The following is a 72,089-nucleotide window of genomic DNA, read 5'->3' as shown; positions in this document are numbered from 1 at the left end:
TACATAGCTGCTCTTGGTTGTGCACAACATGGACCCTCCCCCTTCCCCCAGAGCTCAATACTCCTTTTCAACTAAGTAGGGCCATTTCTCATATAATTTCCCCTCAACCATCTATGAGATACCACCACTCCTCATGGAACCATCTGTAAGTTTTTCAGCTTCTTACACTGTCATGCCTGACAAATTCTCATGTCATGCTGGACAGTTTCCCATGTCCATTCAGATAGTTTAATCTGAGACCAGGGCCTCACCAGCTACATAGTCAACTGCCTTCAGCCAGTACACCCTGAAGTCATGGACTATCAGGAGACCAGTTATCTAGAAAAAGAGGTTATATGGAAGAAGGAAAAGGCCAGGAGTTATATGGTCAGGCGGAAGAGGAGTGAGAGGAACAGACATACCTCATTATCTTGACCACCAACCCAAAAGAGCTCACAGCTTTCAGAGGCAGGATCTAGGTCCAGATCTGGGCTTTCAGCATTGAAGTAGAGGGAGAAAAGAGAGCTGGAAGCAAAGACAAAAATCACCATTATTAATGCTTTAAATACTGCTGACCAGTATGTACAGGCCAGTACAAATGAATAGGAAAGCTAATCAGATATTCAAGAATGGCTGTCACTAACACAGAAACCTTTCTGACGCTAGAGTCTTCCAGCTCAGGGATGCTTTATGTGAGGAAATAAGAAAGCAGGGTTATCTAATCTCAGGGTTTTTTTCATCTTACTGATAAAACATTACGCTCCTGGCACTGCATAGGTATCCACCCCCCTGGTCTCAGCTGTGTGCATTTCACTCACTGGAAAAGAGCTCAGGCACAAAGCTTAGATCATGTCACACAGCCATTCTGCCTACTATTTGGAAGAGCAGAGTTTCCCAGCAGCCACCCCCTGAGACTAGTACAGGGAATGACAACTGTGTTTGTGCCCAGAAATAAGGGAAATAGCTGTAGGGGAAAAAAAAAAAAGAAAAAAGGCATCTAAAAAAGATAAGAAAGAAGCTATTATTTCTAGTCTTGTTTCTGCCTTTCTTACTGTCATAAAGACAGGTCCCACAGATCTGATGTGATTCCGTATCCCTTGGCTCCTAACTCCTGACTCCTTTTTTTCTGCTGCTGTAGAGTCTTTGCTTTTTGAATGTCGCTCACTCCTGAACATCTTTCCTACCATACTGTTGTTTCAAATGTCTCACCCCTTTCAACATCTCCCACCTGTGGCATTTTTCAGTTTGTTGGAGGCCAGGCACAACCTCCTGCAGAAATAATAGAAGCATTAGTTAGACTTGGGTGGAAGGGGAGGGGAGGGGAGAGGAGGAGAGGAGAGGAGAGGAGAGGAGAGGAGAGGAGAGGAGAGGAGAGGAGAGGAGAGGAGAGGAGAGGAGAGGAGAGGAGAGGAGAGGAGAGGAGAGGAGAGGAGAGGAGAGGAGAGGAGAGGAGAGGAGAGGAGAGGGTGCGTTGGCTAGGAGAGACATGCTCTCCCAGGAGTTATGCTTACCAGGCTGCACCAAATAGTCACATCATGGACAGGCCACAAAGACCTGGCACAGATGCCAGTGAAACGCACAGTGGCAAATAACTCTTCAGTTCATCACGAGGCAAATTTTGGATATTGAGATACACAGTATTTTCTACCTCAGCACCTTGGGGAAAATAGCTGATTAAAAAAATTCAGTGTACAGGCTGATTTGAAACTGCATGGAGGCTAATTAAATGCTTTCTGTACCCTCCCCTATGATCTTACCAGGATCCTACAGGTTGTGAACTGCTTGCTGGTGAATATCTTTGTTATACACTGAAGAGTCACTGAACAAGACATAGAATGCCACTTGTTGCGTATCATCATAGGGAAGAGAGATGTCCATTACATGTCCAGACTTACTCATAGTGTCCATGTTCAGTCTGAACAGCCTTATCTGTGAAACTTAAGGTGGAGGAAAGTCTGGGAGTATAATTTCCTCCTAAACCATGTTTTTCTATGCCACTCCTTGTGATCACATGTTTTAGTATAAATGTTTCAATTTTCTTTCAGGCCTCCCCAGAACTCATCCATTCATTTGCCCGCCCTAGTCCAGGCTCTGCCCAAATCAAGTCTGAATAATCACTTCTGTAAAGCCTCTCAAACTATCACTAGCCTCTTGTAAATTCTAGTTAAGATACCAGCTAGGCCTTTCTGCCTGACCAGCCACCTTATAGTAAACAACGTGTGTTGTGACAAACTATGCTCTTGCTCTATCCTCCACTTGTGCCAGGACAAACACAGATGGGATCACTAATTAGCTCCTCACTAATGAAGACGACTGCTCTGGGACAGCCATATGCTGGAGTTTTAAAAACACTACATGTAGAATTTAGGTGTCTGAGAAGCAGGGCATGAAAAGGTCATAAAAATGTAGGCACCTATGTTACGGATGTGCAGGAGAGGCGATCTGTGTACCCAGAGACATTCAGCATCTAATTTAAGATATCTTAATAGACTGTAGAAGCGTGGAAAGGTCAGCAAAGTCAACGGTGGATAAGTAGATGCTCACACCAGCTCAGGAGGAAGCTTAATTTAGGCCAGATGAATTCCAGCCAGTGAGTCAGAAGCAGAGCAGCAGGAGAAGAAGAAACTAATTCACAATTTACATCTTCACAAACTCCATAAAAGCATCTCAAGGGATTTGTCTACTGTTCAGATGTTCTCTACCAAAAATTGTGTGGTTGTGCACAGATGTTCAAGGGATGAGGGGAACAAACAGCGTTTTCTGGCATTATCTGTGGCTGATGGTGGAGCCAGAAATCAGAGATGGAGAAGAAGTACGAGGAGTCCAAAGTACTGAAAATGAGGCAGCTTGACTTTCAGGTCCTTGATTGAGCCTTTTAGTTGTCAGAGTTGAAAAATACAATAGTTGGGCAGTGTATGAAAATGGAAAAAAATAAGAAACTTAGCTATATTACTTTATAGTCACTTTTGAGAGTCTTAATAGTGTATTTTTAACTTGATAATTTAACTTGCCTGCCCTGCCATGATACTTATAAAAATAAAAGATACGTTCTTTATTTTAGCCAAAAATACTATATAAACAAATTCCAAGGAATGCATTCAATTAGAATGACAGACTACAGTAATGGGTGCACTTGATTGCATTTCCGTCTCACAAAGCAATTCACATTTGCTACTAATATGCTAAAATTTGTGCCAGTCAAAATAAGCTTGTCTATCGCAGCAAGAGAAAATTGTCAAAACACACATCTCAGTTCCTCTCTCACTTATACTAATTTTATGCTGGAATCACTCCATTATTTTTTTTTCAGAGCTGTTCTTGACATGTCAGTTAATTCTATCACTGCTATTAATGTGTATACATACTAATTCATGTACATGAGTTTCCATGTACTTCTGAGAACGCTTACGCATGTATGACTTACCCCGCTAAGTAATCAGCTTCCACGAGCCACGGTTACATCGCTCAGAGAGTTACACAGCAAAAAAGACTATGTGGATAGTTCTTTTTAAGGCCTCTTTGGGTATCAATCATAGGCAACCCATAGATGTTTTGAAGGAAGCACCCTGCTGAACAAACTAGGAAAAAAAAATGCAAAGCTTAAGAGTCTCAGGCCAGTTCCAAATACCTACCAGATCTACTCTATTTCTAATGCTTTTCTTTCCCCCGGGAGTACAGGAGCTATTATCTCGCCCAGTGGTCAGAAAATTACAGTTGGACTGCCCTAAACACAGATTAAAAAATAAAAATCCGTAGCACAAGCTCATGTCCTGGTTCTTTTTTGATTTGGAGAGACAAAAAGAGACCTGATTAGTCTTCTCACTCAATCCCTTAACAAGAAAAAGGAGAGCACAGAGTGCTCTCCCTTTCAGAAAAGTGTGTGTGACCTTTAGAGTTATCCTGCGCTAACACTGACTGCAGACTCCTGCCCATTCAGGCAGCAGGCATTTTTATCCTGTGCTGGCTAGTCACCTACACAGCCTCCTTTCTTCCTTTTATTACTGCTGTACTCATTCAGTACAGGCATTCCTTCCCTTGGCAGACTTTTGGCAGGGTTTGTGGCCTACAGCTGACTGTACATCAATCGTACCCTTAACTCTTTCTTGCACTGGCTCCATCTCAAGTTTTCATCCACCCCCCCTTGCAGCAGTCCTCAATATGTTACCTTTATCAACATTTTCTCATTAAGCAGAGGTACGTTATTCTGGGTGACTAGAATGTAACTGGATCATGTTCTTTACCCCAGAAAACACTTTACTCCATCATCAGTTATGGCTTTTTCCACCAGTTGATAAGGTACTTATGTGCATATATGTGTATATATGGTAAAGTCAATGAGTAAGCGCCATTAAGTCTTCAGCAAAAAATCGTGAAGTTCAAATTAACAGATCAGATAAGCTAAAATAAATGCAGTTCTGACAGTGAGACATCAGATGACAAAGCACTCCAAAACCTGAGATCGGCCTGAGGGGCTAGCTAAAGATAACAAAACAAGTGTGGTCATCTCGGACCACTTCCTAAAAATGCTGGGCTCAACAAATGCCGACTCAGCCAAGAGATTAGCAAACAACTGACACAGTCAACAGTCTCTGCCCAGAGCTACACTAACATGCTGACGGCATTTCCTACCATGGGCCTCAGAGAGCAGGACGGTTCACAGAAGAATTAGCGCGTGGGAAACCTGGTGTTGAGGAGTAACCGTGTATCAGAACGGGTTTGATACTTACAGTTTTCTGGTGTTCAGCAACATTTAAACAATGCTCTTTGAAAGAATATTTTCATTTTGTGGGAATGGTTTTTCAAAGAGGCTTTCTTCTCTCTGTAATCAGTTCTGAAAAAAAGAGACACAGATTTCTGACAATTTTTATTGTCAGTCTCCATTTCTTAAGTAGAGCTTTGTTTGTTGTACTTTGCTTGAATTAGCTATTTACTGTTTTATTTCCACCCAGCACTGATATAAAGCTCTTCACTGATAAGTGATGCACTTCAGAAATGGCAATATGTGTTGAAGAGGGAGATCGGCTGATGCAGACTGTTTCAACTTCTCTTTTTGCCTTGCAGATTACATGTCTGAACAGGAAGGAACTGCAAACTGATTTAAGTCATAAACGTAGTCTAAAGGAGAAGCAAAAGACAATTACATAGTATACAAGTTTCGTCTTTTATAAACCTAACTGACATTAGCGGTAGAAGGAGTTATCTATACACAGCAAATGGAGAATAAGTGTCTGACTTTGTTCTTTGTCTGAAATGCACTGTCAAAAGAAATGAACAGATTTTGTACAAGCTAGTAGTTTCTCCAACAGATCACCGCTGGGATTTTCAAAACACCTAGACACCTTCCCTGCCTGCTAGCAAACTGAAAGATGTTAGGTTCTTCCCTGTGACAAAGTAATAACATTTACTTGTTTTGAATGTCCCAGAGAGAAAAACTGATAATAAAACTAATTTATTCCCACCAAAGAATTTTTATTGTCTTCCCCATCATGCTATTCAGCACCTTTTAAGAAAATGCTGTTTCACTGTGATCCCAGCGTGAGACATTCAGTTAGCTACATAAACAGACAAGCAGCAGGGAAGGGTTTGGAGCTGACAAGACATTTTTGGGTCAAATTACATTCACACGGTAAAATGTGAAGTACGAAGATTGGGACTGACAAAAAATTAGACTCTCTTTGGGTGAGAGATATGGGCAAAGAACTGCCAACCCCTTACAACACAGGGAAAGCTGAACCTGAGGTGGGCAGCCTGCTCCACAGCAATCCTCATCCACCTCCTCTGCCTCCTGCGAGGCTGGAGCACTAACCTGCAGGCAGACAGGTGGTAGCATCATGTCGTAGAGACACAACGGTATGTCCTTGCGTGGTCTCATTCACTCCCGGAAAAGCTGCTGTTTTCCTCTCTGCTTCTCCCTGCCATTATCATCAGTCACTGGGTTTTGTTTGTTTCTTTAAGCCTCTCACGTGTTTTACACTGTGATCTCCTTTATGAAGTAGTTTCTTTGAAATATATTAGTTGAACGGTTTCAATATTCAGTCTGTTGCTTCCCTCTGAGTGGGTGGTCATGCCTGTATCTGGCTTCACTCTTTCTAAATCCTCGGGAATTTGGGAAGGGGATGTTCATCTTACTGGGACTTGGGAGGGCAGAAGATAAACCCCCCCAGAAACTCAGCAGTTATCCAAGGTAGGGAAACACCACCAGCATATAGACAGCTGAAGGATGGGGTGGTAGACAGGTTGCCAGTGACACCAGGGTGTCTGGCTCCCCGGCGATCCACCCAGTGGGCTGAGAGGGAGCTGCTGGCTTGGAGTCTGCTGGCCAGGCTTCCCGTTCTGGGACGTCTGGGATGGTGACTTCCAGACCTTTCTGCTCATTGAAATGCCACTGCTACAAAGGTCTCAGGCTTAAGAACTGATTGGAAAGGTGGAAATAAAATAGTATTTGACTGTAAAGAGTTTCTTTTTTTTTTTTTGCCTTTTTTTTTTTTTAATGGGGCTGAGAGAGAAAGAGTGAGCAGGAACATATTCTCTTTTTAAATAAGGTTCTTTTTTTTTTTCATTTTGAAAATTCCTATGGTATAGGAATTATAGTTTCTGGGCAGCTCTAACAATCTCAAGCTATATGCCCTATATATGCCTTATTCTTAACAGTGAATTCTGAAGAAATCTCATAAGTGGAAACTTGAACACATGCAAATAAAAATTATTACAAACAGATAGAACATATGTCCACATCTCATGCATTCCAGTTTTACTCATGACCCTATTTCTCACAGATCTCGAGCAGTAAAAATATGTGATTTATGGATGTGTGTCTAAGGTTACAAAACAAAATACTTAATGTTTTCTAGAAATGCTTTGGAAAAAAAATGAATGTCAAATCCCCAGATGCTTGTAAGTCAAAATTAAATAACAGGTTTTCAGGACAAGACTTGTTATAATTAGCAGTTATAAATGAGATTCAACTCTCAGTTTCAAAAAAGAAGGGGTTTCTGAACTGACAGGGCTATTTTGACACTAATCTCCACCTTTAACCCGAAAAACCCCAAGTTTAAATGTATTTTTCAAAACCAAAATTGGGAGAAACTCAAATTCTCTATGTATGAAATAGCATTTGGAAGACTATCATGTCCGTTCGCTTTTTGTATTTCCAACCTACATCACACTGCACAAACACACACAAACACTTCCTTTCAAATCCATCTTCAACGTTTGATCTTAAGAAACCTTTTCTTAGAACAAAGCATTGTCAGGTGCCAGGCCAGGAAACAAGATACAATAAAAGTGAATTATTCCTGTCCTGCCCATAGAACATGAGTAAAATGAAAAAAAAAAAAAAAGTTACAATTGGCAAGTAAGTTTGGTTTCAAAATATCTAAACTCTCCAGCAGCTATCCAATGCCAGAGAGATATTATTTTATATGTGATATCAACATAGGAAAACATTGCACTGTAAATGCCCTCTAGAAAACACAATTCTTAACTGTTGTATACACATTTTGTTATCAAACTGATTATTTTACTGCCTCATAGGACCAAAGAATCTGGAGCATGGAGCCCAAATTTAGCTATATGTCATTCAGAGAGGGGTGAATGGGTTGAAACCCACATCTGTTTCTTCGTGTCCTAATTTGCAGGCTGTACTGGGAACAAGAAAGAAGGGCAGAGATCCCTACGCTCTTCCCACAGTCACACACAACATTAAACTCTTCCTTAGTTGGACTCGGCCTCCCTGAATTTCACCAGCCTCCATCCATCCCTCCCTCACCCAGACTCTCTTAATGGCCTCTTGTCTTGGTTTGAGGTAAAACAGAACCAACTTTCTGTTCAGTAATTTTACTTCTCAGCTAGGCCTCTTCTAACTCTCTGAAATTAATGGCATGTTGTGCTGAAAACGGTTCATTCTCAGATTGATAAGACCAATGTTTACAGTTTGTGCCAGGGAATGGTATGCAGAGAGGCTCTTGCTTATACTTATTGCCATAACAACCAAGGACGGATAATTTTGATATTTGCCCTGTTGGAGGGTCAGAAACAGAAAAGTGTAGAGGGGTCCCACCTGCAGGGAGGAGAGGACAGGACAGGTGACCCAAAATTGACCAACAGGGCTATTCCATCCCATCTGGCCCATGCTCAGTATAAAAGCTGAGGGATCAAAGGGTCAGCTCTCTTTCTTCTATGGCCGATGTCCAAGAAGGACCCTGTCTTTACATCTGCCTTTGATCCCAATCCGTGTGTTCTGACTCCACTTGTGGAATCCAGTTCCCACCCATCGCTGAGTCCAGTCTGGGACTTCCCCAGTGCCTGCCCGTGACATCATCCATTAGTACGGTTTTGTATATACTAAATCGTTTTCATTATTTTCCTTTTTATTGTATTATTAATATTTCATTAAAGCAGTTTAGTTTCTTCTAAACTCATAAATCTCTTTATCTCTCCTCCTCCTCTCCGAGTACGAGAGCTTGGGGGGAGCATCTGTCGCCGGCCATTGGCCAATTTGGCCAAAACCACAACACCTCTCCACAGCCTCCCTTCCTCCCTGGGATCAATGGCTACCCTGGCGTCAGTCTCCTTCCTCTCCCTGACACTGCAGCAACCCCAAATTTGCTACTGGAAGCTCCCTGACATTTGCACTCGTGGCATATCCTATGAGGGACATGTGGCCAAGCCCAAGCCCAAGCCCAAGCCTGTGCCAGCTGAAGAGATGCAGCTGTGCAGCCACAATGCCTGCCTCATCTACACATCTTTCCCCCACTCTCCAAGGCTTTGGACTATGTCCACTCTGCATTTATAGTAGGTCCTAACAGTACAGGCTTTAATATCCACCTGGTGAAAGTTTTCGTTGCGTTTGTTGGGAATTTATGAGCAAGGATTTGAGAACTTGGTTGCCTAATTCTTTGTGGTCTTGCTCACTAGATTTTTGATTTACACAGGGACTTTAACTAGAAGTGCAATTCTTTAAGTCAATTAAATTAGGGTGTCTTTTTTTGCAAGGACACTTTCAGATCGATCTCAGCCTGGTTTATATTGATTTTTTTTTTTTTTTACTTGCAGAACTCAACCAACATCGCTAGCTGCAAATGAGTACAAGTATGCCTGTGTGAGGCTTTGCAAGAATGTTGTGTGCTGGGTGAAAGCAAAGTACAGACAAAGTGAGAAGCTGCAGTGCTGTTACCAGAGCAAACCAATGTCCTGAATCCTCCATCACCTGGAGCTCCATTAACTCCTGCTGAGTAAATAACCACCTGGCATGGAGACAGAGTGCTTTCTCAGTCTATTTATTAGATTTTTTTTTTTGAGGGAAAGGGAAAAGAGAATGGGGCTATGAATCTGAACTCCAGTGGTAACTAAATAAATCCAGAATATTCTTCCTAAATATAGAGTTATTCCTAAGGGGAGAATAAGAAATATACTTCCTCCACAGCATGGCCAAGGTTTAAGCCTTGAGTTTGTGCCTGCGCTCTGTGGACTGTACTAGGAAGATCTTTCCTTCCCCACGCTCTTTGATGTTTTAAAAAGAAAAGCTCAGTGTTTGCTCAGTTTCTCAGACATTTGAGAAACTAGTCACTCACTAGACCAGCACAATGAATGGGGTTCAAGCTCATTAAAAGTAGGGACCCTCCTCTGTTGTGCAATAACACAGCACACAACTCTGGTGTCATAGCACATAGCACGAGGCAGAGTTTCCAAAGGCTGCAGCGCATCAGGAAGGTGAGACAACGACTGTGTAGCACCTTTTAACTGCTTCCACCTCCTGAAGCAGCAGTCCAGCATTGCAAACTAGTGTAAGCGACAGGAAGGGAACCAAAACCAGCTGCATTTGACATTTTGGGTAGTGGGAGAAATGAGTGCCACCCCCCTGGGCTCTGGGTGGTGGTGTGTGACCGTACCAGGGTACCAGCGTAGCTGTTTCGGAGGCGGTAGCACAGGCTTTGAAGGAGAGAGGGGGAGCGGTACCAGGCAGGCTGTCCAAGTGCCCTTGTGCGACAGGCCAGCCAGGATGGAAATGATAAAAAGCCAAGTTTACACCCTAAGGGTTAATTAGTTATTTTATTTACCCTTTACATTGAAAGCAGTGAAAATTAAAGGGTCAAAAGGGACTACAGTGATTCTGGGCTTCGAAGCACCGCAGTAATACAGCTGTTTGTGGTTCTGTGATCATTTTGATTTAATGAGAACTTTCCTATGAAAGACACAATTCAGTCGCCGGCAGCATGCGAAGCCAGCCTGACCTGGAGGGATCAGTCGTTTATACTGCTGCTAGTTCCCAGTACATCCACAGGCAAACCACTGTTAAGGCTCTTCATGAGTTTGTATTTACTCTGCGTTGCAGTTTGAATATGCACTGGGCCTCTTTTTAGAAACGATGGCACAGACAGGCACCCATTCCTGTTTGTGAGCAGAAGCCAGCCAGCATGGCTGCCTAAAATGTTCTTCTGTCAAAATCACCACTTGAACTGGAGCCACGCTTTCCCCTTCGCCTGGTTCGCCAGCATGGGCGAAGCAGCACAATGGATTTTTCTCCCAGAGCGGAGCCCTCGCACCTCATCGTTGTCCCTGTCACACCAACAGAGGCAGGAGACAGCCGCCAACAGCCACCGCAAGTGTTCTCCCCCTGCAGAAGTCTGCTGGCATAGACGTGTCTCCTGCAAACCTCTGATCAGCACAGCTGGCCGACATCACCCTGAGGATGTACAAGTACTGATGGGCCCTTCTGACAGCCAAGTGCTAATTAAGGCAACCTGTAAATTACCATCTCTGGCTTGCCCAAAGGGCAGATACAAGCCTGGTCTGAATGGCAGGGTTGTGCAGCCAGGAAGCCACAAATGGACCGCGGGGCACAGGACCATGCACACTGCACCAGGTCATACCTCTTCACCCCTCTGACGGTAAATCCACCACAGAGGGTGTTAATATAGAGAAAGGTGCAAATTCATCAGCAGCCCTCCCAAGAGCATATTAACTTAACCAGTGTTACAAAATTTTCTTGGAGCCACAGGAACATTAGGGATTTCTTTAACTATAAAGAGCATAGACATGATACTGAAAGCTTTGTGTATGAGCCAGAAGGTGTTAGCCATCTCCTGCAGGTGCCTGGGATGTGAAGTCTGTTTCACAAATGCCAAATGCACCGACAAACAAGTATGCCTGCTTCCCTCTTTCTTCATATTTTGATACTATCTTTGATAGGTTAACTAAAAAGAATTCATTAAAAGGCAATATTTTATTTAACCCTTTTTTGTGTCCCTGGTAAGTAAACCTAGTCTTGCACAGCTGATCTCCAGAGTACTTAAAGTAGCCAAACCCTGCAAAAAGCTCCACAAAACAGAGAAACCGGGAGCTTCCAGGTCTCAGCATGAACCACTGGACATATCTTGATCCCATCACAGATTGGCACCTGGGAATTCACCTTAATATTGCCCATCTCTTGGTTGTAATAAGAAGGAAGCTGAATGTATGAACTACAAGGGGGGACCTGCAGTATATTCCAGCCATTCCCATTGTTGAGATGCTCATCAGACTACTGTAGATGTAGTGGTGCGTACCTGGTGCTGGGGCTCGGGTTCCCCACAAACACATCGCTCCAGCAGAAAACAGCACTGCCTCCAGTTGGATTTGTCCTGTCCACTCGCCACAGCAGTCCATTCTGCATGTTCCTAGTGCCCCTGCAGCCGTATTATGTCTCAGAAAAGGCTCGTATCCAGTTGAAAATTAGCCATTTTTCCAGGTTAGTTTTCAGCTGAATCCATTCCCGGATCAACTCACAAACGTGAATGCCAGGTATGGGAGGCCAGCAGCAAGGAGAAGCTGTGGTCATCCCTTCAATGTACTTGCACTTGCTATATAAAAGTGACTGGGAAACCACAGGTTTCATCTAGGTGTAGTGAAACCAGACTCCGAAATTCACATAAAGCACAACTACATTCACTGAAGTTGTGCATGAATGTAAAGGTGTTATTTTCAAAAACACCCCTGTGCCCAGTATCAAAATACGTTTAAGCACCTTGAGGTGCACAAAGTTGCAGCAGATGTCTACTGGAACTATCTTCCAGGAGTCATAATTTTTCTCTTTGTCACAGCTGGTGCCTTATGTGCACTTTTAAGAGCCTAAATAAATTGCTAAAAGAAAAAAGACTTTCACCAGCTACGGAAAATCAAAGGGCTTGTATTCTTGTGGATAATTCTGAAAGAGGTATGTGCTACAAGTGAAAATCTGCATTCGTAAGATCATTGATTAGGCAGCTGGCTGCCCTTGAAAACAACCAAGACACTAAAAAAAAATCCCACCTCACTCCTAAGTCTTACGAAATGCCTTTCCAACATGTCTTCCCAGAAAGTGTTGGGTAAACTGACTGTGGGGAGCCACATCAAGTGCGGTGGTAAGGCAATGGCAGCTCTCTGCAGCCTGAGCCATGTAGCACGGCCACCTCCTCAAAACAGCCCTGAAAGGGGACACAGTCACCAGCACTGGCATTAAAGAAAGAAGAGAAGCCCTTCACTGGGGCTGTGATGAGGCTCTCTTGAACTTTATCAAGTACTGTGGCAACTGCCATTTCAAACAAGTCTTTTTTTCTGTTTCTATTGTAGACTGAAGTCTGAGAGTCTGTGCGGATTCAGAGAAATCAAAACCTGTGTGTATCCTAAAAACATCTCCTAGCATTAACATTTCTCATGGCATATACAGTGTTTTAATGCATCTGTAAGCTGGACAAAGCAGGAGAAAACCTCAAAGCGTATTTTCATGGAGGTAAGCAACTAAAACTCCACAGAAAGAACCTGGGGGGGGGATACAGGAAGGAAACAGCATGACGGAATATGATCTTGCAGTATGCATTCACAGGACAGAGGGAGAAAAGAGCCGTGACTACACCTTGGGCTGGAAAAGGAGTGCAGCATGGCCATGCTGAGAGGTCCTGCTCTGACTCTAACAGTCGCAGCTGGACAGGTCTAGCTCTAAGAAATTTTGGGGTGTGAGTCCTACTGATAAACCTAATGAGCCAGCAAGGGCAGTTGTAGCAGCTGAGAAGGACTGGTGATGCTACTTATAACCTTAATAATGCATCAGAAAGGGGATACTGCTCCATTAGTGTAAATCCATATTGATAAGTAAATGCATTTTTTCATCTTTACACCCTGTGTAATGCTAAACCATATTCTAATATACCTTGGAAGATCACGTATTCCAGGGCAGACCTACAAAATTCTGGAGTAATGGCTTTCATTCTGTGACAGTTACTTGAGAATCAATGCGATTTTATTAAGAGGTCCACAAACAGCAACTAAGAAAGCAAGCTTACTGCCAGCATACTTAAATTCACCCCGCAGGAGTCTACAGCAGTGCTTGAAAACATTTAGGGGCTTGCAGTAGAGTCTGAAAAACACAGTTGTTGAGAGTCTTCAACTTTGGGTTGTAGGGTCCCCAAGACCATGGCTGGCAATCTGCCACGGACATCTCTGCAGGAGCCTGGCTCACGCAGGTAACACAGGTTGACATTCTCCTGTCTTTTATCTTGGCAAGCATTAGCCTGAGCTGCTTTAGCGAGGAGTGAAAATATAAAGCCTGTAAGGCAGATGTCAATGTGAGCTCCTGTAAATTTCGTCTTTCATAAAGAGCTTCCAACTAACAACGTGATACAGAAAGTAAATAGTTATTGTTCATGGAGGTTTCATCCAACACCTTTCTCGCCCTGTGCCCCTGCAGAGGAGACTCTGTCACTGTGAGCCTTTCTAGCAATGCTCTTATGTAGCTTCACTCACCAGAGGACTAGCTGCAAAAGACAGATGAATAAATGTGCAAACTATTATGATGTTGAACATTCCTTTTTCTTGGGGTATTGCTAATACTTGAAAAATGTTTTCTGCCTTTTTTTTTTTTTTCTTTTCTGAAACCGTCACAAATATGGTAGCTGAAGGGAGCAGCTCTTGGCAGGGAGAGAACAGAGGGAGCCTCTTTCTTCCCCTTGTGAATTCCAAGTCCTAAAACACTAGAATGTGCTAAATGTGTTTAACCACAGGACAAAGTGTTTTATATTTTAAATGGCTTCCAGTTGATTTCTTGTGCTTTGCACCTACTTCTTTTCCGGTTAGGCAAAGCGTTTACCACAGACGCTCCAGGGCAGAAAGTGTATCATTATTATGGCCCAACACTCATTCCTTCTTTCCTTCACTTCATGCTACTTTGGCTCCCTAACAAACTTTTATTTAAGCATCTTTTCAGCACAGAGACCTGTTTTCAGGCATAGATGTGAAAATAATTTGTAGCTCCTAGCCTAGGAGACTTGAGCTAACTACGGGGAAATGCAGCTATTAGGTGCTTCCCAGGGGAATGGAGTACAGGCTATAATCTCTGTGAAACTGCTCTTAATTACATTTTGGGGCATGCATGCATCTCAACACAGGGCACTAAGAGTATTTTAAAGGAACTATAGTTCCCCATATTCCCACTCCCCTCTACTACAGGTGGAATATGTGACTTAGTGACAACAAGTGATATAGCAGAATCCTGACGTTTGGGGCTGTTAATGCATTTCTGCTTTAAATAAACCCTCTTTACAGTCGGTCACTAGTTTAACTGTTTAATTATATTCCTAGGATCATAAGACCATACTGTCCAAGTGTTTCACAAGTGGCATCCCCTTAGTCAGGAAATCATGCATTTCCAGCCCTGAAAAGCAGAGGAAGAAAGTAGAGCAGCAACATCACTGTGTGTGCTTTGGTCTAGCTCACAGTAATTAGCTAAGGTGGAGCAATCCTTGGAGCCAAGGTGAAGTTGAGCCAAGGCACTCATTGTTTCAGTGAGATGTAGTACTAATTAATTCCATATAGCGTATAAACAGAGAAGGTGAAATCAAGAGAAGGCACCCGAGAGAGGCAGGATGAGGGGAAAAGTGACTGTAGTCTCAAAGGGGTTTGTCTTCCCACTTTTAGAAAATAACTTGAAATAGGGGATGATGTGTGTGACAGGTAGATGAGCTGTGGCAGACAAAACTTTTGGCACAGAGGTGCTGAATTCAACAGAGTATTTACTTACTAGTGAAGGGCAGTTGTACTTTGCTGAAATAAGGGATGGATCCCTTACAATAGTAATGAACAAAGAGATCCATTTATACTGCTGCAGAAGCCTACTATTTGAGTTTCTGCTTTTCTTTGCATTTATATTTTGGAGAGTAGACAGCAAAATAAAAGGTGGTATAACCACCTTTACACAACCACTGTAAATATGAAAATGCTGGTTTTTAAATTGTATTGTGTAACTTTTACTCAGTTACACTTTCACAGAATTAATATAAAATGCTTTCAAGCAAAATTGTCCCTTTACTTCCATCACTTGTGTCTTTTCATGCCTTTTGTATTCTGGAATCACAGACATATCTGTCCTCAGGTGAGGAACAAGGCATTGAGATTGCACTTTTGAAACGAAATGTTGACAATACTGGATGAGTAGACATGTAGCCCATTCCTAAGGGATGTGTATGGGTCAAGATTGTAGCATGATTGAACTAGGTACTGGGGACATTTTGATTGAAATAAAATTTGTTTTAGCTAGGAATCCAATGTTAAGATATATACCAACAAAGAGTACACTTAAGGATGATAAAAATTTAACTTTCCAAGAAAAAAATAACATCTTCATCCCAGGAAGCAGGATGAGTTTTTCAAAGGGAGTAAAAATTAGATTTTTCTTCATCGATTTATGCTGGAGTTTGTCCGTTTTAAGTTTCTGCTGTCAGCACCTCTGCTGGAGACAGAATGCTAACTTTTATGGCCTCATCTGATCCAGCATATGAACGTCTTTACGAAGCAGCAGCATCAAACCCAATAAGGACAGGGATCTCTTTTACACAAATAGCAGAGCCATAGGCATCAAGATCACAGTTAAAAGACAGAACATAAAAAAACAGAAAAAGCCATACAGACTGACTGTGGGTGATGCTCCTGGCTATTTTGTGTTTGTATATAAGTATTAATGGTCACCTGCAGTTACGAAAACTTTGAGAAATCATGGGAAAGAAAGATCAAAAGAAGTGACACTAAGACAAATTAATTCAATTGACTGGCAGTATAGGTTGGATAATTATGTCATCTCAGCATGGATATACTTGTGCCTGTATGGAACGCACTAAGACACCAACTCTGGCTCTGGCCCCTGTGTAAAGCAGGGCATTGTAGGATATTCAGTAATTTCCACACCTAATTTGGCTACAAATCACCTGAAGGACCTGCCACTGAGCACTCATTTTCCAGACAAAGCACATCCAGGCTATTGCATTAAAGCCGAGAAGCAGTTTGGAGAAGCAGTTGCTTTCTAGAATTTTTTTGTTTTTGTTTATCATTCCCATTTTAGAAAGTAATCAAAGAAAATACTATTTTTTGATGCGTTATTCACTTGGCCTGCCATGCAGAGAAAATTGGGATTCTTTCAGTCTGAAAATTGTTCCTGGAAAAAATCTGTGCAGATTCAGAGCACCGCTTTGTTGATTTGACTATATTACTGGAACATCTTTAAAGGGTTTTTTTAATGTGTTAGTCAACAGTCAGCATATTAAGAGGTTCTTGGCCCTGCAACATGTAAATGGACTCAATAAGACCTTTGAACTGGAAGAAAGGGGACTTTGGACAGAGCTATTTTCTTTAAGATTCATATTCATTTTAAGAAAAGAACTTCTGAGCAATTATGTAAAGCTTTGACTCAACTGAGCAATGAAGACGCGAATTTGAAAATTTACTGCTCATGCAGTTTCTTAAGGAGGAGTATATTTGGGCTGTTCAGGCAAGAATCTGAAATACAGTATATAGAGAAGAAAAGCAGGTACTGTTCATATTCCAGAAAAGACAGCTGGAAATCATTTCAAATTTAGAACTACTGGCATGCACTGTGCATCCATTAGGTATTGCTGTTAGTCAGCACATTCTGACAATCGTCCCTACACAATGAATTTGGAAAAATAAATGCTGAAGACATGCCAAATAGGAAAAATAAGAGAGTACAGTTTTCTATATAGTATGTCTGATAGCTTGTGATTCCAATAGTGTCTTTTCAAATACCTGGGGAGTCTTAAGAAAATGCAGTTAGAAAATTGTTACTTTGTCACTCTAAAAAAAAAGCTTTTTGGAATGGAAAAAAGAATCATCAATGCACTCAAGTGTATAGCTCACTGGTGTAAGTTACAAGGAAGCTGGAAGAGAATAAAAAGAGGTAAGTGAAAATTTATATGGAATTTAATAAAAAAAAATAAAAATGAGGAAATTAAGCCAACGAACAATCAAAGCAATTTAAGGCTCAAAAGGGGCTCCAGGTTTCTCCTGATTTCTGTGACTGTCCAGTGGTTCCTCTTCCTCAGTGAGGACTTTGGTAGCTTTCTTTCACTTGTCATTTTTTTCATACCATTTTTTTCCTCCTCACCAGCACTAGACTGAGCAGTGCAGGCTGGTGCAAGCATGTTCACATACCCGTATTTCTGCATGCTCTGGACAGCCCTGTTTAGGGACTGGATCACAGCCCTATTCATCGGGGGAAGGAGGGCTAGCAAAAGGGACCTCTCCTTCCCCTCCCCAGGTCAGCCAGCACCACAGGTGCTCCTGTGCCAAATGCCTGGGGACATGCAGCCCCTCCATTTCAGATGGTGTTTCTGTGCTCCAAGATCCACAGTGTGACAAAACACAGAGAAACTCTTAGTCTTTTTTCCACAAGTGTCAGTTTTCTGATGGGATAAGATGAGGGATGGGAACTGCTTTGGGGAGCAGTTCAAGGAGCTTAATGCAGGTCCTCAGCTCTAGCAAGATTTCCCCCTGTCAGTGAGCACAGAAGCACCAAATTGCATCAATTGGTGCACCAAAAAAGCACCAATTGCACCAAAGCATGTTGTAGAGAGAAAAGTAAGAAACAAGCAATGAAGACTGGTCTTTTGGTTTGTTATTTAAGAAAATTAAAGGAAAAATTCAGGCAGGAATTAAGTCTCTGTGACTCTCCTGGTTTATTTTTTCATAGTATATTGGAAGATTCTGCAAACGCTCTTGCCTTTGATACTAGCATTCCTTCACTTCTGCTATTGACTAACAGGTAGGAAACATGCTGCTGCCTGCGTAATGTTTCACCATGGTAATTAAAGTTCACGGTAGAGGAGGGAGGTGGGGAATTGTTCACAGGTGCTGCAGCTGAAATACACGGGAGTGCAGGGTAGCTGGGATTTGCAGTGCTGTTTCATTTATTCACATTCCCACTAACGGCTCTGAAAAGCCAAAATGCAGCTCTTCACTGCCGCAGAAGGATGCCGCAGCAGAGCAGCTGTAATCGTCACTTTGCACAGGTCCTCTGAGCAAAGGGCAGAGTGATCCTCGCTCCCTCCCCAGTGGCTGTGTGATGATGCTAACCCTCACCCACCCCAAAGGCCAAGGCATCCCCTTCTCCTGGATGCCTCTGACACAGTACAATGGACAGTGATGCAAAGGCAAAAGATCATTTAATATGTCAAAATCTAAGTCAGCCCAGCCTTGGGATGGACCAGAGCTCCAGTCATCCACAGCTAGTCAGTATTTGTCAAGTTGTCCGTCACCATGGTTGGTTCCAGGATGGGACAGAGTTTCATAGCTTATGATGCTGGAAAACATAAGTAATAATACTGGACAGAAGTGACTTGGTTACAGAAAACTTGCTTCTGAAGAATGCATACAACAAGAATTTTCAGGTGATCAAAACATTAAAAGAGTAATTCTAGACTGAATAAAACATTTTATTGGACTGACAAATATTTAAGATGTCTAGACGTCATGAAACACAGCAAATTTCAAACAAAGTGTTATTTCTGCATGAAATTGAACATTGTTGTTTTGCAAAATACCTAATTTATACCCTTATACTTTTCCCCATTTTTTATTTAAAATAATTATTTGAAATTGAGTTAGACATATTAAATATTTCAATTGAACCAAATTTGCCATTTTTATTGGGAAAAAAAAAAAGCCAGATACAATGTCTTGTTGATGTCAGCCTCTCCCTGTCTCTTCACAAAACGTTGACTGAATGAATAATAAAACATTCAGTTTAAATACACAGCAAGCCTTCACATTTGAGGCTTCAAGAATTAAGCTGGAAATTTAGTGGGTATCATATTTGCAGGCTTTTTTTTTTTCTTGAAATAGGATAACTTGGAACATCTATGTGCTTTTTTTCTCTCTCTTTTCTCCTCATTTGTTTTTTCTTTTTAAATTACCTTGTCTTTTCATACTTCAAAACTGAGTCTTAAGGATCTTTCTTGGAAGGCTTAGAACAGTTCTTATTTCTATTTAAACCAGACAAATAAAACTTTGAGAAATTTAATAGGAATAAAACCATACTGGCATCAACTAAACAGAATTTATAGCATTAATGGAATGTGGTAACAAAGTTTGAGGATTTTGATCTGATCTGAAAAGCCTTTAGCCATTCAGGTGTGTGTACAGTCTCCCCATTTTAATTACGCATAGAAAATACCTAATAGGAAAAGAACAGGTCATAGGTCAGAAATAACTAGCAGCTAATTAAGATATAATCAAATATTCATGGTGTGGCCTGCCGCAGTCACCGGGGACTCCCAAACATTCATTTCCATGTATCTATGCTAAACTATATCCGTTCAAACACTTAAAGCTTGCAAACATTTTCTCCTTCAGTCGTCTGTCAGTGCACCTTCATCTTCTATTTGAATATCAGAGACTAGCAGCTTCTGAGAGTCACAGTCTAACTAGTATTTTAAAAGTTTCTCTATTTACTTCAAAATTCAACTCCCACTGAAGTCACTGAGCATCTTCCCATTCCTCAGGTCCTTCCTGACGGGCAGATGAAACACACCCATTACTAGATTCAGTCTCACAAAACAGGCATCCAAAAGAGAGTACAGAGAGTATATGGGCAAGCAAGTTGTCTCATAGAGTTAGCTGTGCTGGACCATACATATTAATTTGCAGTCACACCCTTGAAAAAGAAACCAGATAGATAGATCTGCTAGGCCCGTACACACACACACACCAAGGAGAGGTTTTGTGGCTCCTCAGATTTCATAATCCTGTTCATACTAAAATGTTGCAGTAATACAAAGAACACTTGATAACTTGCAATATTTGATAATTAACATTTTGAAACTTCGTTTTTGTTAATTTTTGTAAAGTCTGGTGTCTCAGGTAGACATGATCCCCTGCCGCTGTTAGATGGAATGACAGGTTTCCTTCTCCAACACTTTTGGTTTCTTATGATTTTGCCATTGACACTCTGAGAAGATTAAAATAAAAATTACTTTGTGTCATCTGCAGTTTGCAAATAGTGCGGACAAACTACGTAACATGGAATTGCATTTGCTAAAGAACTTCCTTCTCAAGAGGAGTCAGAAACTCATTCTTGCAGATATCAGGAGCTCTGCAGAAAAAGACAGCTAAGGCCCTAAAAAAATTCTCACTGTGGACGCACGAGTGCTAATTGGAAGCATCTGAGTAGGCTGAGAGACACCTCATTTCCACACATCTGCATGGAGAACACAGCCTCCATTCAGACACTTCTTTAACTCCCTGATGGGGAAAGGTGTTGTGCAGAAGCATTTGTCAGCAGAAGAAAGGATCACATTAGTGAAGTTTCCATCCCAAAAGGTATTCAACGCTGATATCCGAGAACTTGTAAGAGCAAAAGGCATATAGGTCATGGAGTCTGCAGTTGAGGGAAGACTCCCATATCTCTACATCTTTTAGAACTCTGGGGTTTGTGATATTTTAGTGCTTTAAGAGAGGTAGGATTTCTTCCTTCCTCCTGCCCCCAGACACTTCACAAAGTAAAAGTTAATTTGATGTATTTTCAGCATATGATAGGAATATAATTCCTAAAACTAAAACCCATAACGTCTTCAAATTGTCTTAAGCCAGGTACTAACTGTATAAAATTCTCTATCTATTGACTGCCGAGAGTCCCTTACATGTTATTAGTCCCTCCCTGATCCATTTCACCCATAGTGTTAGCCCCCCAAACTGAGTTATCATCAGATGAAAGGCAAATGAGAATAATGCAGTGAGAACATTTTGATTAGCCCTGAAACCTTTTACATATTATTTTACATGTCTAGACAAATCCTGCAGAGCCTAGTAACCAAAATAGAAATTGCTTCATAAATATCAAATATACATGGAACCTTGTGGCTAACCGAAAGCAACCACCTGTATCAGCTACCGTGAGTTAGACCTAGTTAGCATAGTTCTCAGCATAAGTCCATGAACTTTAACTGAAATTCTGCTGCAGTAAATGAAATATGATCAACCACCTGCCCCAAACAACAGAGCAGTCTTTGGTGTGCTCAGGGAAATAGAGAATGAAACTATGCAAAAAAAAAGTTTATCTTCAAGGAGTACAGAAGTGTCCAGGACATGTCTGGAACAAACTGATTGTGGATGTCAACAACTGCAGTGAGAGCAAATTGGGAAACAACAGCTCAGGCTGATCAGACAAATCACCAATGTGGTATTTTCCTACCCAATTCTTTAACTCAAGAAACCTAGGAATGAATACTGAGCTCTTCCCAGGAGTTCCTGATGATTTTGGTGGGGTATTCACAACTCTGCACCCAGACCCAGAACCACCTCTCCAACCCTTGGGGAGGCCAGGAAGGAGGGAAAGAGCCCATCAAACCCGATGTTCCTGTGCTGGGACGAAGTACATCATGGAAGAAGTCACCAAGTTGACCTGCCCAACCTCCCTGTGGGACCGTGTCATCTCACATGCAGAACAAGGAGCTCACGGTTGAAACCGCTATGCTAAACTGCCCAATTTCTCTCCCTCACTGCACCATCTCCCCCACAAGACATGGAAGTCCTGTGATCCCTAAAACTACATGCTTCTGTGAGTAAAATGTTCTTGCATTCAAATCCACAATACTACCTTCCAGGCAAACCACACAGAAAAAATATATTAACCTTTCGGGAGAGCTTAGACTTTCCACCGACAACACTTGTTGGAAAGTGTTGGCTTACTCTCCATGTAGGCCAAGAGCCACTCCACGTCATGGAGAGTGACAAGCAATAGAGGCTTGTATTTGTTGCAGTTCTTTGGGATGTTGGCAGGCACTGATGATGAGGTGAAGGAAGAGCCATTCCATGCTTCTAATCACTCTCATCTAGGCAAACACAAGACTTCTTAAGTTAACCTGGACTACTTGAGGTTAAGACATCCAGGTAACGGTTGGACATACCTGAGCCTATGTGTCTTGTGAAGGTTTGTGTAATAACAAATGTGTTGCTTCATTTACATGATGCACTATAACCCAGAGAAAGAGAAAAATCCACAAACTATGCAGATTCCTAGAGACTCATTGAGGGCTTGAAAGAAAAAAATATGAGAGATGACTACACTTGCTAGCCGAATAAATCCTGGTCACTAGCACTGGGGATGGCAGAAAGAACACGCAGACAGAAAGCCAAATGAGTTGCCAGACTTCCTGCCAACAAGTTGCCACCTACTGCAGGCCATTTAGAGCTAGCCTACGTTCAGTCCCAGTCGGTGAAATGCTTTCTCCCTATCCTGCTCTCTCTGCATAGTCCCCATTAGCTGTCCCTCAGCTAAATGCTACTATATGCCCTTTGATCTTTCCTCCTTTACTAACAGTATTATGGGTATACCAAGAAAAAGCAAGGAAGGAACAGGTCCGTAAATAAGCAATTTGCTGCAGCTTCAGCTTCACCATCACATGTGCCTGTGCTCATTTGCCTTCACTAGATGCTTGCAGACAAGAAAAGGCTGGACTAATATAGCTCAAATCAACCTTTCTGTTCATAAAATGGTCTGTGTTCATTCTCTCAGCTGAGAATGAGACTGGCTTAACTTTGATTCATTTTAATCTGTGACTAAATGTTTTAAATACAAATAAATGTTACTGTTCGTGTGAAATAAGGTGTGAAAAAGGGTGCAGCTTTCTGCATTGCTTTAATTTCACTATATAAATTCACACCTAACGTTATATTGGTGTCACGTTCTCAAGCAGCAAAGCCTTTTGGGACTTCCTGTCTCTCTTGCTCTGCTTTCTGTTTTCTTATTCTTTTCAAGGTTAATGACATGATTACCCAAACACAGTGATTTATTCAGCCCTTATTATTCCAAGGAAGTTGTTAACAAGTCATGGATTGGGTGTTAGGTTATTTAAGGCTATTAACAAGACATGCAAATACTCAGGCACGTACTTGTGACTGACACAGAACCGCACTAGTAAAACACATACATTTTAAAGCTTCCCCTGGCTCAAACTGTATGGGTAACATGGCTTAGAGTTGTCCTAATCCATTAAGGTCTTCATAGCGCATAAATGCTGCTAACTCTTTCTGACTTTTTAATTGCTCTTCAAAGGGCACTGGCAGCATGCTGGGCACACAATGCAGACTCAGCATGAACCAGAGCAGGAGACCAGTTATCAAGGAAGTAACATTATTCCTCAGGAGAAAGCTAATGTCCTGACTGAAGAGGTCATGGAGGGAGGTTGTTTTGTTTGGAAACAGTAACCTCTTTGGCAAAAAGCGGAGGACAGTCCAAAATAAATACCCTGAGGCAGAAGCTGTGGAATTTAGAAGGAGGTGGCAGCATTTGCACAGGAGAGCTAAGAACAGGAGTGCTTCAGAAATAAGATTTTCTTCTCCTTTTTGCTCTAGGAAAGATACAGTAGAGCAGCAGAAAGCCATACTATAGGAACTAGTAGAGACAAGGGGAAGTCTAAAGTCTTCTTATCATGGTGACCAAAAAGCTCCATGTACCAGGGGGATTGAGGCTTGAGGAGGACCTGTCTGCCCCCACCACAAGTGAGGAAGCTCAGACACAGGAAGGGGAGCCACAAAAGCCATTGCAGAAACAATAAAAAAAAAACCTTCCTAAATTAGTAAGCTACACTGAGGTGTATGCCTTGCGCCTCCCTTTTTGGGTGAAGAGACACCAGCTGACTAACTTTGGGCTGACTGGTTCAGGAGCTAACATCCAGGCAGAGGCACTAGGTGAGACCCAAAGGAAGAGAAGACAGCATTAAACTGGAGGAGCAGGAGGGGAACAGCACTTCTGGAAGCGACTTGGATAGGGCTTGCTTGGCCTGTATCTCCTGCAGTAGCCAGGCAGAGCTCCTAACTGGTGCTGGCAGCCTGGTACCCAACAGCACTATCAATGCAGAGCCTAGGTGAGCATCTAGCAACATATAGATAGGCACCGGGAGACTTTTCTCAAGAGACGGAGGAAAGTGTGTCTGTTTAATAACCTCCTCCTTTCAAAAGCACCAGTTACTTCCAGGAAAGACTTCAGTATAACCCACATCTCTGAGTCACTCGCCAAGGGCCAGATCATGAAACCAAACATACTAAACATGCAAATTCAGTCTGTCCAGACCTTGCTTTCAGCTCCCAGCCAAACTGCTTTGCTCTGCTTTTCCTCAGAAGGAAGCAAACAGCGATGCAACTGAAATACACAAGACCATTTAATTTAGCATAAGTAGTTTCTTCAGCCCTAGCTGAACACAGAGTGCTAGTTTTAGGAGCAGAAGACTAAGGTTTGTTCGCAGTGAGTATGATAGCACACGTGAATCTTGTAAATGCCTGTTGATTTGGCCTAAATCTCAGAATTAATAATCCACGATTAGTGGGTTAAAAATGTATCATTCTGCTTCAATCTTGAACTCCTCTAACAGGGAGGTGGAATACCCGACGGCATGCTTTGCTAGAGCCAGGCCAGATGCCCCTAACAAAAGTCAGCATAAGGCCACCAACACAACTGCACAGGAGTGTGCCACTTGAGAACCTGGCCATAGGACATGTCATAATACATTCATTTCTAAAATGGGAGCAGGCTGGAAGGCATCAAGAGGTCATTTATTTTACCTAATGTCCCCAAGGCAGCACGAGACGTACCTAACTCGCTGGCAATTGTTTGTCTAAAACGCCTGTGCTCTTGCTGGGGTAAGGTACACCACAGACCTCTGGTCTCATGTAAAAATGCATTTCCAAATGAAAGTCACTACTAACACGTTAGATGTCATTTAAAGGGGATGGCTGTTGCATAGAACCAAGGCTCATAGCAGTACCACAAATGCGTGTAGATGTGTAATGTTGCATATACGTTAGTTTTGTAATTTAAGAGGGAATGCTATGAAACCCAGAGCTCTGATCAAACAATACTTTCCGCATTGTATTCTGCAAAAAAAGTTGCTGAACTTTCAGCTGAACTAATCCGTTGCTAGCTGTATCCCCTCTCCCTGTGCAAATGGCCTGCTGTGCGTGAATAATTATCCCGCTGGTCCGAGGCCAGGGAGCTGAGCAGCCCCGCTCACCTCAGCGAGACTGCCCGTCCGGTTGCAGCTCCGGCGGCGGTCACGCGGGACGTCTGCTTCTTACATCACGGCGGCAGCAAGTGCACATTCAGCCATTCCATACATTACTGCAGATACGGGTCAACCGCTTCACCGTGCCCTGCAAAGCAGCCTAATTCCTCTTCTCTGACTTCATAAGCTCTGTTTGGAAAAGGCCTATTAGAGACCAAAGTAAAACAGCTATTAGAGAAGCAGCATAGCAAGACAAGTTATTTTTTAAGACCAAGTATGACAAATATTTTGGAATATATCCAGCCCTGTAAAACTCTTCAGATTTTGGCAAGATCCCTTGAAACTTGTGTCACAAACGAACTTCACACGAGCATCTTGGTGTTCACAGAGGCTACAAATGTCCATTCACTGCAACAACTTTTAGTCACCATCTCTTTATGGCTTCAGTAACACAATTGACTACTCCATGTTTAAAGCTGAGCATATACAGGAATGCTTCTCAGGCTTGGCCTTAAAGCTAACGCTGCTGGATATGTGCCCCCTTTGAGGACTTGGCTTTAATCTTGTTTTTTGTTTCATTTGTAACCTGAAAGTACAGTCCAAAGTCTGATCAATACACTATGAAAATGTGAGAAAATAGATGTCAAGCATCTAGGGAAAGCAAAATAAAATTTTCGTTATAAAAATATTCCGACAATGCACACTAATTTTACAGTCAACAGCAGCTCATCCTTTATCAGAGCCGGAAGAATAACTGATTAAAAAATGTCACATTGTCTTCTCGAATTATTCTTTTATCATTACCTGCTAGCATACTGACTCACAAATTTCTGAATACATAATGGAGTTCTGAGCATTCTGTAACAGAAAGCTTTTCAAACAACTTGCCCAACTCTAACCTTATAATAATGAAATATTTGAAGGCTGCTGCGGTTTTATTATTATTTTGAATATTTGTGAATTTTGAAATCTGGAGAAAAATAAAATCAGAGTAAAATACCACACAAATTCTAATGTTCTCTTTCGGTCACCTCCAGTAACTGGTCTAAGCAGCTCTACAAATAGATTAAGTGCACGTTTCATTTTATTCATTTCCCTAGTGACTAGGAAGCACATTTTCAAGCCTGGGATATATAAATACATATATATATTTAAATTGGATTCCTACACAGACAGTTTTGCATGGTATGAAATTTTCTCCTTCACCAACACACTCAGAACCCACAAATGAGTTGTTCTACTGTAGATGAAGACTGGCCTCTCACTCACCAAGAACGTGTCTTCACCAAGGGCAAGAGCACAAACCAGGGCTCTGCAGCAGAGACACAGGCAATGGAAGAGCTAACGCAGCCAGCCACTGAAACTCAGCTGGAACTGTTATTTGAGAGACAATAAAAAGTCGGTGTTTAAACTACCTCTCAAATGATGGTGTGCAAGCTCCTGATCCCTTTCAGGACAAAGTCACACAGCTGAGCTAAAGATACCTTTAATGTCAGTTTTAAGGTAAGATGTTTGGCTTTTTTCAGGAAGAAGAAATTACAGTGCTCACTTGGATCCATTATAGCTAAGCAGCAATTTAAAACTACTGCCCCTCAGCTGTTTGCTGACACAGCGCATCTGCAACACTCTGTTGACAGCGCCAATGTAGAAGGACTTATGCATCACATGAGAATGAAATTTTGGTAAGTCAGACCACCACTGGGTCCATATTTTACAAGAATAGTGTGCTTCGCATGTGTTAACTGAGCAGGGCTGTGACATTGGTAGATAAAGACAGATTTTTCTACCTGTAATAAACTGCATGTTTCACATGGTCATGTTTTGAGAAAGGTTTGCATCATAATAATATTAATATTCATATCAATACTAATATTATTAATAATAATATTAATATTAAATTTTTCCAATTGTGTGGTTTGTGATTTAATGAGATCCTCCTGAGTCTGAGATAAGTAAACAGGTGGCATTCTGATATGGTGCACTCTGAGTCAAAGGGCATCAGACAGCAGAGCTTTTAAATTGTGTTCACTTTTAACTGTGAGGCAAATCCTTTTCTAACAGCAAATGACAATGTAATATGGACTGAACTTCTAGCACTGCTTAAGTCACTGGGATTTTGTCATTTATGTTAATGAGGATAGAATACTGTATAAATACTGTATAAATCATTACCAGTCTCTCTTTGCAGTTTTTGGAGTTCTAAGCTGTCCAGTGTTTCAGTTAACAGCGATGTCTAAGTCTGTAACAGCTTTTATTGCAAGTCATATATTGAAGTGGGTAGTATAAGCATATAGATAAGTTGTAGTTCCCTCTAAACAAACCACACACATCTGGAGAATGAAAGTTCAAAGCAAACGCCAGGTGGAGTCCGTTGGATTCCTCCCAGGCACCAAGACGAAATACTTCTTTTTTTGTGTAAGAGTTCTACGCCTTTTGAAAATAATCAAACAATCAGTACGCAAAACTGGAAGAGTTCCTGCTCTGCAAGCCTTTAGCTCTCACTGTTCCCCTCCATTATATACAACTCTTGCCCAGTCTTTGCTGTGCCTCTATAGATATGGCTAAACTCCAGAGCTGTGATTCTCATCACGATCTGTACTAACATCCTTGTCTGTTCATGTGTGCAAAGCAGGGGGAAAAGGGAAATTTTGAAAGTCTGATTATCTGACTTTCCTCACTGTTACTTGCAGTCTGAATCTTAGGAAGACATATAGCCATTTTTCTGTGGAAGTTATTTTGCTGAAATGTAATGGTCAGATTTACACAAAAACAAAACAAAACAAAACAAAAAACCAACCCAAAACCTCAAAATGTATACCAGTAGCCTCTACTCCATAACACAGTGGTCCTGTCTGTCAGAGAGGCTAATCACTCAGCTTTTGGTGGAGCCACTCATCTAAACCAGGGGTGAGACACATCTTCCCCAGTCTGAGTATGAGACTCCATGCATAAAATTCACGTGATGAGGTGTGGGTATTTATAATGTTGATGTCTAGATCTCCAAGTTAGTTGTCTAAATTTTCTTTAGAGTCGCTAGAGAGGAATAAGCATTTCTAGGATATGAGTCATCTCGTCCTACTGCAGATGTCTGAAATATGTCATAATAATTGTGCCTGACAAGTGCCTGTTTCTCAACAGTGATTATAAAGGAAGTCTTTAGTGGCTAGCTCAGATGTAGGCCTCTGTACGGTTGATGTTTAAATTTGCTGAGACGAATCTCAATCCATTTCAGTTCATGGCAATGCATGGCTATGGTCGTGGAATGGGTGAAGGACCACACCAAAACCTTCAGGAGGCACATCTAGCAGGAGTCCTTGATCCACTGGCCATGTTTGTCCCCAGCTGCAGCACAGGGCCATGGCACTGAGATCCCAAAGAGCCAACATGACAGCTGAGCAGAGGATGGTGGCTCAGGCTGAGCACCACATGCAACAAGCACAAGGGGAAAGACGCTGATGCTTCATCATGAACGCAAAAGCTATAGGCACAGTGGTGGGGAGTGGACATGGGAGTCAAAGGAAGGATTATCATCATCAATGCATGAGACATGATTATCAGGGTGCACAATAGATTATCAGTAGTACAAGATAGAAAATTTGGTGCTGGCAAGATGACTAATGCAGGAAAAAGCATAGACAGAGAAACAGAGTTTTGTGAATCTCTACAGAGTTGGGTTCTGAGCAAAAGCAGCTATTACAAACAATTGAACAAAAAGGATTTAAAACTATGGGGGGAACAAAAAAAGTCTAGATTGGATATAAAATGTTGAAACTGTAGAATGACAAAGCAATTGAAACTATTTTGAGTGTAAGAAAGAGATAAATGAAGATTACTTCTCACCAGAACTATGAAGATTAATGCCACCTGAAGAAGGGCAAATAAATGCAAAGTAAAGTAACAATCAGATTTGACAAGCATGTAAGTGGGTGATGAAAGGGAGAATTTCAGCACTGCTACTTTAAACATTTTATTGAGGAATGATGAGAAGCTTGCTTATCAATGAGGAGACTGAGAAGAGAGTGGGGATTTTTATACCACAGGGCCAGGAATACAAAAAAAGGTATGGAGAGAAATGATGCCAAAGTATTAAAAAAAATGGGGATTAAAAGAGGAAGATAATTCTATAGGCAGTATGGGAAGAAGAGGTATTTGATGAAGTAGAATAAGATGAGAACATCACTGAAGACAGACACTGACGTGAACTCCCTGAAGCCAAATATTGAGATCTTGGCTGGGAGAAGTATGCTGTGTCTGGAGGAAACACTATTGCCCTCCCTTCAGCATCTGATATTTCTGAAGTCAGTGGGTGACAGACAAATCAGATGAAAATACACAGCAGGTTTCCTGTTGTTCTAGATGTATGTCTCCCTATTTACTCCTTGAACCTGAAGTGCAACTCTTCAACTGTTCAACATATTCTAAGAGTTTTTTTGTAAAGTGTGTGAGAACTTATGGTAGAAAGTGAGAGAGAGGCTTTATGAAGTGTGACGCTGAAGTGGAAGTATTCAGAATGTTTTTTAACATAAACCAAATTATTTCAAATTAAAACACCAATGTCCTCAAAATGTCTTTTGAATTGGTTTGTTTTGTCTTGGCTCCTTGCCCTTGGAAATTGTTTAGGAACAATTTCCTCATTGTATTGTTTTCTATAAACATAAAGCACAAACAGTGAAGTAGTAAATTTCTTTGCTACATACTGTACAAAGATAAAACAATAGAAGAGTTAGAAGCCACTATGTTGTGTGGGAGAAAGTTGAGTCACTGCCATGAGATAAAACTAAATTAGTTCTTACATAAGTTCATCATAATCTTCACTTCTTCAGCATCAAAGCTGATGACTCATTATTTGTTTATAAAGGGTGTTCATTACCGTATAATACCTGGCAGTCATCAAAGATGTCTTATATTATATCTATCTATATCTACTTTTTATAGATCTCTAGTAAGATTATTGCATTACCTTTATGACCAGGTATATACAATGATACCACCTGTGATTATGTCTTTGAGCCATCATTCTTCACAGCTTTGCAGTGAGAAATTAATAGTTTGTTCTAAATTCTTTAACAAATATCTCAGAGTTTTTAAAGGAGAAATAAGGGGAACAATATGCAAACTGAGCTATCTAACAAGAATGTAGACCCACATTTCTCTTCCAAGAATAAGAAATAATGGATCAGAAACATTTATTTTGCATAGCTATGAATCAATGTAAAAAGCCAGACAATTAAGTGTGAATTACAAAAGTTTTGATCAAGAATTCTAGCAGGAGATTAGTTTGGTTTATTGTGAATTGATTGTACCCAATAAATTAATATATTTGCTGTATTACTTACTCTCAAAGTAGTTTTATCATAAGGAAGTTACTTTGTAAGTCAGTAAATGCAGAGTTCAGCTCCCTCCTGCTGCTCCAAACGTAGCACTCCCGAAGTGTGTTGGACGGTGCCTCGAGTTTCCACTTCCACAAAAACTCTGCCCAAATCATCAGTACTGCGAAAACTTAAAGGCCGACCCCAACTGAAGCCTACAAAATTGCTTCTCCAGAAATAAAGGCCAAAATCCAGCAAAGGTTGGGTTTTTTTGATTCCTAGGACTGTACTCAGATTCTGCCTACCTGCTTGTGCATAACGATTCTTGCTAGCAAGCCTCTGACACCGGCCTACTCTTCCCTCCCACCCTCTACAATGTCCCTTCTGAGGTTTCCAATTCCACTTTGACTAGATGTGGAATTGCACGTGCTTGGACATAGTGCTCCACTCTTCTTTAAGCTCCCAAATTCCTTGTGATTGCAGTAAGAGCATAAGTACTGTCACTGGATCTATGATAAAACATCCTCTTATGGAGAAAGAATGAACTGATGCACACATAGGCATTTTGCTAGAGCAGCTCTACGACAAATCAGTGGCCACGGTCCTCTCAAGCACCAACAGGCACTACAGAAGACAGCCAGTCTGATGGCTGTTAAGTAAGTGTTCCCTTGAAGTGCAGGCTTTTGCCATGTTTTGTTATTTGACTATCCACAGCGTTCAAAAGACAGAAAGCCCATGGAGTATAAGATAAAAAACACAAAAAAAGTTTGGTAGGAATACGTTAAGAGATGTCTTGAGACTCTTCTGCTTAGACTGGTTAATCGGCATAACCATAGCTGACTAACACTTGAGAAGGAGAAAAAGAATACAAAGAATACAGTGATTTTAATTTTTTTTATTTTTTTTTTTTCCAAAATAGAATGTATCTAGCCATAGATATTGAGGAGCAGTATCAGTCCTGTATCTATGCCAAGACAGCTTCTCCACGTAGGTTGGGCCCCCTGCATTTCTTCTTTTTTCTGGACTACGCAAAACTGACACTATTTTCTGTAAGCACCATGGAAGGAAAAGTGTATTCTGGAGGAATGTGAGGATTGGTCCAAAGCCCACTAAAGTCAATGACAGTCTTTCCATTGACTTAAATGGGATTTGAATCAGACCCTAAATGAAGAAAGAAGGATCTTGGAGTTCTGGGCTAAGGAAATGATTCCATTGGGAGTGGCATGGAAAAACACATGAAGGTGAGAGCACTTGAAGAAAACAAAAGGAGCTGAAAACTTGGCGTCAGCGACTGCTTCAGTATTTTTGGAGACCATAAAAACTGACAGGCTTTCTCTGATGCAAACTCACCCCCCTCAAAGCAGGCTGATTTATTCCTGTGTCAGAAACATATCAAGCACATATGAGACTAATCTCCTGGTTTTCTTCCTTCATTTGTGCTTCACTTCAAAACTGACTATCACAATGGAAATGACACAATGTTGTCAACTCCTCCCAGAATGTCACCTAATTTATCACAGGCAATTTCAAATAAGTGGTTATCCAACTTTTCCATTTCTTTCAATTCCATAAGAAGCAAAAATTCCCCAGTGCCCCTAGTGTCCCCATATGGCCTCTCTGGACTGATCATTATCCAAAACTGACTGTTTTATTAGCTGCTGAGTTTTCAGATCCCATAATAAGTGCCTCAGAAATGCAAGCGGTGTTTCTATGTAAGCGGGCATGAAAAACAGCTGCCAGGTGAATTGAAGAAATGCATATTACAAGGAATCAATATTTTGGGGAAATGTAGATACTTAAAATAACACTGATAGTGTTTTGAAGCAGATGATAAATCAAAAACATCATTTGAACATAATTAAAGCAGAGGAAAAAAAACCCTTTTCATTTAGATTAATGCAGAACAGCTGCCTATAAAAAGAAAAAAAAAAACAAACCCAAACCAAACCAAAACAACTCTGCAGGAAAAACTTGGAACCAAAAAGAATTCAAAATAAAATTAGACAAGGGCTGAATGCAAAGGTGCAAACTTAAGCCAGATCAAGGAAACACATCAAATTGGAAGTGAAGCTTTTGAAAGATAGACGCAGTCATGTGCATTCTCATCTTGGAGAAGCAAATACGAAAGAGTAGCCAACGTTATTGGCTCCTACGGGAACCCTGCAAAATTTTGCAATTGGTCTCAAGACAGTTCTGCTTTTCTAATAGCATTGCCGTAGCGGTATTCTGTGGAACAGATTTGGATACAGGAGCATTCACTGGACTCCAGATTTTCTCTCCTGGTATAGATTAAATGTGCTGCAAAGACAGAGCAGGCATGCCAACTAGCACTCCTTTACAGTGTGCTTCATCTTTTAATTTAAGGAAGACTTGCTGCCTCAAAAGATTTAACTGCGAGGCAGGAGCAAGTGAAAAATTACTCCCTTCTGCCATCAGCACTGAGCAGTATGAAAACATATCATTGCTTTCGCGGACTGGATTTCTTTTATTTTTATATTTTGAAATATTCCCATTTAGCATGCTAAATATTTTCAAAGGGAGGGGAACAGAAGGAAAATATTTACATTAGGTTAAAAAATGTATAGTTTTATCTTCTGTTAATAAAATGAGAGTAATATTGCTTGAAGTGCTTAGCCTGTCCAGAGAAACAGCACATTTTGGGCCACTGTGCTGTTCTTCCCACGATGTCTCTCCAACATGCAGTACCTTTGAGTGTCATGGACTGCACCAAAAATGCAAGGAGAATCCTTGCCTATTTGAGGACCGATCTGCCCCTTGCTTGGTATTCTAAAGGAACTGTAATGTATGGCCTTGCTTCCCCAGTGTAATACAAACTGTCTGCCTCCCTCAGTGTAGAAAGGAGACTCACTGCCAAGCGGGGAAGTTTCTGCTGTCACTTTCTGCAATGGGCTGCCCTGGGTCTGCACTAATCCCAATCCAAAAGCCCTAAAAGTCCAGAGAGACTGAAAATCTCAAGCCAGTGGCGACTCACCTTATGTTTGTGCACAACATGACAGGTGGGCTCCTGTGCTATTCTCCTGGTTTCACAGAGTGCTGAGTTTGGGGGTGTCTCTTTTAAGGAGTCTCCTTTAAAAGTTGTTTCGCTTCAGAAAGCTCCGAAATTCCCCTGAAAATATTTCTGTTCACCTGGCCTACAAATTCTGAGTTTCTGAAGTTCTTCAGTTACCCGCCTCCACATGCAACTGAGAGAGAAAACAGCTTTTCAGCATCCATGTGTCCTGTCATACGTGTTGCTTCAGATGTGGGAGCTGAACTGGAGTGAGGTGCTCTCACTGTAAAAAGTATTAGTGAAAAGAAAGGATCCTTGTGTGGTGACTCCAGGCTTCGACCTGTCTCCCAGCACAGTGGAGGAGTCATAGGGTAAAATTCCTCCTACTCCTTGCCCCTGCTGATCTTCCAGGGCATAGGAAGACTGGTTACTTGCGCTGGGTTAAATCCCGTCTCTTAGGCAAGTAAGCTGGGCTGCTCCCAGATGAATTCTCAAAGGACATTTCAATGCTTCATTGACTCCCCTTGAAATAGATTTGCAATCATAATGACCAGTCAATCTCCTGGGATCATTTATCTAAACGTAGGAATCTTCAGAGTGAAGCCTCGTTGTTTAGACTTCCTGGAGAAGGGATACTACCTCCTGGAGTACAATTACATCATCTTAAGGATGCTACTGAGATAGATCTGAACAGTCATGTCCTACTTCTCTTTACTGCATACAGAAGAAGCCTAGATGGCTACACCAGAGATGTCTCAAGATGGATGAGAAGAGTTCTATCTTAGGTGTCTACTAAGATGAGAGTCATAGCTAGTACACAAGTCATTTAGGAAGTGGATGGGGACGCATAATTTTGACCATAACCCCTTCCTACTGTCTGCTGTATTTGTAAATGCAACAGAAAGATGAAAGTCTGCAGGATCCCTGAAATCCTTTTAACCATTTTTCTTCTTTACCTTTATATTTCTTACTGAGTTTTACCATAATTAAATATAACAGTTCCATCTTTTTGTAGCATGACAAACATTTATAGGAAACTTTGGTTTAATAGATCATTGGAAATAACCATGTCTGAGAAGAAACTTCCATTCTTTAAACAGAATAGGATTTGAATCCCTGATGACTTAAATCTAACTACCCAGCAATAGACTACCATCCTAGATGATATGTGTGTGTGTGCATGCATATTTGTTTATTTATTTATTAGTCAGAGCCAAGTATTGACATTCTAAGATCTTGGCTGGTCAGATAAAAATCTCCTTCTTTGTCAAGATTGGCCATTTCTCAAGCCACAGGAACTTTAAACGGTTTCCTGGCAGACACTGAGCAAGCAGGTTGAAGTAGGCAGTGTGATGAAAGGGGAGACCACCCCTTCAATCCTACAGGTTGCTGAAATCTACAGTAGGTTTTTGTTTTTCTCATTACTTGTTTGTTTATTTTATTTTGTTTTTCCAATCTGGTTAAATGCATTACAGAATCTGCAAACAAAGTGTCTCAGAAGTGCTATGTGACATATATTATTTTTTAAATTTTTTTTCTTTTTTAAAGCAAGCATTGCATATTCCTCATTCTGGTGGATACAATGTCTGCATTCACACCTGCACCATGGTTACACCAGCCTCCAAGTGGAAACTGGTTGAGCCAGTAGCCTGAAACTGGACTTCCATGGAGATCTGCCTGTATAATGTTTGCAGTCTTGGGCTCAGATCAGACCTGTAAAATCCTTGGCTTATGTGAAACTAGCCCTATGGAGACATGCATCTGTGGGGAAGAAAATGGAAAGGTTCCTTGCACTTCCATAATGCAAGGGCTCCTTGATGCTCATGCCAGCAATAGCAGAAGCTGCTGAGAAAGGAGTTGGTGAGGACAAGGACAATGCATCCTTTCAAAGCAAGGCCCAGTGCTCTGGCCAGGCTTCTTAGGCTTCTTCTCGCACCTGTAGGTGCTGGGCCTGCTTGCCTTCTTTCATGACATATTAAAAGCACCACCATAAGCTCCCATCACCAGAGGGGCACATGCCTCCAAGAACCAGATGTGAGATAGCATCTATGAAATCTGAACTTCACCCAGGCCATCAAAAAGTTTTGCCTGCAGAATTAGAAGGCTTTTTTTTCTGGCCACATTTCTGAAGGTCCATGACGGCAGGGCTGGAGGACAAATGTATACACGCTCCTATGCAGTGAGGCACCGTGGTGAAGGTGACCAGCATGGAGCTGGATCAGAGGTTTGTCTACCCTCCTCGAAGCAGTGGTGTGCAGAGGCCCCAGAATGGGTCAGAGCCCTGCAGAGCTGCAGTGGCAGAGCTGCCTCTAGGCTTATTAATCCCGCTTTGTAACATTTTTACTGGTAAAAATGAAAACTTGGAAAAATTTCCACTCCACCATGAAGGTAACTCTTTTCCACCTCATTAACTTCCACTTAGCCATAGGTTTTTATAAAACAGAATTGCTTTCCTGTTAGTGTCACCTGGCAAATCTGAGGACTCCAAATGCATAGAAGACGACTGGGAGGAGGAAGAAAGGAGAAACCTGCAATAAATCAAAATTAATGGCCAATTTTTTTCTCTTTTCCCCAGTTTTACTTTATTCACTACTTCTTTGGCTTTCTTTTCCCTTAGGAATGTTTTTTTCTCTCTGTCGTCAAGAGTGCAGTAGCAGGGTCACATCACCTAGCAAAGAGGTCCCAGAATCGCCTGTCACTAATTTCGTGATTATCAGAAGGACTGTCCTCAGGGCAAAATCTCCCTTTGCTTGCTTCCTTTGGGAACAGATTTCTTCAGATCCTGCAGGAGAGTTCCTTGCCCAAAGACACAAACCTCTAAACAGGAAAGATATTGGAGGAAGCACAAAGAGAGAAGGGCTTTGCCAGTCACAAATACCATTCTCATGAATGATGGATCAGACTTCTGTTGTGCTGTGAGCTGAAAAGCTTGCGGAGCGGAGAGGAATCCTCAAGTTAGTTTTAGGCAACAGTGCCGGCTGGTCTTACCCTCCACTCTGGGAGATGTTATGGTGCATGTTGGGCTGGGTCCTGGGTGTTGGACCTCGTCCTGCTGCCCCTGTAGTCAGAGAAACACATTGTGGCACGGGAGTTGTGGTTGTACTATGTGTGAACCACATCATTGATTTCAAACACCGTAGGCCAGATGCCACTACAGAAGGACAGCAGTTTGTGTGCAATGCCTAACAGACAGGCATACTTAATATGTATTCCCACAGAAAGAGTAAAGAAAAACTTGTGTTTTAATTAACTGGGAATAAAGACACAGACAGGTTCAGGTTCTTGTTAGCTGATGGGATGTTAGCCAGCTTTTCACATTAAAATGTATTTTGTTGGAAGCATACTGAAATTCTGATTAAAAGATGAAAAAACTGACACCAATCAATGCAGTCCAACACACTGAGAAATGTCTTTTTGATGTACTTGGACTTAAAACCAGTATTGGTGGTGAAAATTTGCTTGTGGATTTAAACCTTAAATCATTACACTCAACACTAATTTTATTAATCACAGCCTATATTATGAGCAGTGAGTACTAACTTTTTTTAAAAAAATGCTCCACATGTGCAAGGCTTGTGCAAAGCTTCTGCCGTAGCAGCCAAATCCCTGACTTTCTTGTGGCTCTGCCTCAAAAATTATTTTCTGTTTCCATGACCCTCTGCCCCATGTCCCAGTCCCATGAAACCTAAACAAAGGTAATCTCAGATGAAGAAAAATGGAAACTGAGGGTATTTCAGATGCAAGAAATATAGTGAGAATAAAAACTAATAAATGAGTGCTGAGGTGCATGACTGTGCTCTGTGAGGACTTGAGGTGAAAAATTGGCTATGATGAAGTTGGTGAGAACTTCATCATTGAAAGAATAAGTTTTCACCCAGGCTCCAGTGTTGCAGCTCCGAGGAGGAGGCATGAACACTTTTTGACTTTCCTGTCCCTTGTCAGCTCTCACAGTGAAAATATTTTTCATGAACATTCCTCCTGGAAACTGGTTTTGCTACAAAAGTAGTTGAGAACTACTGAAACAGCAACTTCAGCAATGCAATTTCTCTATTCTTTTTTTTTTCTTTCTTTTTGATTAATGCATGATACTTATTCTTCATGCCATGCAGGTGCTCCACATACTCTCCAAAGTTCTCATATAAATTTTACAAATTTCTGGATATACACCAGCAAAATTTCTCACATGACTGAAATAAGGCAGGAGGTTTATATAACCTGGCAAAGATGGGTTAAAAGTCCACTTCAGCTGTGACAATATGGTGAACTCTGAATAATCTTGCCAATAAAGATACATCTAGAATATGCCAAATCTGCCTACCAGCAGGAAAATTCTGGAAGAGATTTTTGTAGATATACAAATGACCCCTGTTTTCACATGAGCTGTCAAAAGTCAACAGAAATCCATCCTCCTAAATTACCGAGGTGGTTTAGAAAAATCCCACCCTTAAGGAGCTCTACAGCTTAAACTGGGTGATGGTTCAAAGGATCTGCCATCATCTGAGAAATTTATCCCCAGCCAACCTGCAGAAATAAAGGATGGGGCAAATCAGTGCATGTCCTAGCGGAGGAACAGGTAACGGTGCTGACCTGACTGCTCCCCACAACAGCCAGGGAACAGGAAAGCTCCTAAGTGGATCCACAGTCTGGAGGAAATATTTCACCACTTTTCTGAGTTGAAAAAATAATGGAATAAACCTAGGGAACCTCTTTCTTAACAGAGCAAGATGTTCTTACAGCAATGTATAGCTGAATACATTTTCTAAGTAAAATTCCATCTCTTCTTCAAATCACTGGCTCACAGATACACAGGTTTTGCTTATAAAAAAAGGAGCTGTAGGGAATTATGCTCTTCACATGTGTCTGAAATATTTGGGGTCATTAAGTTAAATGTTTGCTTCTGTCAGATACCAGAATTCAAAGGAAGAGGAGGGAAGTATTTTCAATTTACCCTACAAAAAAAAGAAGGAAAATACTAGCGGTTAAATGTATTTGGTGCTTAGAGATAGTATATCATTAAATGTGTCATCTCATAATTAGAACAAAAAATTCTGTCTTCTCACAGAAATAAACAGCCCTCAGCCCTCTTCAAGTCATATCTCTAACAGCCTTGAGACCAGCACGCATACAGAATGGTGAGTGAGCTATAGCAGCATATAACATACTGATGATATATAGGTATATGTAATCTGCTCATACGTCTCTACGAAGATGTATTAAAATCTAATTGCAGGCTTCTTCAAGTATTACATTATAGATAATGACTTTGTTTAAATATCAATATGATGCTCTGAGATAAGTCACATCTCAATATTCTGACAACGCTTTTTCAAGATTTTCAGTGAAGCATTAATTATTTTTTTTTTTAATTTTGAATGCTTTTGTTTTGTTTGGAGATTTGTTACTGTTCCTGAAAATTAAAAAATTGCAACTACCAGATTAATATTACAACAAAATATTTCCTTTGACATTCTTCTTCCTCTCACCCCGACCTTTAAGAATAATTGGTTACTTAATTTATTTCAAATAGACCAGATTTCCTAAATCCATTGTTACATGGAATTTCTGATCTGTATATGGATTCAGCATGTGTTTATGTATATAAAAGCAAATACAAGGACAAGCCAATAAGTACACCATTAACCACCCTCTTTATAGAAATACAAAAATACTAAATATTGGATTATATTACTGTTACACTTGACCCTTCCTGCTATTTTACTCTGTAGTAGTAGTGCTCCTGTGAATTTTATTGCATGTCTGTTAGGCCTTCCAAACCAAGGAATAAATTCTCCATAACTGTCTCAAACTGTCTGACATTTTAAAGTGCTAACATATTTGAAATAGTTTCCTATATCCTGTGCCCCTCCGCGTTTTATTTCATGTCTATGTCTGCTGCTAATTAGGACCATCTTTCTTCTTCTTTTTTTCATTTCCATTTGGAGATTTTACATTTAAACTTCACATATCGCTTTTCTCCAAGACCCTTCTGTTGTACAATTATTGGTTTTATAGTTATTCAAGTTAATTTGGCTACATAAGTTTTTCTTCCCCCTCTAGCAGGGGTTTGGGTTTTTGGTTTTTTTTTTTTTGAGTGAAACTGAACGAAGACTGGTTTAAATTTAGACCGAGGTAACAGACATTGACTTTATTTGGTTGGTCAATAAATGCTTCTCAAAGACTTATTTCAATTATGATTTCCCTTTCAGAGCATGTATTTTATTAACATTGTGCACAGAATTTTATTTATGAAGCAAATATCTTTCAAAGATTTTGTTATGATTGGTATTTAAAATAAAATCTTTGGTCTCTTATGCCAGTGCTTCCCTGGTGTTATACGTTAGTGACAATTCAGCAAAAAAAGTTCTCATTGAAACAAGTTACTAATGGTGAAAAATGAAGACTGAATAAAACAGCCTTTGCAAATACCTATAAATTCAAAGAAAAAGAAAAGAAAAAGAAAAATTCCTAGGTTCAACAGCACATTTTATTTCATTAAAAAAATGTTCTTCTTTCTTGAACTTGCAGATCTGTCTGAATATTTATCTTGGTTCAATTGCCTCTTTACACTCTCTAGTATAGATTGGCTGTCTCAGTGTCTATAGCTCTGCCCTTTACAAGAACTGCACTATTTAGCTGGAGCAGTGGAAAGATGCTTAAGAATATTTTCAGTTTGAAAGCATCATTCAGTCCTTCTCTCAATCTGCTTATGTAACTTAAATATTTTTAGTGCCTGGGAGTTCAAAGCTGCTAATGTGTTGTGTTTCTGAATGACAAATAGAACACACTAAAAACAGCATTACAGTGTTTTTTTAAGAGAGTTTCAGGGAAATTCATGCAGCTCTAAGTGAAACTCTACCCTGCCTTTAGCCATCCAAGTATTTCCTTCCTTGTACAGAGGGCTGAATGATTCATTGTACCCAGGTTCTCTGTTCACTAGTAGGTATGAAGCTGACGTGACTACATAACGCAGCCAGAGAACAGAAGCTCTTCTCAGGCTGAGAATCTGAGACACCTAGCAGCAGCCGCGGAAAGGAAACTTTCCTCCTCAGGATTTATTCATGATATAAGGTCTTGACAGCTGACAGAAATGGTACCCATTTTTCTTAGCAAGCTGTCTGAATTGCATTGTTTCCGTTTGTGGCAACAGCCAAGGAATTTTTCACCAGGAGATACGCAGTGAAACTAGAGCTGCAGGCTGATTAAGTAAATAATTTCACAAAACCGAAGTATTAAATGACTTATTTTAAAAGAGATGCGTCTGCTGAAAATTAAGAGACTGAGTAGAAAAGATTGTATTTTCTCACTCTATAACTTTACACATGTTCAGCTCATTCCTCAGACCGAAATAAACCAAGGACAGAAATAAGGAAGTGACTGACACTTGTGAGTCATGACCCCACATCTCACCTAACTTCAACAGCCCAATTACTAAGCACCAATTTCAACCCACTCTACTAGAATCTGTCCTTAGTTTACCAAGAGAAGTATGCACTTCCAAGGCCTCTCTCTTTGGGTGAGAATGATCATCTTCTGGAGAGGGTCCTCTCCCTTCCATGACTATAGAGGAAGACTGATGACCAAGCAACCTGGATGCTTTACATTTGATAGCCACAGTTGCATGAAATGAATCCCCATCCAGTCTACACATCTCTAGCATATATTTTCTTTTTAAATTATGGCAACTCTTGTTCATTCAAATATCTTCTATTGTAATCATCTTTTCTTACTACTCCAACTAAACCAGCACAGAAAGCATAGAAACCGGAGTGAGGGTGGGGGAAGAAAAAAAACAAACCCTAGGTAAGGGGGGCCACAGAAATAGGGAAGTATGCTTATAGAAATCAGAGTTGTGTCAAAATGAGGGAAATAGAAAGAACCATAAACTCAAGCAGGCTAAATGTAAAATCAGAATACGGCACATCAAAGAAGTGCCCGAGTTAAAACTTGCAAAAGACATAAGAATTTAAAATATATATTTCTCAAACATATCAGGAACAGGAAGAGTGCAAGAGAAACTGTAGAGCCAAAAGAAGCATTCACAGAATGTAAGACTATAGCAGGAAAAAACCCCTATATATATATATTTTAATGTAAGTTCACTGTAGGGGAGCTTGGGAGGAACTTTATGGGGGACACATCATAAGTCCTGCCTGAAACTGAAATTCCAATAGAAGAAGTTACAGAACTCAGAAAGTTAATAAAGGACATCAATGTGCTTCTCTTATCATTGTTCATTGTAACATACCATCTAACCAGTCCAAAAAGAGAAAAATAATTATATTTTTTACCTATCTGTCTGAGTTGTCTGTGAACTAGTAATAAAACATAAGACATCTGTGTCAAAAGGGAAATTAACTTTGGACTTACTGGAAAAGAACATGCAAGGAATTAGACTGAGGAAACAAAGCAGGGTTTTTTTTTTCATGATAGACTGGCCATAGAACCTAGTGCTCATATGGTGTCCATGCAACGTTTGTACACCAAAGCACAAAAGAAGATTCTTTGTGTCATACCGCCAGTTTACATAGCAAACAAATAAGACCATCTGGTGACCATATACTTTCGCTATACAATTGACTTTCGCAATAGTTCTGAAGAATTTGGAGAGTATGGCATTTTCAACTGTTTGAGATCTGTGGTGGTTCACTCTTGCAGTTGAGCCTTAGCCTTGAAAGATGTAACAAAATATAATGAAATAATGATTCCCTGAAACTCTCTGTATGGAGCTCAAAGGTGAGAAACGTACCTCCACTCAGTCATCAGGGTAAAGGATTCTGTTCTTGAGTTTAGAACAATATCTAGCTTATAACTAGTATCTCTGGTGTCAAGTTTTCATCTTTAGGATATCCATTACTAACTGCCTAAACAAATTATTTTGCTTTTTAAAAGAAGTTATTCTTTGAGTAATTAATGCTCAGTGCATTTACAGATATTTTACAAGAGATTGCAATATGAGGCCTTATTCTACTCATTATTGCCCTAATTTACCATGGACTTACACTACAGAAAATATGTTGACCTGAAAGGTTTTACTGTAAGAGGCTGCAGTACAAAACAAACAGAGACCTCACTTTAGATTCAGTGGTATCTTTCCATCATGTTATTGATTTATGAGAGAAAAAAAGATATTCATATTAGAAACAGGTCCCTCTGGAAGAGACCAGCTGAATTCGTTGCTGGATTCATAGCCCTTTTTTATGCATATCTACACTGATAAACTCATTTATAAATGTGTTACATATAGGTTACTATTTAAAAGTCATCCTCTCACATGAAAAAGGAGAATTTAATTAAAATGTGTTTCCATGGATGACATTAAAGACAAAATTCTTCCATGGGCAGCAGAACAAATAAAGCTGGGTTTTGTATTTGTTGACGTCTGGCTGTCACAAACCACTACAGTAGTCAACCATCCATCTCTATTTAGTTTCTCTACCAATCTCCTAAAAAAAATCCATACACATGATATCGCTTCCCTCTTGTATCTTTGACCAGAACATCCCACTTTCCTCTCCTGACTTTTAACTGTTTAGCTAAGCAAGAGAACTGTGTGCTTTCACTGTTCATGCTGATGTTTTTCTTTAAAATCACAGCATCTGAATGTCCCTGAGACTTTTTTCCCTCATGTGATTTGGAGGAAATTGGCCGATGGACAAGCAAAGAGACTGATAAATGGATAGACTAACAGTGGATTCTCATCAACACAATTTCCTCAGGAGACCAATTAAAATTTTTGACGGGCTCCAAAACGTAACTTTCAAAGGCAAGTGGACAGCTTAAAGAAAAGGGGAGAAAGAGTCCACATGCCGAAGTCACGGTCAGCTTAGAATTTGATACCAGGATTCTGGGAGGAAAATGGGTAAGTTTCCATCAAAACCAGATTTTTTTGCACCTTGCATGGGAATTACTAAGGTTCCAGGGATCTAAAGCATCCATATGATTTCAGAACACAGGAACAGTCAACTATGTGGAATATTGGATCTCTACCTCTCTCCCTAGTGAAAGCAAGCTTTATGGCTCCAAATACAGGAGTGTCTTATCTCTTGAAACTTACCATTTCCTAGAAGCTTGTACTGCATCTGGCCTTCAGAGACATCTGCAGGAACGCAGGTCAGTGTGAGTCATGGATATTTCTCCCAGCTGTGGGAGTACTTGCAGCCTGAGCCCACACAGACACCAGATTTCCATACACATCCATACATCCATGCGTATACGCACATTCTGGAAAAAGGAAAACATGAGATACATCAGCAGCCTAACTGGATGCCTGACCAAAAGAAAACTGAGGCCAGGATCAAATACAATGCAATTGAGTTAGAAAAAGTACAGCCAAGGATCACTTAGGAGGTTAAAAGTTTTTAGCTGAACTCAGACTAGTATTCCTGGCTTTGATAGCAGCAAAAATGGGAAAAATAACAATCCATTCAAATATAACAAGAAGCAATTGATCTTCATCTCTTTGAACAAGTGCTACAAACTGTAGATGAAATATTACATCTTAACTAACCTTGGCTGACAGTAGTCTAATATTAACAGCACACATTTGCTCAATACACATACGCATCTTTCCATAGTGAATAGGTCAGAAGTGTTCCTACTGCTCTCTTACAAGTAAAAGGGCTTAAATACTGATGAATAAATAAACCAAAATAATCAGCTCCTACAAAACCCAAAGAACCAACCCCCCCTCAGCTGTAAAATATTGATTTTATTGGGGTGAAATAATGTAATCTGCCGGTAGCTTTACTCGCTGCCTGTGTGAGTTTCACAAGAAGTCGTGGCGGAAACAGAGCTATTTACACGTCCTGTATCAGGCTGCAGTTCTAGGGGGCAGGCGAACGTCAAGCTGCTTAATTTACTGTGTTTGAAAAACAAAATGAGTAAATCTCTGCCTGATTCACCAACACGGGAACAAAGCCATTTCAGGAGATGCCCTTGCTCGTTATCTGAGCTGTGGGTATCACTGGAGTCCCCTCACTGCAGAGGCTCAATTCTGATTTTGAGTATTTACCTGGTATTTCCATAGAGCTACAGTTCAAACAAGCTAAAAATTTCTATATGTGAACCCAAGCATTTTAACATACTCTTTGGATTCAGGAGCTCTCTTTGTTAGCATAGTCAAAACAAAGTGAAAATGAACAGAAAATAAAGGGTAGAGGGAGACAAAAAAAAAGGGCACCACTTCCCCCAGCAAACAAATGGGAAAGCCAAAAGGATCTGAGAATTCACTACCACAACATTTCACTTAAAAATTAGAAGAAAGTGGCAAACAGGAAGAAAAGCAACAAATTGGAGTGAATGAGAACAATAGACATGCGGTCATTTTTTTCAGACGTTATTCAGGGTTTCTCTTAGCCCCATGCCAATATTACATACATATGGCTATTTTGCGCTGCTCCTAGTTTTGTGTAGCTCAGTTTATATCAGATTTCGCAGCACATTGGGCTACCCTTGCCTGAAGACATACTGAAATTTTTTGTTGGAAATGCAGAAAACCTATGAAACTCATTACCTTTAGAATCAAATAAAAGGCCAAAGAAAGAGACAATCCTAGAGCCAGTGAGAAGAGAGTCTTAGTAAACGTCTGAAATATGCAAATGAGATTGTGTATCAATTTTGTAAAGGAACACAAAAAGCCTATTCCTGCAACTAGACACTAGACAGATCCCATTTATTGTCTTTGAGAGAAGGTTTTGTGTGGTATTTTGTTTTGTGCTTTGCTTCAAAGATTTCCAGATGTAACACTGCAGAGAGAGCTCAATGACCATTTCTATTTGTTAAGGTTATAGGTATCTATTTTGTTTTGCTTCTAGGTGGAATTGCATATAATATCTGTTCTATTAAAAATAGGACAATTGTTTTACCAAATGTAAAGAAACAACTTAATGTTTAAAAAGGCTGTTAACAGTTGCAAATAGACATTTATTTTTGTCATCAAGTTACACATCTTGTGAAGATTCACAGATTTTAGAGCCAAAATTGTCCTTCTGAACAATATCATATGACATATACAGGCCAACAGTGACTGAAGCAGTGCCTGTGTTTTTGGGTTCATCCTGTGTCTTACAATTACATCTATCCGAGTCCAATTTTTCTCTCTCTGAAGGGAGAAACCTTTGCTAAAGGTGCTTTTGGGGAGGGAGGAGGGTGGTTCATTCTGTCATCTTCCTCAGAATTTTCATTTTCTTTCTTTCTTTTATTTTCCTGTTTGTGTCTATTCTTCCAGCTTGCCCTGATTTGTCAACTTTGCTCAGCAAGTCTCCTCATGTCCTAGGACAACACAGAACTTCACCCATTGCTGTAGCATTTGGGAGTGTCGGACTGTTCTCAATGTTGTCTCCCATCCTTTCCTGAATTCTCTTTCTATTTATATAGGTACCCACTCTCTTCAAAATCTGTATCACTTAAACCTTGCATTTTCAAAGTCTTTTTTCAAATCCTTTTATCATTTTTCTTTGTCTCCTTTCTCTTTTTTTGAGCTATAAAGATCTTAACAGGTCTCGGTAGTTATTTGCTCATACACTGGGTATAAATGGTGAGGCGCTGGCAGGAGGGGCTGAGGGGTGGCCTCTGTGAGGACACTCCAACTGACCCACCGCAGGGCACGGCTGAGCCCTGCAGCCAAAATGGTGAGGAAAAGTAATGTGGGAAAGAGCCCCGTGAACCCCAATGACAGAGGAGAAGGATGGAAGGAGGTGCTCCAGGCGCTGGAGCAGAGATTCCCCTGCAGCCCATGGAAAGGCCTCCAGGCTGGAGGAGGTTTATCCTGAAGGACTGCAGTCCATGGGAGGGACCCCAAGCTGGAGCAGGGGAAAAGCGTGTGGAGGAAGAGAGGCAGAGAGGAGCTGTTATGGACTGACCTCAGCTCCCATTCCCCATCCCCTTGCACCCGTCAAGGCAGAGGTAGAGGAGTCAGGAGTGAAGGTGTGAAACTGAGCCTGGGAAACGGGGAAGCAGGGGAAAGGTGTTTAAATTTTTTGTCATTGTTTCTCACCATCCAAACCTATTTTAATGGGCAATAATTTATTTCCCTTGAGTCAAATCTGCTTTTCCAGTGATGGTAAGTGATCAGGATCCCTGTCCCTATCTTGACCCATGAGACTTTCCATCTTATTTTCTCCCCCGGTCCTGTTGAGAAGGGGTAGTAAGAGAGCGGTTGGGTGGGCACCTGGCAGCCAGCCAACGTCAACTGACCACAACTAGCAGTACAACAGACAGAATTCCACACCACAGAGAGTAACTTATGAAGGTTTACAAAATACTGCTATTTTGATTACAAAAATTTCTCAGCCCTTCAATGAAAGCTTCATTCAGGGCAGGGGAAATACAGCATTGCTTATTTGCCATAGGCAAGTGTGATTTCTAAACAAAACTTTTTTAAAAGGGGAAATAAATGAAAATGGAACAAAGAGAGCATAAGAGGTTGCCTGTGAGAAATATTGCCAAATTTTCAGTTTGTTTTTCCTTAATGGAGCTCTGTTTGAAGTATTTAGACTTTTGTAGTGATACCAAAATAGCACTATTTTGTAATACCTACTTTCACTGGCAAGCCCTATTGATACTACAAAGGTTACTAAGAGAAGCATTAATCGACATGGCTAGGTAAAGAAATTCCCATTCGACACAAAATTTAGGGTTTTTTCTCTTTCTTTGTATCTCATCCGTATTCAGTGAAAAATGACTTCAACTGCCTTTGCCCACCATATTTTTCCCTTTATGAAATATGTAATTTCTTGGAAAAGCAAGAAATATTGATTCAAAGTATTACAATAGTGTAGAAATTATTAGTTTTTCATAAGCGGAATTCTCGCTGCAAATTAAATGCATACTTGTGTATAGATTCCTAAGTTATAAATGCTTTTAATGCAATAAAACATGAGAGAGATTCCAAATTCACAGCCTATTTTTAAACAATAAAATTTATTTTCATTCTGGTATCCCTTCCTTACATTTTCCAGCTTCCTGATCTACACAGGAGCAACCACTGCAAATAGAAAAAGAAAACATCTGAATGTTCATAGTCATTTCTTGTTTTCCCGAAATATACTCTGGTCGTTCAAAGATTTATTTGAATTACAGGTTCAGCTAACACTTGAGGTGATACTTCCACTCCTAGCATAAAGCCTGTGAAAGATATTTAGATATAAGTGACAAATTGTTTAATCAAACTGAATATGTTGGAGTTTCTCACGTTTCTGCTTATTTATGTCTGACTGATTAACGGCCTGTCTGCACCTAAAATAAAGGCTGAAATCACAAAAAGTAATACAAACTACTGCAGTCAGAAAGCAGAGTCCTCTGAGGACTACCATCTAACTAAAAATCAGTTAAACCACCTTTAAAATCTGAGTTGTGATGGTGTCTGAACCACTGTTCGGACTACATTTGGGGTTTGTATAAAGTACCTATTACATGGCTTTGTAAAATGAACCTGCACTTGAATGAAATCACATATTAGCAGGGAAAAAATTAGTTTAAAAGCAGAACTATTCTTTTAACATTCCTCCTCCCCCTCTCCTCCTTTTTTAGCAGTAGCACCTGGGAGAATGCTGAATGTTAGCCTTGTAAGATTTGAGGATTCATTCATAACATTCAGTTTTGGCTTTTCTCAACAAGCTGGTATATTCTCTGAGGCAACATAAGCAGATTATCAAAACGCGAGCTTTTTTTCTTAAACACATCTAAAAGGTTTTTTTTTTTAAAAAGAAAACCAACCCTGTATTCTTATTAACCAAATAGCTGGCCATCAGGTTACCAGCACTGTGCAGCTGTTTCACCAGGATGTAGACCTTAGTTAAAAGCACCAAAAAATAATTGTCAAACTTAGGTTCAGGCAAGGCCTAACTTCAGAGAAATAAAAGACAAAGTAACTAGCTGGTCAGTCTACAAATAGTCAATTTATATGTTGCCCTGATGAAGCTTTTGGTTTTATATGTTAAGTGCAGGAGAATTGTAGGGTAATTTCAATAATGCCTAATGAGAAAGACATAACATTTTGGGATGAAAAATTCAGACTCCTTGTAAAGATATTTGGGGTTGATTCACAAATGGTACTCTGCTTCTGAGTAAATGTAGCACAGAAAATAAGATCCTCCCAAATCCTACATAGCACTAGGATGAAGAACATAATGAGTAATAAGTACTGACAATGAAGAAGAACAGGAACCCAGACACCCATTGCACTTTTGCTCATGCAAGGACTGAAAAGTTGGGAGTTTTTGTAATGAAAGATAGCTAATGGTTTTCAAATCTTCTACCTATTTCTCTTTCCCTTCAGGTATCCACTGTGGACATGCTTAACAGGAGTATATGATGTAATTATGGTGGGCAAGCATCTGTGCAATCTACAGGAGTAATTCACCAGGTTCCATGGTCAAATATATCAGTGCTGTTGCAGCTGTGACAATGGATTAGCCTCAGGCTTAGCAGAACAAGTGCCACATATTGTATCTGAAGTACGATTCTGGATCAGATCCCTGGATCATTATGCTCCTATAGTTGGGATAGTTCCGTCTTCAGTTTCGTAAGTTAAGAAAATAATTTTATATGGAAAGTTACACCCATGCCTTTTATCTGTAAACAGATTTGGCTGCCAACAACAGTCAAACATTGCTTTCTACCAAAAGTTTCAGCTTTTCCAGATGTTTCTTCTTAACAGGAGGTTTAGACATAGTCAGTAAACACAATCAATGGCTCTTCATCTATTCATAAAGGGACAGAAGGCAAAAGGACACGAAGTCAACTTGATCCAAATTAGGGTGATTTCAGAGCAAAACTAATCTGTTGATTGAAAAATAAATATTGACAAAAGCAGAAAAGGAACTAAAACCAAGACTTAAAATACCCTAATCGTGGAATACCATATAATTCTGGAACAATGTAAAGCTTTGTGATACCTTCAAAAGGCCATATTTTTTTGCTTAAATTCTACAGTGTGGAAGAAGAATGTAATACGTTTTTCCCATTGTTAAAGCAATGCAATATTTTCACAGCACAGATTAAAATAAGACATTCATTATACTAGAACTTCATTCATTGTTAATTAGCTATTACAGTGCTGACATGTTTTTTGCTAATTCTTTGCCTAGAAATTGGAGCATGGAGCTGGCAGTAGAGAACTTCACTGACAGGAAATCTTGTTCCTAACAAGGTACTACTGGTTACAGAGAGGAAAGCTGTAGAAGAACTGTGAGTATCTCTCCCCTGTTTTTCAAATGCTTTACTCTTGTGGGATGGAGGGTTATGTTCAGCCATAATTTATGGTAAATTTGGGAAAACACGAGGATCTGAAACCTGGAGTCTATGCTGCAATTTAGCATTGTCCAATGAATGTCCTGATCTGCATGATCGTATGAGATGCTTATCTTAGCCAATGTGATATACTCCATCTGACCTCGTAGCAACAGCACAGAGCCGGTGCTAACTGGGTTAAGTTGGTAGGGAGCTCCATCTTAGAAGGGCAGCCATGTCTCCTGCTAACGAAGCAGTTGAGATGGTAGGCCTGGCCATATAAGTTAGCAGCAGATTAGAAATATGTTGCACCTGTTGATTCAAAAGGCAAAGTTTCACCTCTCCATTCCCTGCTCCTAATTTCAGTATGAAGTTTACCTAAGGTACCTTCTCCTACTCAGTGCATAGATGTACCCAGCTTCCAAGGTTACATGAAATCTTTCTTTTCTCTTTTATGTGATATGTTAGGGTGCATGGACTATGTACCTCCTATCTCTATAAAACAGGAAGGAGTGACTGATTTATGTGAGCGACGATCTTCTGCTATATGTTTGATTTTTCATGAAACTCCATAGACATCCCTCAAAGGTCCTGGAAAAAATATATTCTCCATTTGCCCATGCACAGCCCTAACATGGTGCTTCAAATTTCAGAGTTCCTGTAAGTGTAGCATATTTCAGTTGTGATTCCTTCATCTGGAGTAGAGCAAAACATAAAAGCCACTATAGCAGGCGAAGCTGTCTGTGGTCCAACAAGCAGAGGCAGCAAGGGGTGTAAACTGAATGTTGAACGGTCACATTTTTCAGACTTCAGAGATAGACAAAGGACTGGTTTGAGATTTATTTTGGCAGAAGCTGCCTGTTCATGTCCAACATCTCACTCTTAGGCAGCATAGAACAAGTTAGGAAAGCAGATTCTTTCAGCTGCAGCAGAAATGAGCCTGGTTTTGTGCTGGAGAACCTGGTGAAACAGAACAACAGGTCTCTCACCAGCCCATCCTTCACCAAACGACATTTTCCACCCATGGAACAATTCAATTCTAACTGTAGCTTTCATCATCTGTGTTCAAAATCCTTGGCAGTCGACTACAAGGGCAGACAAGAATTGTCACAGTTATTATGGTGCTTGCTGAACATACTGATGAGGCAAATGTTTACCCGTTCCTTTTCAGAGAAGGCATACTTCAATGACAGCAGCCTGTTCTGACATTCAGTGCCTATGATTTGGGTAACCTACTATAAACCAGTAGCTTTAAGAGACTTCTTGCCCAGAATTATAAATGTTTTCTGCTAACATTTACGACACATAAGAGTGCGAGCTATTCCTTTTCTGATCTTTTGGTTGGCTCCAAGATCCTTTTCATGTTTCTCTCAATGTGAATTTTGTTTACAAAAATGAGTCCACAAAACTGTGGAGAGAAAATGGACTTTGAGTGACTTTTCCTGGGGCTTTATGTGGGTCTGAAGACATGAATCAGAGGGATTCCTATCATCACAATTCATCATTACACTTGGCTTACCATTTTCTGTTTGAGCTTTTTTCCTTTATACCTTCAGGATGCAGACACATCACATTGTGCTGCAGTGCATTCCAGGGTCAGAGCACTGTAGCATGACTTACAGCAAGCAAGACACTTTTTTACTTGCTCTTCTTGAATAATTGCCTTTGAGCATCTGCTGTGCGGAAGAATGTAAACCGGAGTGATTTGAAAATGAAAAGATACACCCAGATTTCCTCAAAGGTTAGAGCCATATCTGAAAATTGCAGAGTACAATCTCAAAGCACACATTTATCTGCATAAACATATGTATTATGAAACAGTTTACAGGGCTTACATCTTTTTCTGAATGCAGAAAATTATTATGATGGATGTGAGAAAAGAACATAATCTAAATAATTCCAGCAAATCCTATCAGTAGGAAATGAATGATTGGATGCAAGAGGAATTACTTCTGTTTTGACCGCCAGGTACTATATTACATGTGAAATGTAATTACTTTTACTTAGGGATAAAGCTGACTGACAGTTTGGGTTTGTACTGTTGGCCATGACCCTTTTTGTTAATTTTATTTCCAACATCAAAAGGTGAGAGGATCAATTAACAAAAGCATAGTAGTTAATTTGCACAAATTTACTCACTTCTTGTGAAACTGCTATTTTTACATTTTTAACTGATACGTTGTTTTCATGCAGCCTCCAAATTAACTTGTCCAGCTCTGTTCTCTACATAAGGAATATTCTGGTTGGCACTAGAAATCATGGATGGTTGTCTAAAGTAGGCAGCAGTGATTCTCAGAGGTGGCCCATGAAACACCAGCCGTAACAATGCAGTTTGCTGCTCTGTTCTGTGAAACAACCCAGATTGCAGCAGCCAAATATTTTTTGTCCTTGGTGCTTCTGGCTGTCCTTGCCATTTTCGGAGTTTAAGCTGTCTGAAGGATAAGGTACATTTAGCATAGCATCAGCATCCTTGTTTACTGGAGCAAAGAGTTGCTGCACAGTAATTCATGATTCATAGCTGCCATCCCATTTCTGGACGCATGCCTGCCACCTATGGGAAATATGGCTCCAACCTAAGACTTCTGGGTTAGTTTCTGGGAAATCCTGATAAAAGATATGTGCATGTGAGATGCAAAGGCAGTGGACTAGTGAGCAGTGCATCCACTACGTTCTAAACACAATAGACACATTGCGCAGATCAACTTTATAACACACATCTAGTGGCCACTTGTTTAAGTGTTTAAGTATCAGGCAACCTAACCGGAAATAATGTTTCATACACGATACTGTGCATGTGGTACAACCCTCCACAAATAAACACATTTGTTTTTTGCATGACTGTCAGGTTGAAAAGAGCTATGGAAGTCTTCTACCTAGAAGAGTTAAAGCTACTCTTATTTTTTTCCCAGAATTCCCCTTCCTGACAGCTTGCATTGGCTTTACTCTAGCCTAGGGGATAAGAACATTCTGCCAAAACGGAACCTTAGAAATGACCCAGAGAGGTGCTGAGCCTCCACATTGAACTATTTTGAGGGATACAATGGGCAAAAAATGAAATGAAGAAGGTTCTGTCTGAACATCAGGAAACACTTTTTTACTGTGAGGGAGATCAAGCATTGGCACAGGTTGCTCAGGGAAGTTGTGGTGTTTCCATCCTTGGAGATATTCAAAAGCCAGATGTGGTCCTGGGCAACTGACTCTAGGTGGTCCTGTTTGAGCAGGGGGGGAGTCGGACACGATGACCTCTGGAGGTTCCTGTCAACTTCAGTCATTCTGTGATTCTGTGACACGGCTCTACATGCCTCTGGTCTGCGTCAGGCAGGTACAGTGTTTATCAACATGGGAGATGTAGTTAATTAACACTTTACGTCATCAGTACATGTAAATAGTGTGTTCTACCCTAACACCTGACTTTAAAGACAGTGGGCTGTAAAGAGAGAATTTTCCAAAAATAACAAAGAATCTTGGACTAGGTAAACCCATTATGTGACATCTGGGTCCATCCACAAGGACATCTGGGACATCCTAGTAGTTCATCAATAGAAGAAGTTGCGCCTTCGTCACAATGCATTACACATCAAGAGAATTAAGTAGCACAATTGTCTGAAACTGAGGAAAATTTATCTTGGATAAGTGGCATAAAACTCAAATCAAGTGACGAGATATGAACTGAAAGGATTAAGCCCTCTGCATACCTCCTCAGGGGAATAGGCTTGACAGGTTTGAAGGAAATAGCAAGAAACCTATAGGCACCTCCCACCCCCCCTGCAGATATACAGATAGCAATGTGTGAATAATGAAAAAAAAATACAAAGAGCAACAAATTTACTGACAACACTGAATGAGGTCAGAAAGACTATCCACACACACTCACTGTTTATGATAAAGAAGCTTCTCTCTACTGTCTTTATAAGTAGGATCCTTCCCTTGATATCTCATTTTGGAATCATTTCAGAGACTACTGACTTGTTTTGTCAGGTTTGTAATTATTTCCAGAATTGACATCAGCTCCAGTTTTAACAGGCACTAACAAGGTAAGCTCTAATGTGCCCCAAACAACAGACACATTCCCAGAATCTTAAACCCATCCAGTCCTGCTTAAATTGACACGTGATGTCATTTTTCCATCATATTAAATTTAAAGTCATTTTGAAAAGAAACAGCTCAAAATCTATTACACCAACAATGTAGAAGGTGTTTCAATGATCAGAGAAAAGAACTGATGCAAGGCTACTAAAAAAATAACCAGACTTTCCTTACCTTTCTTTTCCTAGACTTGACGCCTTGCTGCATTTCTGCTTGGTATGTTTCCATTCCAATATGAAGGTTATAAAGAGTAGGGCAGGTATGTAAGAATTTGTTTATAACCAGTCCAAAGGGGAGAACCAACAAGGAAAAATGATGGGTTGACTGGTCTATATTCTTCTCGCACTTCCACTTTAGTGCAAAAGGAAAACTGTTCAGTGAGCAGCATTGCACTGCAGGATTGTACCTACCCGTGATGGAGGAATGAGACCAGATGTGTCTCCACTTCTAAACAGTTTCTTGTTTTTCTCTTTTTAGTAAAACAACGATTGTTCTTACCATATCTGACACAGATGGAGGTGTAGTGGCAATAGTGTGCATACATTAAATGCTATTTTGAATGGTTGTTCTATTCCTACCAGAGGACTGATTTCTGTAACTATATAACTTATCTATTCTCTCCATGCTTCATGGAAAAGACACCACTTCTATTTTCTCTTATAATCTTTGAATTCATAATATGTAAGTTCATTGTTATTTAGCCTAAACTGAGTCCAAACTTTTCCTTTCTAGAGTGTCTACACAAACACTAAAGCAGTACAAGACCTTTTGTACCTGAGAACTTTGTAACAGATGCCTAATGATGGAGATGGGCACCCAACATTTTTTTTCAGAGCTATTTGAGTTCAGGTGCCAGCAGCAAGGATGGGCTGGGTTGCATCTGGCTGGAGCTCTTGTAGGAATTGAGCAGTAACAGTTTCTAATCAGCCACAGGAATCGACCGGGTGGAGACGTTCAGAGCTCTGCCAGCCAGAGCACCGCAGCATCTTGTTGAGGGATTGAACTCCAGCCTGCCTTATGGTTATGGAGAACAATACCAGGAAGTTTATCAAGCCATACAGAACATCTGGCTTGGCTTCTTGATATTTTTATGATAAACCGGGGAGGGGGGAAATAGAATTTGGCAAATATTAAAACTTTTCTGTTGTTTTCCGAGTAGCATTCTCCTCTTGTTTTAATCAAGCTATAATTCTGTGTTCGTAGAATATTCTCAGGAGTGATTTTTTTTTAATGTCAAAGTCAAAATGCTCATTTTGTTTCTCCCAAAAAGCTAGAATCTTTATGTCTACATCAGATAAATATGATATTTCTTCCCATGTGCAAAACCACCAGAAAGACGTCAAAGTTGAATTCTATTAGGATTGAAAAATACAGCAAGCATTGTCCTAAGTTTTTTCTTCAGTTTCTTTATTGACTATTTTTATCTATGACGTTAGGAAGATGTGGTGCTCTTTTTTTTTCTTTTTTTTTTTTAAACAACTAATCTTTACTCTTTAATCTGTAGTCTTTGGTTCCTGTCTGTGTCTTCTAAAGGGACAGAGATAAAAATGTAGATGTGTGAGATATAACTTCAGAATCTAATTGGTTTTATTGTAGGACCATCTATAATGATACATACTTTTTTTTTTTTTTTGACAGAAGTGATAAAATGGGAATTTCAGGCATTATGAACCCTGTCATATCTTGCAATGTATGAAATACTGCAGCGAAAAAACTGCAGAACTTATTACATTGCAACTGAAGTAGAATAGACTACAATGACGTTGTGGATTTAAGTACTCAGCTGTAAAATTTAGCAATTAAAGCAGTATCTACCACTGTTATTTTTTATGACTTTCAATGGGGGATTTTCTGCAAAAGCTTTCTTACTTCCTGAATGTCACTGTTCACTCCACGTGGAATTAATAAAACAGTGCTGGAGAATTAAAGTTAATATTGAAAACAAAGGACAACATTAATGGTGTCAGTACAGTTCATAATTGAACATTTAAGGACAACACTCTTTAGTCTTTTCCTTAGAAAGGTGAAAACTAATTCCCATGTTTGCATCCGCATTTCTTCTGAGTAGACTTCACTTCAAGGTATAGGTGTCAATTCAACATAGGATTATGCAGTGGTGACAAGCATGCACCATGCTGATAAAGCTGTATAAGGGATTTGTAAAATCTGCTAGCTGATGGCACTTGCAGCCAAGCCCCTCCACTTTCTGGGGCTCTGGGAGAACAGGGATACCCTTCCAGTAATAAATTGCCTTTCCAATATAAAGGTGTTTACCCCAAATTGGAACAAAATTCATAAATTCGAGCTTTTCCATGGAACGGAAATTTTCAAAATATTTTGTTTTGGGAGAATGAAATGGAATATTTCAAAAATTCCAAGCCACAGAGCCAGCTGGCTAAATACTGTAGACAGAAATCACACCAGACCATGGATTCAGCTGCTCCTAGGAGTGGGGAGCCCCATAAACCAGCAGGGAGGCCCAGTTTGCCCGGCTGGCAGACTGGAGTCTGTCTGGGATTTCAGCAAAATTAATGTGTTCCTGCGAAATGATTTAATTTCACTGAATCAGAATTTTCCAGGGAAAACCAATCCAACAGAACATTTGTCTAATTCTATTGTTCATGCTCTGTGTAGGAATAATTTATTGTTTGTTTTCCAATGGCTTCCGTACTCTTTTGCAGAATTTATGACCACACCACGATGGGTGTTTGTATTGCTAGTGGGTAACCCAACAGATACAACATCCACAGACCATGAAATGCAATTTCTCCCACGGAAGAACCCCTAGCAAAGGGGAAGGAGGAAAATTCCATGTGTTCCCTATATCCTGAGGATTGTTCTTGCCTTGCTCGTGGCTGAGTATGAGAAATGAACATGTACCTCATTACAGGAGGAAGACATTGAGCCCCAGGTCTAGTGTAGGATAAAGAACATGTCTTTGAGCTGAACAAAGAAAAAGAAATGAAAGAAAATGGCTCTTCCAATGTTATTAAAGCTTCAGAAAAGCTCCAGTGTATTTTCTTTTTCTTTCCCCTCCCCAAAATTATATTTCTACCACATTCCCTTATAATAAAAAAATCCCTTTAATTTGTATTAATGGCATTTAATTTCTAGAAAATACATATGGGCCTAAACAAGCTCTGAGACTCAAAAACAAAAACAGAAGGCAGAGGAAGTTGCAGGAGTTATTATGGAAGGCTGGGAAAAAATCAAGTATTGCATTAGTAATTAATATTAGAAAGCCAAAGATGAACGAGATGATACCTTTTTGCAGACTCACTATTAGCAATGAGATGGAGATAGCAAGTAGTTCTTTAAGTGGTATCCTTAAAACTACCTTGAAAAAATTCCAATGTCAAGCAGTAAATGTTGCAGCAGGAGTCAAAAGGCCGAAGGGTGATTCCCTGATCTCAGCAATTAAACTTCAGGAATGTATTAAAAGGGCCCTGAAAAATGAAATTTTGTTGCTTCGTTTTGAAAAGCAGAACACTGATAAAAGTTATTTGATCAGGAAGGCATACGATCATTCCGTGCTATTTTGTTGGAAAAGGTATTAGCAATTGCAGTGGTCCAGTAATGTATTATTTTTTAAAAAAATTCTGTGCAGATTTTTGACATGGCAAACTTGTTTTGTGGTGCACATATGAAAAAGGAGATGAAAATCTTTATCATTAAACCTATCCACTATTCTTTCTTGACTACTTCTTTGAAAAGTGGTAGGTAACAAATTAAATTCTTGACTATTGTGCCCTCTGATAAATATGACAAACACAGCAGTTTCTAAAAATATTTAAACTTTTCTTCAATGGAAAATACAACATATTACTTAAATTCAACAGTGGAATCTGGATGTGTGCCTGACCTGTGGAGAAGGTGGTGCTCTTTAGACCATTTGTCTGTTTAAGTTTAAAAAGTGGTATACGCTGAACATTTGCCCAAATGAGATAAATATCTGAGAATATGCTTTTAGCTGATGGAAAAATAAATAAAAATGAGAAAATCCCCAGATTGCAATTAATAAAAATGCAATTGACTTTTTCCACAGTTCTTAAACAAGAAAGAAATACAGTGTGGGTTCACATGATGAAAATCAGCTTATTCATAAGGAAGCCAAAAATTTAGATTTTTACCTTAGCTGTTGCATATTCTTATTATACTCCTAATATTTAAAATTTTAAATGCCATGACTTGCATAAAAAGATATATGTTCACAGAGTTTATAACTTTTTAAAGAAACATAGCTTATGTTTCAGTGACCCTATCCTCATTTGCCTTGAACAAGCATATTGTTCTAATTCTATCACTTATAGAGATTTACAGATGTTAAGTCTGCATAATCATAGAATCAGAGAATAATTTGTGTAGGAAGGGACTTTTAAAGGTCATCTGGTCCAAACGCCCCTGCAATGAGCAGGGACATCTTCAACCAGTATTTGATTATGCATCAACTAGATTTGAATATGTAGCAGAAGTCATCACAAACAGCTAAATGGCTTGTAGGTACTATGGAGCACTCGGAGAGTGACTGCAAGAAATTCCATTTTGGGAAAGTTAGCTTACATGAAGTATACTGACGTGGCCAAAATACCACTGAAAAACATATGAAATCCCTAGAGCATGCACTTCATATTAGAACTAGCAGGGTTTCCATGCTAATGGTGTTTCAGACTTTCTCGTGATTCAATACTTTCAACAGACGCTGTGTACTGTGGTGCTCAAGGATGAAGGAATACCCAAAACAGATTATTCTATTCATTTTCCATGCTGCAAGCCATAAACCAAATACAGACTATTCTGAGTGTTTCAGCAGTTTGTATGTGGGCAAGATTTTGTGCTACCTTTGCGCATTTCAAATAAAATGGTCTCATGGAAGTACTTAACAAAAGAAATGGAGAACTGGAAGGACTCCACTTTTGTAACCCAAAGTAGAACATTATCAGCAACACAGAAAACTGAAATTGTTCAGTGGTATGACCCCCATGGATAATTTCAAATTTCAAATCTTCAAACTGAAGAAAGTGAGATTTGTATGTGAGAGTTCATGAAGGATTTATATATTATGTGTTGGATTTTAATAATCTAAACCAAATCAAAATTAATTAGTATAGAATAGGGTATTATAGTTAGATCCATGATGTTTTGTGTGTATCCATGAAAACTAGTCAGTGTTTGTACAAACTGAAACTAGTGGAGATGGTTCATGTTGCTGTTTATGGGATATTGGGGGATATAGATTATCTCAACCTGTAAAACTAAAGTCAAATAAATATCTTTCTGTTTGCCATTGCTTATGTTTACCACACGTATTGTACTCTCAATATCTGACAAACCTCTTGTAAAACACCACCTTTTCAAAATGTACTGAATATATCTGTTAATTCTAGAATTACATGAGTTCCTTGAAAACACACTTAAAATATTTGCTTTCTTTTTAAAGTGAGAAGATCCCTAGGTACAGCCTATGTAGTTATATGTACAGTAATATTTTAATATACCACAATTTGTTAGCAAAAGTTACTCTAAGCATATACTTGAGAAGAAGGGTGTAGGTGAAGACCCAGAGCTCAGTCAGGTTTTTGGCTTGCAGTTAGAAAAGTGCAGGAAAATCCCTGCCTTTGTGGAGTCAGAGTCAAAGGACTCGCCGACTTCGTGGCAGTCAGGATTTTACCGTAACTGATTTAAAATCTTACTCCCGTTAGCCCAAATTTCTCTGGAATTTCAGAGGCCAGTCCTGGGAGCTGCCCAGGTAGATGAGCGAAGCGCACCCCTTGGGCCAGAGGAGGCTGATGTAGACAAGGTGATGGGGGTCCCCATCAGTGGTACAGACAGACTGCTCTGTGCCCCATGTACCTACCCGAGAGCAGCACCAGGGCTGAACTGCAGCCACCTGCTTGAGAACTTTTGTTCTCAACTTGCATCACCAACCGAACACCTTTTCACTGGTACACGTTTCAGTTGGGTTTAACTAAAATAAATGTCTGATAAGTCAAGAAACAGTGCTGACTCCCCACTGCCAAAGTACAGCTGGAACACAGTAACCCCAGAAAACCAGACGACTCCTGGAGTTATCAGATCAAAGTGTAAAAGAGTGGTGAAAAGTACAGACAGACTAGTTATGAAATATGCAGATAAAATGTTGTTTGACCACAGAACAACTTTCAGAGAAAGGTGAAAAGCAGTTCAGGACCAAACTCACTCTACAGTGTTCAGCTCCATTCTGTAAAATCATTAGTGTCATCAAACATTTTTTCCAAGTAATATTTTTCTTCTAAAACCAAGGACCTGAATAAATTCAATTGCTTTCCTCCCATTAAAATCCTTTTAACTCGTGCACAATTTGTTAATCAATTATTGTTCCTTTACAGGAGACATATGTCACAACAGAAGCAGAGGCAGGTGGAAAAAGCACAGTATCAATGGCAAAAGTAAAATACTTAATACTCAACATAATGATGTCTCATTTTAAGTGGTCTATATTTCAAAGCTGACAATCAAGTATGATTTGACATTAGACTTTACAATAGGATGTTTTAAGAAGCATTCATTTTTTTGACATTGAAATATACCTTCATTGACTCATATATTAAAAAATATATTCAAGCATCCTGCAGATTTTAATTATTATTCTTTAAAAAAATAAGGATATGTGTTATCTAACATACAGAAAGGCTTACCAATAGGCCACAAGTCTAACCCTGTCTTGGGCAGCTTCAGAAGAATGAAACAGAGCCCAAGCAGGATTTGGAGATGGGAAACATGGGAAACATAGGAAACATGGAAAACCCTGGTCTGTATTTCTTTTTAGGCGGAACTTAGAACACTTGTTGTAAGAGACTCTCCATACAATTAATCCCTATGAATTCCCCACAAATTCAAAAATTTACAGCATAGTTTATCCAAAGCAGAGGGCAAGTTGGAGGTAGAAACAGTACAAATATTTAATTAAAAGAATCGATCAAAGTAAAGTTCACCAGACATTAAAATATTTATTTTTAACCTTTTATGAATTAAGGAAATAATATTTTTTTATAATTCTTACATTATAAGGGTGCAGTTTAGAGATTGGTGAAACACATCTAGCAGTTTGGGGTCAGACTTCTTTCCTTTCAATCCATTTCAAGTATCTAAACCACAAGAGCAATATTCATTTAAGAAGAAAGTGAAAGATGTGAAAGAAAATGCCTGGAAAGGCTAGGAAACAGTATTAGGCATGAGGAGTTTTGGTAGGTCATGAAGGAAGGAAAGTGAAGGAAAATAAAATGCCAGTTCTTTTGGCCCATGATCAACAGAACAAGACCTAATTCTTTGAATTTCCAAATTGTAAATTATTTTACAAAACTAAAGGTCCTCTATATAACATATATATATATATATGGGGTTTTTTTTATATATATATATATATGTAACATATATATAACATTCTTCTGCAAGAAGACTGTCTTAATTCATAAAGATACATTGAGCATTTTTGTCTATAGTCTCAGGACACCAAAAGCAATGAGTTAGAAGCAAAATCAGAAGCACACATTCTTCATTCAGGAATCTCATCTAGAAGCCAAAATCCATGGTGGTATTAACAGTGATGAGGCCTAAGACTTTGACCCTGTGCTTTGTGCATGGTTAAAGAACAGAGAACATCTGGACCCCAGAAAACAGGGACTTGAAAAGGGAATTGTACCTCCCACTCTCAAGCCGGTAGAAATCTACTCAGAATTACAAAAAAATCTTTCCTCAGTGACCTCATCATCCCATTCCAAGTGTGAACAAGGAACATAGCGCTTTGAAATGGATGAAGGTGGACTCCGACTTTTAATCAATGTAAAGAAAAAGTGAAAAATGTTTTTCCCATGTTTGTACAAAGGGACTCAGCTACAAAACACTGGCTGTAGCAAAAGTACATTCTCTTAAGGACTTCAAAAGGTACATTTGTCTACCTGTTTCCTACATAAGATGATGATAAATACATTCACTTAAATGCTCCCTCTTTCTCCAATATCTTCCTAAGCAGTAAATTATACTGCGTCCATAGTCCTCTAAAGTGTAAGTCAGCTTCTGCATGATAAAATTAATGAGGAGTGTTGCTAAGTGCCAGGTGTGCCAGCCTAAATGAAATGTCTCATGGAAGCTTGGACTTTAGACCATTAACCATGGCTAATCGGCATGGTTATTTTCTACACAGAAACAGATGTCCATCCAGAACTGACTTCATTTTTTAAATGTGCAGGTACCAGGAATTACTTTAAAAAAAACTTATACATTGCTGTGAAGGCTGTCAGACAACAGGAGTGGTGATGTTGATTCTTTCACCTTTTATTCTGATTTTATTCAGTAATATTGCTACTCACTATGGTGGCTGAAGACAAGAGAGAAGATCTATTCTTTTGTTGCAACAGGCTAAATTTACATGAGCTTCCCACACACGTGTGTGGATAAATGCATATTATCTCTGAAAGCTCTGAAAGTACACAAAATATGCCATGGTACTTTTTTTTTTTTTCCCCTCCAAACAAAATGCGGCCTTTTTAAAGTGCTCTGGGGAAAGAAAATGAAAGATGCCAGATGACAAATGCTAAGTGCTCATTGCTTAGCAAACATGCTGAATAAATATCACAAACCTGCAAAGCCATTAAGCACAGGAACTCATTCCACTGAAGCCCAGAGCAGGAAGACAAATAAAGAGCTAGCCCTACACTCATAATACTACAGTTAAAGGCAGCCGAGTTATATCTAAATTGAATGGGAAGAGACATTTATTTTGGTGCAACTATATTGTTACACATTGTTTTATATTATGCTCAAGTATTTCATTTTAGGATAATGAAAGGAGTCATGACAGAAATGGCACCACATTATGAAAATCAACATGGCGTAACAAAATAAACTCTTCTTATGTAAAACTTTCATCTGCAATTTTTACTTTCCTCTCTGCAACAAAGGAATGGACCATGCATTCAAGTAGAGTCAAATAATTATCATTCACTTGTTTTACTAATATATAGCATCCTTAATCCTTCAACCTTCAGACACACTACCATGTTACACTGCGAGCTGATGAACATGCACCATATACTTTACCATCACTTACCTTCAACATTACTGCATATGAGAGTAAAACGGAAGGCGAGAGAGTTGTCACAAAGATGTGTGGAAGGCTACAGGTAGGGAGGAGACGTGCATGTCTGGCTTTCTGCCAAAGGCAAACCACATAGAAAATAAGGAGCCTGCCAAGTCCATTGAAGCTACAGGGTCTGTCATAATGAAGAATTTAGGCACGAGCCAAGGGCACTTGTCTGAAAGGAGAAATGATTTACTTTTCCAGCAGAAAAACAGTCTCAGGTTCTCAATAGAAAGAGGTTTGCATACCTCTCTTACAAGGTATAGTACATTTGTTTTAGCAGTTCCATCCATGTAATAGTAAATTATGTAAAAAAAAAAGTAAATTATCAAAAATAGTAATTTTGATAAACAAATCTCATGTTTTGACAAAGTCAATCTATAGCTCTGTTATTAACCAACAGAAGATGATTTGAAAAAAAGCAAATTCTCCACCTGACCAATCCAAAATTTGAACTTAAGGGTAAACCCTTTAGACACGTAGTTTATCAGTACTTAAAATGCCATTTAGTATGTTTCAAGGAAAAATCTCTGAGATTTTTGGAGGTTGATAATGCAATATTCTGGCTCTCTATTTTTTTTATAAATTGTAAAAAAATCTTCAGGGAACGGCTCAGGTGCAAAAAAGCTGGTAAAACACTAATTCCTAAATTAAGCAAATTTCTGTTAGTGAAGTCAAAAAATTATGTCTGGGATTGGGACAGAAGATTTTCCTTCAGAATAAGGGCCTGCTAGAAAATGTCCCAATGCAGAAAATAAAAGTAAATGAGAGTGAGAATATAGCCTTCACATCAGTTAAGGATATGATTTTTTTTGAGGGAAGTGTATTGGGCTTCTTATACCCCAGAAGGACAAATGTGGATCATGGCACAAGATTCCAGATGCTTCTCCCACCTTAAGAAAGATGCAAGTAAAGGGTGAGAATGCCAACTCTATCCATATTTAGTGATGCGATTCAGACCCCAGGAAAAAGAGCGAGGAGATAATTCCTGTCCTGCAAGTGACCACAGTCTACATATGGGAATGCATAGAAATTCTCCAATAGATTTGCGTGCAAAGAAATTTAAGAAGGGGAGAAAGAAGACCAGGAATGTATAGGTGGGGGAGAGTAGCTGAAGTTGAGCATGAGAAACATAAAATTTTGAGGAGGCTATGACCAGCAGAACTACACGTTTCTGAAGAGTATCAGTAGCATGTTACTTGGACCATCTTCAGGGCTGCAACCCAACCATATTTTTTTTTTTTTTTTTTTGTGAAGCAGGGGCTTGAGGACAGTGACTTGTTGGTTAAAGGGGATAATGGGGACTCGGCACCAGTGTACAGTGGCCTCCAGAGGAAATAAGCAGATGCAGAGGCAGCACCACCTGCACAATGAGAGGCTTCTCACTGCCTACAGGACTCCGTCACCCTGTTCACATCCATAAACAGTGCATAGCCCATGCTCAGCCAGACCACACGCTATATCCAGAAGCCCCACTGAGGGCAGGGAAGTGGTGAGCGTTCAGATCATCCTGTCGGATCTGTTTCTCCATTTGGACCTCTCTTCAGAGAGCTGCACATCAGTTGCCCATGGACATGGAGCACTGTTTATCTGGAGGTGATTACACATCATTCTTCCCTCCACATGCATGGTATTGCACCTGAGCAAAGCCTCCTTGAGGGGCTGCTGCTTACTGTAATGGAGATTTGTTATGTTTTAGCTGCCTTTAAAGGTCTTTGTCTGAAGGCCAGGCCAGAACAGGCTTTGTTTTACTCTTCCATAGGTGAAGAACCCAGTGCAATACACCGCGTTCCTGATGCCTAGGCCACCCACTGTGAGCTGTTTATCCCCAGCGTACCATAACCAAAGGATGTGCTGGGTCACCTGGAGGTCTGCAAGTCAGAGCGAGAATTGCAGTGCGATGCTATCTAAACCATGTCACTCTTCTATGACTGCTACTGCTGCCAGCAGGCCCAAAAATAAAGCACAAAGTGCGACATTAGGAGCCAGCAGCTAAAGAAGATTTTGGATCTTGCTTGTGAAAAAAAAGAAAAAAAAAGGAGATGAAAAAATGAGTATTTCATCTCTATAGCTCTCTGGCAGAGTTAAATACAAAACCGCCTGTTGTGGTCAGTGGTCAAGTAAGGTTCAGAAAATCAGCAGAGATTCCTCCTGCACAGATAAATGACAAGATATGGATATTCACCCCTCACACCCACGTCATTCTTGCCAAGAGCTCTGGAAAGTGGTGTACTGAAGCATTCAGATAAAGGCCAGTGTTTACTGGAATCTGCTGCGAATTGCAAGAGGATACGTATATTATTAGCCCTCAGAACATTCATTGGCTCCATCTGGGGAAATAGTTTCCATACTCTCAATGCAGGCTGCAGCCCCCGAAGGAAATGCTGCAAAGAAAACCATTAAAATGAATAGGAGCAACACTTACCACAAAGCAAGCCAATAAAGTCACAAATTTGACAATAAAATTACAGAAAGAGGGCTGCTAACCCAGAGCGGTTCCAACCCAGAGTTACTGTCAGATAGCTTCCTGAGGCAGATTTTGTCCCAAAGTGGTAGTGGGTTTAAATTCCCCCAGCAAAAAAAAAAATCCAAACTCAAAACCAAATCAAACGGAGAACAGGGCTGTAAATCCACTTTCTTTCCTAGTGCTTCTGTTTCAGTCTTTATAACAAGTTCTGGTTCTGTCATATAAGGTGGTAACAGCGGCTAATGCATAGGTAGCCTTTCTGATCTTCAAACACAGCTGTGGGTCAGGCAGGGGGCCTCAATAGCCCATTTTGGTAAATGACACTGGAACATCTGTCAACAACTGGCAGCCTTCTGAGCCCTGCCTGGAAAAAGTAGCTTTCTCCTCACTTTCGTGCATCCTCGTAATCGTATGATAAATTGTGGACTACTCTAACATTGCAAGTTTTCAGAATTAACTAGTCTTTATTCAATCTGAGAAACAGAAAACATGTTCAGGCAAAGCCTGAATAATAAAGAAAAAATATTTTGCATTCTGCATAAGTGGTTGTTGTAATCTTAGCTCTATGACACAGAAGTATTGCTCTCTGTGTAGCTCAAGTATCTTAGAAAGCTTATGTATCTTATGTACAACCAATATTAACAGTTTTTAGCTTGATGACAGTGCTAAATGATGCACTTTGTAAAGCTTGATGACTTTGCAGGTGATGACAGTGTCTGCAAAGCTTTGCTTGTTCATGTGAGCGTACGGTGTTGGAAAAGAAATCAGCAAAATCCTAATCACAAAAACGTCAGGAGAAATGTTTTGTTTAGCTTTTTTTTTTCCTTTAACTTGTGTCAGTTATCATGCATTCTTAAATGAAGGAAGTTGCACATACACGAAAAATCACTTTGAGACATTACACGAAATAACAGAAGGGCAGAGAGTGACAAACATTTTGGAATTGCAAGTTGTTTTAATATGGCAATACGTTTTGAAGTACTATAACCCTTTTCTGCTATAAAGAACAATTTCTGCAATCTTTTTGTTTTCTTTAACTTAGCACCTTTGGTGCCCTTTACATGCTTCTTGGGTCTGAATTATTTCTTTTTTCCTAGTTCAGTGAAACCAAGACAAATATCCATTAAAAGGCAAGATTGCTCAGTTAACAATACCTTTCAATTATAGACTCCAAGAGCAGGAGGAATTTCCCCATGAATAATGCCTTACTATTGAATTAACATTAAGATGTTGAGGGAAAATAGTCACCCCTATCACATAGTTTACATTGGAAAAGGCGAGTACATTAACATTTCTCGCAAGCCTCGGTATTAAACTGACCTGATTTGAATATACAGGGAATAGAGAAGTAGCCAGGCACATTTCATGGAAAAAAAGTGTCAACATGGGCACATCAGCCAAGAAATACTTATATTCTTTCCTTCTCCTCCCTCCCTCTCTTCCCCCACCCCAGACTTTCTTTTGTCTTAGGAGTTTTTGTTTGGTTTATTTCATTTTGTTCCTTAGGACACAGATAGGTTTTCTAAATAATTCCATCTGCTCTGTAGTTGTTGCTTATTCTCACACACAAACGTATGTGGGCTATGTCCAGCACAATTCTCAACATTAGCACAGGACATGGGATAAGAAAATTGACTAAAAAAAGAACAAGAAATTAGAGAGGTTAAGTTTTCCCAATCCATTACTTATTCCCCTCACTAAATGCATTAGGTAATGATTGGTAATGATATAATTTGGCCCAGGTTCTCAAGTGTGTGTGCCAAATATCAGTGGCCTGATTTTCAGAAGTAAAAGCTCTCTCCAAGACACACAGACGTATTTGATGAATATGTAACATTTTTAGCTATGGGCAAAAGATGCAATGTCTAGATCTGCATTTAGACCCCACCAAAGCTAGAATGCAGTTTGGATCACACCCAAATTTTGTCAGCTATTTGGAAGTGAAGTCCCATCAGATAAGAAAATAACATTGTCAGAAAAAAAAAAAATGCTCTTACAAACTTTATGTGTTTGGCCTGCCGAGACTCTCCCTGAGTCAAGCAGCTCTTCATCATCTGTAACGTATACAATATCTTTGTACAGGTTATGAATTTCTAGAGGGGACTCCCTGAATCTCAGATTGCAGACTTTGAGTGTAGAGCTTGTCTTCTTTCTCTGTCATCTCTTAAGTCCATACGGAAATAAAAACAGCAGTAGGTGGTAGGAGAAATTCTTACAACTGTCAAGGACCAACCAGGAAAAGTTAAATAAATGCTGATGAAATTAAGAATACGGACGGTGAAATATGAAGTGGTTAATGTACTAAATTCATCAGTGTGCTGGTATCTTGAAACACTGTCAACATTGACCTGTCTCAGTGGAAGCCAATCTGCCCCAAACTCCCAGCGAGCCACTTCACAGTCTCTTGTCAAGTTCCCTTAAGCCCAACAACCGGCTTTAACCAGGCACGATTAGAGGAGGCTCAGAGAAACAGAGAGAACCTCAGGTTACCTCTGTTTCAGACAAAAAGATGTCTCGTGACACTTCACAATCCCAGAAAGCAGTCCTGGTCCTACCAATGAAAAATGAGTAAAGATAGTGGTGCAAGCGTCTTTCGGTTGATACACTATGTGAAAGGACTGTATGTATTTACATAAAACCTCTGGTTCCATTGTTTATACACATTTGTGCACATTATGGGTAGAGAAAGAGAGCCTGAGGCGCTCTCACAGAACAACAATACTTTTTTAAACCATTGCTTGACTATACAGAATACATGACAATGGAGAGTAAGGTTGACATTATTTGAATTATAACCTTTTTGAAGTAGAGGATGTAATTTTCTGTATATTTAGATACTTACTAGCAAAATAGGAACAGTTTTCATTGCCATTTCCAGGCATTATAATTATGACTATAATTACATGTATCGTAATTATAAACCATTGGCTCTAAGTATTTTTCCCAAGTATTTCCAAGCCATTTTCAAAAGTATATTATTAAAATTATAATAAAAAAAAGAACGTCTTAATATTTCTAATTGTTCATACCAAAGCTAAATGAACATATTTATGACTAAGTAGTAGCCCCTCCATCCCCTAGATTTATACAACTTAGCAGTCATGCCACATATCATCATATGCTTTGCACAATTTAGTCATGTCCAGAAATAGTTGAGCAGTATCCTGCATAAAAGTATTTTTTAAAGTGTATCTTGAGGTGTTTGTTACTAGAATTAGTGGGTCATTTCCATCCAGGTGTTGAGTACAGCACTTGTAGACCCATCCAGTCTACATTAACCAGAGCAAGTCTGAAGAACAGGATATCTGTCAGTTGCACAGTTTTTCATAGGCTATGACAAAACTATCTCTACATACATGTTTTTAAGATTAACATGAGCTGAGGTCTGCACTGCCACAACTATACAGTGATTATTCCCCAGGCTAGAGAGTTTAAACTCTATAAACTCTGTGGTTAAACATTTGGCTGTAGTGTAAACATATCCTTAGGGGCAAGTTCTCACCATATGGATGCACAAAAGTCAACAGGAATGTATCAGTAATGCTAAAATTAGGATCAGATTTGTCCATAAGATTTTGGCCAGGTTGTGGTCCTTAACAGAATAGAGAAAAAAGGTACATATTTAAGTCTAATTATTTCATTGTGTTTATATTTTGTTTTGAAAACACCAAATGGATTAGACCATATGGACTTAATAAATAAGATTTCAAATTGGACTTATTTTTAGTTATTCAAGAGTGAGAAAGCATCGTAAATGATAAACTTTGAATTCTGTGCCTTGCACATAAAGGCTATTCCAGCATCAGAAAACTTTTCCATTAAGAAATCCACTCTTAAAAATCCTTTTCTAATTCTAAGATTTAGAAAGATTCTACTTTGCTATTATTATTTAGAAACACTCTATTCTATTCAAGAGTGAATTTATGTGGCAAAGTACATACACATGAAAAACACACTTCATGATGGAAATACTGACTCAGCCCTAACTATAACACAGCCAGGGGCACAATTATAATCATGAAAACCCCACTTGAGGTGTTCTGTCTGCATACACACATTGATTTTTAAATACCAATTCACAGTCAACAAAATGACAGGTTCAAACGACTTACACCACAAATTCCTAGCAAGCTACAGAATTAATTCACTTATCAAGAAGACTTTAATCCTGCTTCCAGTGCACATGAATCATCATAAAATCCATGACTTATGAGATGAATTGTACAATTTGCAGCATAGCTACTGTACTATGAAAATAAAACTGTAGGGTTGGATGCAATACGGTTCGACTCGTCCGGTTTAATCAAGTTGTAAATCTCTGGGACTCTATAGACCCATCTCCATCTCAGATCTCTTAGAGGACCTCTTAGCTTAAAGATTCAAGGTGGAGGCCACATTTATTTAGAATCTAGACTTATTTCTTCTAATGCCGTGTGCTTTCAAAATGGAAAGATCACTTTGCCAAACTGAGAAATGTCCATGATGAACTCTGCACTCTTTTGTATATTAGCTTTAGGAAAAGGCTGTAGGGTGCATGTTTCTCAGAGTCCTGCTCCTCTGTGTTTTGGTTCCTCCAAAAATGCTCCTTAAAGCATTTCTGTAGGGTCAGGTTTTGTGAGATAAGAAAAAAGTAACTAAAGTCCTGTATCTCTGTGGGCAAAAAGTGTTTTGCTGCAATGGCAATGCAAAATGGAAAATAAAAAGACATTCCAACTTTTGCTTAAATACAAAATGACCAGAATTTAAGCAAATGGTACCAAAAAAATGGCTGACTTCACTATCTTCAGTAACATGGCTTTGATTAGAGCGTTGAAGAAATCTGATGTGGAACTGAAATATGTGAAGCACGTATCCATTCTTTTTCTCTAAAGTGGAACTATAATGCTGACAAGCAGACACTGAAAAGTAGCATGTCTTTGAAAAACATGCTTTGCGGACAGATTTGCCAGAGGAGCAAGATGTAATCCCCCTTTACCCCATCCCATGGCTGTCGGTGTCATGTAGCAGGGAGAAGCCTGACCCACAACACACTAACCTCCGCCGGATCGTGGCCGCAGCTACCCTTGCTGTACATCCTTTTCTTCTGGTCACTGTGAAAGGGAATGCTGCACTCTTTGGCTATAGCCTGCTCACTGCTGACAAGCTAATCCCCCATGGCAGACTGCCTCTCCCCCTAACACACACGCTCAGGCTGTCTTTGCTGTCAGCTGAACAAACCCTGAAGAGCTCATACATACTGTATTTTGAACTCTGGTATTCAAAATGGTGTAATGATTGTCTTCTCTTAGGGCTCTGGTGGAGCTGGGTGATGTCAGTGTCTTTTTTTTTTTATTACGCTGCTAATAATCTCTACAAACTCCAGAACCCTTTCTTTTATTAAAAATTGAATGCAGAAAACCAGATTTATATAATCCTCGCAAATTTGTATAAGGAAATTAAATTGCCACAATACCCTACACTCTGGTGGAAAAAATCTAATCTTAAGGGCAGTCCAAGGCAATCCCTGGCTTGCCCGCAAGTGCATGAGATGAATAACATCACTTAGAAGGCTCTGCTTTCCCCCGCACGGTCTGTCTGTGGGCTTCTCCTGTCACGGTGCAGGGCCCCATCAGGGAAGCAGCAAGCTGTCAAGCTCCTTTCTACTTGTGCTAATCACATCTGACTCATATCAGATGAAAACAGAGGAGCCCCGTACAGACGCGCCGTGGCAATGCCGCCGATAGTACGATGGGTAGGTGTTTATGTACCCTGACAATGACAGACTAAGGGGGAGTTGCAGGCAGAGAAGTGTTGATTAGAAGAATGAATGAATTAATACAAATAAACAAATAGGTCTAGTAGCCGACAATGTTTAGCACAGTCATCTCTCACCAGGATCTTCAGCTCAAGTCTTTGGCAAATATGGGTTGCTTCTTGGTCCTGTCAGACTATCTGAGTGACAGAAAGAGTACTGTCCCTTTGCTGAAGTTTGCCTTCTATGCAAAGACACTGAGGTATTTACAGGTCAGGATATAAAATATTATTACCCTGAAAAACAGTCAGCCTCGGCAACAATAAGAACTGGTGTCTCATCATTATTCATTAAATCCAGATTTTGTCACGGAAGTTTTTACCTCTAATAGGGAACCTGTCACTTTGAGCAAGGAAGACTTGAGGATGCATGAAAAAAATTGGTGCTTCTTTATCAGTAATTACGTTTTTCACAGGTCCAAAGTTTGAGCTGTCAGAGCAAGACATGAAATAGTCTACCTCTTACCCACTTGGGATGTTTGCTGTTTATTATGGCTCAGTATTTCCTCCAGCTGAAAAGTCTAATGTTTAATGGGGTGATTTAGTTGACAGTGAATGACAGGTCCTTGTCAGAGTCCCTATCATCTTCCCCCGGCAGGGTTAGCATTCACCTCTCTTATACTGATTTCAAAAATTAGATGTGAATGAACTAGTAGAGTAGGTGGGTTGTTTTTTTCTTGTAGAATGGGATGTTCATGTAAAAAAATAATCTTAAATTTACTGATCTAAACTATTTGCTAAGTTTGAGTTAGATATATATAAAAAAATCTCTTCATTGCAAATTTTAAGGCAGATATTTACAATCTGA

The sequence above is a fragment of the Larus michahellis genome, chromosome 3 (assembly GCF_964199755.1).
Source record: "Larus michahellis chromosome 3, bLarMic1.1, whole genome shotgun sequence".
In the NCBI taxonomy this organism is placed as follows: Eukaryota; Metazoa; Chordata; class Aves; order Charadriiformes; family Laridae; genus Larus; species Larus michahellis.
The sequence above is the reverse complement of the archived record's forward strand: the minus strand, read 5'-3'. Positions refer to the sequence as shown.